The 72089-nt window shown below is 41.5% G+C and overlaps 1 protein-coding gene and 1 long non-coding RNA gene across 4 annotated transcripts; both read right to left on the bottom strand.

Moving 5' to 3' along the window:
• Positions 1–3761: 3761 nt before the first annotated feature.
• Positions 3762–60230, bottom strand: EMCN (endomucin). Of its 3 annotated transcripts, XM_030024486.2 has the most exons (12): positions 59953–60199; positions 42374–42433; positions 39625–39726; positions 39100–39213; positions 31973–32095; positions 25476–25508; positions 22391–22456; positions 20759–20854; positions 18992–19016; positions 17901–17962; positions 6732–6794; positions 3762–5488 (listed from the first exon to the last, which is right to left on the bottom strand). In XM_030024486.2, the coding sequence occupies exons 1-11, from the start codon at positions 60011–60013 to the stop codon at positions 6736–6738; spliced, it is 801 nt and encodes a 266-aa protein (XP_029880346.1). In that variant the 5' UTR covers positions 60014–60199; the 3' UTR covers positions 3762–5488; positions 6732–6735. The 3 variants fall into 3 exon arrangements, with proteins under 3 accessions (XP_029880346.1, XP_029880336.1, XP_029880327.1); XM_030024476.2 differs by lacking the exons at positions 3762–5488; positions 6732–6794 and adding an exon at positions 8125–10088 and having other exon boundaries at positions 42374–42430; positions 59953–60230; XM_030024467.2 differs by lacking the exons at positions 3762–5488; positions 6732–6794 and adding an exon at positions 9906–10088 and having other exon boundaries at positions 59953–60219.
• On the bottom strand, positions 12280–15275 carry LOC115345538. The gene is made up of 3 exons (XR_003924879.2): positions 12813–15275; positions 12520–12675; positions 12280–12419 (listed from the first exon to the last, which is right to left on the bottom strand). It is a non-coding gene; the product is annotated as an uncharacterized LOC115345538 (long non-coding RNA).
• Positions 60231–72089: the final 11859 nt, after the last annotated feature.

Here is a 72089-nt window from a genome sequence, read left to right on the forward strand (position 1 = left end):
GGAAAGCAGAGATGAAAATCAGCAAAATGCTCTTTGCCCGCATAGCTGTCTCTTCCCTCCCAGTTTTATTTAGTGGGTTTTTTTGTGGGGGTGAGTTCTGTAGTTGCACTGTTTAGTGCTGTTCCCTTGAGTGCTATGATGTGGCCCAAAAGCTGGCATCTCTGCTACAGAAACCCTGCCGTGCGAGGCAGTGAGGCACGCTTTCCCACAGGCAGGCTTGTGTTTCGCCCTTGGCCAGCCAGAGGTCCTGAGCACTGCTCCTCTCGCTACCCCAAAAGATGCTGCAGGTTCAAATCCCTAGGGCAGGTTTTGAAGGAAAGGGCCGTTTGCAGGCTGTCCCATGGCACACGGAGCAATGGCAGTGGCAGGGCAGAGGCAGAAAGCAAGGGAGTGGGACGGGTGCGACATGGTCCCCCACACTTGCACAGGTTGGGCAGAAAGTGTATCTTTTTTTCTCCTGTAGAAGGTCTGCCCGTGGGGACCAAAAGGGTGGATGAAAAGGCTGGATCATGTACTGTTGATGAAAAAATTGAATTTTGCCACCTGTGAGTGTCCTGAAGCACATCAGAGCCCATGCTGGGGCTGCCCTACTGAGGCACCGCAGTAGCTTTGACCTCAAATAATGGACTAAACTGTGCAATGCCTGGAGCTGCCTAATACAGGTGATCCTTCCAGGGCACAGGTACAGCACAATGTGGCAGCCACAATGTGACAGCAACAGGACAAAGGGTTACCTGTTGCTGCCTGAAAAATAGCCCCAGAGCTGCCCACCACAGCGTGGGGTCCCCACGTCCCAGCAGGACCTTCTTGGTGTCCCTTGCAGGCCACCAGCAGGCTGCTTGTGGGTCTTTCTCGTGGCTACCTGCAAAGCCATGGGCAGATAAGATCGTGGAATCATAGAATGGTTTGGGTTGGAAGGGACCTTTAAAGGTCATCTAGTCCAACCCTCAAGATGAAGGCAGACAGGCACGTCAACAGGCACAGTCGGCACTTCCAGCAAAGAAGATGGTGGTGGTAGCAGAGAGGTTTCTTGCCCTGGCCCCGGTGCAGCCCGGTGGGGAAGTGTCTCTGACGCAGCTCTTCACCCAGGGGAGCATGCAGGGTGGACACGAAGGAGCTGAGAAGATCCTTCAGCTGTCTGTGCTGAATATTTTGAGGGTATTGGCATTTCACATCAGCTGCATTCACCGGGGTTAATTAAAGCCTGTGTTTTATAGATTGCCCTCGGCCATAAACTGAAAAGCTGCCTCAATTGGGAATCAATAGAGTAATCTTTAAGCTCATTTATTTTATTAGATATAGAGTCCTAATTTGAAGAAATTGAGGAGCCATAATTAATGGTGCCAGAGAGGCCCTGAGATGTATATTTAAAGCTTCCCGAGGAGAGCACTTTGCTCGTAGGCACAATGTGCTGGAAGTGCCCGGCTCGCTGGAGCACTGCAGCGGGGCCAGGGGATGCTCCGGCAGGTGAGCCCCGGGGACCGCTCTGGCGCCGCAGAAATCCAAGAGCAATTCAATAGCCAGCGCGCTGCGCCGCTCTCTCGCCCCAAAATGGAAGGGCAGGCTGCAAACAGCAGCGTTGCAACTACGGGGCACAGCAGAAAAAACAGATCCTGGGGTCAGCAGAGGGCTGCTGGCAACCGAGGCATCCCAGCAATGCTGCAAACGCCCTCCCCATCCTAAGCCAGCGAGGCTTGTGTGCTTTATGCCCTTCTCCAAGTCTGCTGCACGCCAGTGTGCGGTTAAATGGTTCACCCCTCTTCAGTGGGGTGGAGTCGCTCTGAAACCACAAAAGCCTTTGGGGGTTTTGGAGGGTGAAGTATCCAGATGGTGCCACCGCTTCCCCTCGCAGGAGCCTCGCTGGCCGGCAGTACAGCTTTCCCACACTGAATAGAGGGTACCCGAGGAATATTTTTTATTTAGGCACCTTTCTGAGCAGCGCCATAAGCAGAATAACAAACAAAAGACCGACCCCTTCATGAGCAGCTCACGAGGCCCTCGGCCAAACATGCAAAACTAAATATTTAAAGTGCTAAGAAGACTAATAAGCTGCTCGTGGGATTTTTAAAAGCACCTAATGCCTACCTCTTCAGCCCCTACTTTTCAGAAATAATTATTTTCATTTTTCTATGCTGTTTTCTCATCTCCAGACCTTTTTCCTGTAAACAATGATCAAAATCTTTTTCTTTCTGGTATTTTTTCTCTTATATGAGTCAAATAAGTTGCTTCATACAGCATCTTAGAGTAGAAAGCCAACTCTCAATACACTGCACCACACCTTTTTTGTTGTTTGTTTGTTTTCTTTAGTGCTCACCTCTCTTGTTTGGGACTGGGTCCAAAATCCGAGTGTGCTGCAGTTGGTCACTCCCAAAATATTGCAAATCTTCTACCTGAACAGGCTTAGGACTCTGGGAAGAGCTCAGGGAAACTTTCCTATCCTTGAAGACAGTGACTGACTTTCCCAAGTTGAGCCTGAGATGAACAGTGCTGAAAACACCTTTCTCCTGGCAAACCTGAGCCCCACAGGCTTTACTAACAGTGACTAACAATACTCCAAAGTCTTTGCCAGCCAATTATGTTCTGTAGTCTTGGGTTGTAACATGTAGATCAGAATCATATGCTTGACCTAAAAACTTGTTTAACTAGTAACTCATGAGCCGAACTAATTTGAAAGCAGATCCAGTTCAAACACATTTGCATGGGCATGCTCCTTCCACACTGAAGTGGGTGTCATTCACTTCTGTAGCAAACTATGACACAGAAGCTGAAGACGACTCAATTTAGGTGGGACTGTCCACAGAAGATTTAGTCAAACTTTAGTGGAAAGTGTTTTACAAATGTAGATCCATTTTCCTAGGCATCCTCATATAGTCAAACCTCGCATGTAAAGGACCAACTTCTACTTTTGGGATTTTTTTTTGGCCATGCTAGTAACTAGAAAAACTCGAGTGGATCTTTTAGACATGTATTACACTAGAGCTGTTGAGCCAGACAATGGGAATTGATTTTTCATTTCTTTTTCATCTACCTGAGCCATTGCGTGTAAGTCTTCTTAAATAACTGAGTTCTCTCTGCAGTCAGTTCATCACCTCCCATTAAAGCCAATTCCAGCACCTCCAGCTTTGCAGAAGAGTGAGCCCTAAATATTCTTCTAAATCCTTTCCGTGCTTTACAGATATCCTTCAAGCAAATCTGTCTTCTCTCCTTCATATAAACATCAGTTCCCTCCTGATCCTTCACAAGGATGGAAGTTCATACATTTCCCTTTACCGCAAGCTCTGTCGCCTCAGGGGTTGAGAGGATCACAGGTTCTTCACTTCTGCTCTCCACTGAACCCATCTCTTTTGCTTCACACATACAGTCACACAAGCCAGTCACTTTGAGATACGTTTCCCAGCTTTCTGATGAGAGCTTGGTTGTCTGCCATGCCCCTTATCATGAAAAGCCCAAACATCTTCCCCCGTTTTGGTGTTTTTCACTTTTCTGGTACCAAGATTTGCAGTGAGCCCTGCTCTCTCACATCAACTCTTGTAATGAGGAGGAGTTTTCTGTACTCCACTTGCCACCACTAGCATGCCTTCTGCAAGGTCTCATGCTCCCTCTGCCACCACCATGCCCAGAATATCTAATGTCTGCCCTCTAGGCTCACCAAAGAGTTCAGGTCACTCTGTGCTATGGGAATGCAAAGTAATGAACAATAGTTGTACCAGGTATCAGTAATGAATTGCATTTCTGCAAAGAGAAAAAGAAGAGCCGCTTAATAAAGAGAATAACTTTTAATAGGCAGTTAATTTTTTTTTTCTTGACACACCATGGTAGTTTCTGAACAAATTTAGCAAACATATATATATATTTCACAATCTTTCTCTGCTTTTTTCTACTGTCCTTTCAACATGATGCAAAATGCTGCAAAATACTTTTTTTTTTTTTTTTAAATCAACATGAAAATCCACAATGATTGCTTTTTTCATAGGAAACTTCAGCAATCAGGAATTTGAATAGCTGCAGGTGCCAACTAGCATATTGTACATGGCCTGACCTTTCCAAAGGAGGCATCCAAGACTCCTCTGCTCCTGAGCAACCCAAGTAATCCAGGAATACCTGAATGAACCACATAAGTTCAGCTGCAGGATGGAAGACCTTGTTGGTTCCCCACCTTTTACAGAGCTTCATCAAAAGTTTCCCTTGGTGCCCCGAAGACAGAGGATTATTAGACCCATCAAAGTGGAAATAAGAGCAATGGTCAAGCACAGGGAAATGAACACCTTTCAGCTTTGTGTATAAACATGAACTAACAAATCTGTTCAACTTCTTACCATACTGCTAAGTAAGTTTTATTATTCCAGAGAGGGAAATTGGAGAGAGAAGTTCCTCAAAAGCATTGTATCAATAGGTATCAAAACTTAGATCACTGTCCTGGCTCTTGGTCCTGCACTTACACCAGCGGTTGTCTTTTTTCCATTTGCCAATAAAACAATGGAGGTTCTTGGCATGCTACCAGAGTCAGTGGATTGAGACTGAGCAGATGCTCAAAGTAATATAATTTTCAAACATTTATAGTTCTAGAAAAGCAGGATACATGCAGGTAGAAGCACTACTTGATATTTTTGAATTGCCAGCTCTGTACAAATTAAGAGAGTCTGTAATTACCACTTGAAACACTCTAAACTTCCAGAGTTATTCAATAACCCACAGGAATCCCATGCATTACTCGGAACAGAGGGAAGAAGGTTCATCTGTAAAATTGCTTATCTTGCTGATCCCCACTGTGCGCCCCAGGCTATGTAGGAGACGTATTTATAGCACACATAATGCAATTAGCCAAGGAATAGGTGAAAATAAACTATGTTGCCTGCTACATTACAAGAATCATATTCAGTAATTTACAGAAGTTCAAAGAACCTCAGTGCAAGGTATATTCCCCCCTTCACAGAAAAAGCACACACTTTAGCATTTCACCCAGGCATCCCATCCTGTAAACACTTATGACAAGCGAAGTGTGTGCTACAGTGAGGAGTCTCATGGAAATCACTGAATTAATTTTCATAGTGGCAATTTGTGCAGTACTGTTTCAAGGGTCAGGCCCTGTTTGTATTTTGCTACATACAATTAAAAGAACCCTACCTACCATAAGTTCAACAAAGTGTGCTAACATATTCCTCCCCGTGGAATGTGCAGAAAACATTTTTAGTAACTACTATGCAAACATCACCTGATTTTTACATTCTCTTCAACCTTCTTGAATGTTTTCCTGCTTTTACTGTATGTGAAAATAATAAATACATATGATATACCAGTTATTAAGCCATCAAAAAATTACGTGTCATTCCAGAAGGAACAGGGGACACTTGAGATTTAGAAGTCAAGAGCTGGTCATTAATGCAAGTGTCCTGCCTGGTAAAAAGCTTCAGCTGCTCCACATTTCCTGTAGAACTGCAACTGTGGTGGGATGTTCCTGCATATTGTGACAAAACAGGCTGCTTCACATCTGAAACGACAACAGTACCTCAAGACTGTTATTCCATGTAAGGTTGTTCAGGAGTGTAAGAGTAAGCTGAAATAGATGACATAAAGTAAATCCAACACAGGATACACAATAAGGAGTAAATCCATTGTCCAGGACACTGGCCTGCATCTGCACAAACAGAACCACCTCTGGGTTTTCAGTAATGTAGGTAAAATTGCATTCTGCTGCTCTAATTCAAGGGACAAAGAAGGTTATTTTGTCCTTAGTGTTGGCATCAGGAAAGCTCAGTTTGTACATCCTGGGGGAAATGAGAATAGGCCAAAAATATCAAAGATGTTTTGTAAAAGGGTCTCTCCACATTTCTGGTCAACCAGATCTCTCTCAGTGGAGGGCAATAGCACCTATTCTAGAGGGGCTTCATCCTACAATGATGGTGGAAGGCTGGGCTTCATCTTGGCCCAACATAGCTGCCTCTGTCCGGTTCATCCCACATATGCTGTGACACCTAGTTCCTCAGGCCATCCTTCTCTACCTCCCTGCACTACCCTGGTCACACAGGGCCCTTCCCACAGCCGACCCCTTTCCCGCAGCTGCTTCCTTCTCCCACCCTCAGCAAAGAACCCCATTTCCCCACAAATGAGAGAAGCAACGCCATGGGAATCGGAGATTGCGCTGCCTGAGCAAGCTTCGTACATGAAGGAAAATGCAGCACCCTCCTCACAAACAGTGGGTTTCAGGGGTGCTCTGATGGTCTCTGCCCTTGCACACATAAAAATACTGTCCAACACCCGCCAATTGTGCATGTTAGCCACCAAGGATTTCAAGCCATAATAAACCACCTCAATGAAAGTGCTTGCTTTTGCATGATGTGGAATGGACACAGATTTTTCATGAAACCAATGGAGCCGAACACTTCTGGGTACCAAGTTCCTTTTTATATAGGTAACTACCTTTAAAAATCTCTTATTACAACCAGGAAATGCTGAACAGTTAAAGCCAAATACTATGCCTATAAAGGTCTACCTCTGTGAGGTGACAGCTTCTTCAGTCCCTTGGTTTGCCTGGGACTCTGTTCACGATGGTGTCCTCAAGCTGAGCTTTGTTTAAGCCATTTCTCCTTGAGGCTGCTGCCAACTGAAGTCATTGCTCTTTCTGGTTTGCATTTTTAACCCTTTTGTTTAGGCACAATACTGAGACTAAAAAGTATTACCGAGACTAACAAACGCTAATGTTACAGGATACAAGATAAAAGCAATAAACTTACATATTTATTGCTGAGGTGTGAAGAGTTGCCGAGTTTTATTCTTCCCCTGAGATGAGTGCTCTCCTAAGAAACAGAAAATATATTTGCAACAGTTAAACATGCAAAGACAAAAGGACAAATGAGTCTAGCAGGAACACATCACCGACCACTGTACAAACGAGCCAGTCTCCTTGTCAGATTTACTTAACCAGCAAAAACTGTCCACACAACAGATTTTTACTACTTTCTCCATGTTTTATAGATTATTTCCCCTATGATTTGCTCTCAAATGGTGGGTTACTACCACAAAGTATTTCCAAGGCAATTCTCAAGGGGTTAGAAAAGGCGTAAGACTTTAATTAATTCGTAACTATGATTAGAACATGAAATTATAAAAAGAAAAAGATACAACTATAAAATTAATTTTTGCCGATATCACTGACAGCAGCTCAGTTCCTCCAAAGCAGGAAAATGAGCATATAATAACTTCAGTCAGGGATTACAGACAGTTTTCACTCCTCCTTCCCTGGAGAAGCGGAGCCGCTGCCAGCAGGTATAGGCAGACAAATAAGCCTCCAGATGAGGATGTGTTTATAGTTGTCCTATTTCCAAATGCCTGTCCCAGGAATGGCAGTGGGATTTCTTTGTGTCAGAGATTTGTACACGGAGGTGAAAAGGGATGGCATCCCCAGACTGGGCAGAGCCCCATGTGAACAGGCATGAAGGTGGGGAAACCCAAATGCATCCAGGAAACTGCCTCCTGCCTCTCTGCTCACCTGTGGGAGACAATTTAATGTCTGAACCATACACAAAAGGCACGAAAGGGAAGAGTTGTATTACATTCTAGTAAAAGTGAGTATGTATTAAAAAGCTTGCATATGATCTACAGCCTGGGGTTGAAAATTGTAATACAAATTAGGATTATAACAAATTAACTGGTTAGGCATTTAAATAATTAGAAGTTAAATTAAACAGTTGCACTCCTGAAGAAAACAGAAAAGACTCATCAATGGTTTTCAGATAGCTTTTCTTGGCAGCAAAAAGTGCTCTTTAATTTAGTGCAGCCTTTTGGAGATGAGTAGAAAGCTTGATATCTAATAGGGTTCAATGAGAAATCGTTCAACAATAATGTGCTGGAATGCTGTTCGCTTCCCAAGTGTTCAATTTTGGATAAAATTATTTCAAAACCATTATAAGTTGTTGCTAAGTTAGAGAACTTCAGAACTTCTGATGATGTTATATTTCATTTAAAAAGGCCTTCAGCAACTTCTTCAATAATTCATAATATAATTTTTTAAAGAAAAGGCAAGCACAAGTTTCTGGTAGAAAAAAATGAAACATTTCAACAAGATTTATACATTTTTGGTAGGTGAAAAGTTTTTGTGAGATAAAAATCTTGTTTTGAAAAGCCAAAATAAAGTGAACCAGTGCAAATATTGTATAGTTTTGTACTAACAAAGGAATGAGATTTTCAAGAACTCTCATTTCTTTTTAAATTTATTTTTATTTCTTTCTTCCTTTATTATTTCTTCCTTCTGCATGTCTTTACCTTCCTTGTTCAATATACAGAAATAGAAGATTTAATAAGGCACAAAAGGGAGAAATTGGCACGATTGTTTAAAAAAGGTGTAGGAGAAATTCATTGAGAAATATATTACCATGGAGAAGATAATATTCAATAGTTGTAATAAATATCAATACTTTGTTATCAGTTCCACTCTCAGCTGGTTGCTCTGCCTACGCTAGAAATTAGGCAGACCTACATGGAAGACTGATACTTTGCACCACAGGAAAATAACATGTCTAAGGAGAGGCTCCAGAGCCAGCATAGCTCCCTGGATAACTTCCCATTGATGTCAATCGGCTTTGGATCAGAGTATGAAATGGGTGAGGCAGTGCTGGCTGCAGGAGGCAGACTGGTTGAGTGGTACCTGTCGACAGCAGCAGTCGGGACAGGAGAGGTGAATTTGCCTTACTGCAGACCCTGACTCTGCAGCACTGACTGATAGACACTCACATGCCCTATCTAGATTTCCTGGTGCTATACGCATAATCCCTTGAAAGAGTGAACTGCCACAAACTATTGCTGGGGTCAACATCCCGCTCTAATATCAGCGATTGCCCGATGAGGCTCAACGCAGGCAGGGATGCTCTGCGTTGCTTTGCCACTGGGCTCCCGAGAAAGCAGGAGCCTGCAAGAATTCTGAAAGAAAACCAAGTTCTCTCTACTCCATGGTTGCATATATGTCTGAAGATATTTGCATTATAGGGTCTGCAATCGTTAGTGGCAACTAACAATTCAGTGATGAAGAGAGAATGATGATACAATGGAGAAGAAATGGTCACACAGATGCTCTCTGTTCAAGAGTAATAAGGGTAACACATGGGTTTAGATACAGGGCTACAGTGCGCCTTGAGACTGCACAGAGAGGTGTCTAGAACAATTTTGGAGTGTAATGGCTTAGCAGTTTGATGTTGTGCTAAATATCCAGCTGCAACACAAAGAGCAAATTAGGAAGAACATTCAGGTTAGTTGCAAGTGGGAAGACATTTTTATTGATCTCAAAATAGCCTTAACTGACAGAAACAAATTCCAAGACTGCAAAAAAAACAAACTTGCCCCCAAACCATCACCCACTAAAAACAATGGATTAGACCTTGCTTCCCATAAAGGAAATGAAAAACAAATACTTGTGTTTAGTATTTCATTAGAACAGATGACATTTTAATCTACTGAAGAAATTATTTCACACTGAACTGTGTTTGCAGATGGAAAAAATACGCAGAGCAGTGGCAGTGCTCAACCTGTCTAGATAGATTACCTGCATGCTTTGAAGGCTGTCCTCAAGAGAGAAAGGGTATAGTTATGCAAAATATACCAAAAAGAGCAAAACTGCTGGACAACATCATCAGAGAAAAATGGGCTTTTGTGGATTCTGGATTATGCATTTAGGGGAGGATGACACACAAACTCTAGTGTTGTACACTTGGAGTTGGAAAGTATCAGGAAAGACTTGAGCCATCAGCTTCTCACAATATAGTTATACAGCATCTTGCATAAAGGTATTGGTCGATCCAATCTGATAGGTACTATGGCAATAATTTTCTGATAACGGGTTGAAAATTCAGTGCACATTTGTCTACTTTGATAAGTAAATAAGTGAACTGCAGAAAGAGGGAGACGAAGGGAACTGGAAGAAAGTATTTGGTGCAGTTAAAGCGCTGTCAACTGCAGAGTTGCAAGTGCAACGTGACCCCCTTTACCTGTGGTCCTGCCTTGTGACACCTCTCCTGATGGAGGAGGAGTTGTGGGCTCAGATAGATTGGCAGAGGGCAGTGAGAAGCCAACCTCATATATATCACGCACTTCTACAAAAACTGAAAGAAATGATGCACAGTTTGAGAAAGAGGCCTTAGGCAGAATATTTGGAAAATGAAATCAGATTGATACTGACATGGAAGTTTTAGCTGACAAGCAAACCCTTCCATTAAACCCTTTTTTCTCCCTCTCATCCTCCAATGTTGCACCTGTTTGTTGACTTTTGTCTGAAATTAGATTGTAAACACAAAGACATAGGCACCATGAAGTCTCTAAACATTACTGTCATACAATACAGACAGATCTGTAGTTAAACTAACTTATTGCTGCAGGAGGCTGCGGATGCCACAGAGGATAAGACAAATTCATGGAAGTAAAAGCCACTGAGAATTATGAAGCACCAAAGATACAACCTCTGATTCAAGACGTCTCCAAGCCACAGACTGCTGGAAGGCTATGGTGGAGGACATATTACTGGACTCCTTCCCTGTTTGCTATCCTTCCCTTCACATCTCATCCTAGCCACCCTCAGTGACAGGATTTGGGGCTACATAGATCCAGGATCTGAGCAGGTACAGCTGGCTCAGATCATAGCTCCTTAGCTTCAACATTAAAAGAGAAGGTGCTCTAGCAACTACTGTAATACAGCACTGGTCTTTCATACGCACAGCCTCCCATGTGGCACCCCTGAAACACTTCTGCTGGAGCCCCGATTGCCAGTTCACCCAAGCAAATTAGCAGTCTAGGCACTGGGCCCAATCCAATACGCACTGCATACATCCTCCTCTAAAATGTGGTCATGCTTCAAACGGATGAGGATAAGAAAGATGTAATAGGAAAAATTTTGTATTCATAACTCTTGATCCTTCAACATATTTGTTTTAAGTACATGGGAAGTAGACTGAGTACACAGATACTGAGGGCTCTGCAAAGTTAAATGTTTAACCAGGAAAGTAATAGCACTTCAGTGAAAACGCAAGGTTTTCTTCCTAATTAAAATTTCACTTGTGCAGCATTTGATTTGATTTTTCACTGTCACAAGTATACTAATTTCTGACTATCTATGTTGCATCCTGAGCCAGTATATGAGCACATAATCAGCTGAAATTTCAGATTGTATAAAATCAATTTTGAAACACTGAAACAAACATTTCTTTGTCTCACCTCTATGAAAGGCTATTGTATTAATCTCACTGTAATTTCCTCCCCCCCTCCATTTGATTCAGAATCTGAATATATTATTCAGAATACACATACACTGCAGAACATGATATAAAAGAGAGTTAACAGGTTGTATCACTATGAATACAGAAAGTCTTTGACCTGGGCAAAGCCCTCTTCGACGTTATTGCAAAAGCTGGACAAAAAAGGATACAAAAAATAGTCTTTAACATAAAAAAAAGGTTGTACTGCATCTCAGATTACATTGTCTGTAAGAAAAAATGAGTTGCACTGTTATTTCACTGTAATATCTGCTGCTGAGAAATTGCTCGTAAGTGGCAATCTGGTTTGGAGCAAAGAATTAAAGCAAGTTTTTCATAAAATATGATTGCAGAAACCTATTTTTTATAAAAGTATAAAACTATCTCTGCAGACACAGAAATCTAAATGTCTATTTTTACCATGCTGAACTAAAAGAAAGAGGGGTGCATTACAGATGCTGGAGAACAGCATTGAGCAGGACCCAGCGCCTGGATGCACTGGCTGGGTTTGGTGTGGGCCAGTGGGTCCAGCACCTGCGACGTGCTGCAGGCGCTCCCCAGCCACGCACTTCACCCATGCCCCTGCAAACTGCTCCTCGCCACTGTCAGCAGGACAGAAGGATCTGTACAATACACCACAGCAGAGAGAGCGTGTATGGAAATATTCAGGTGAAGGATAGGAAGGCAACTGCTGCTGAATGGCCAGCAAAGGGTGGGAGGTGGCTCCCCCAACAGAGGAACATCTAAGAAAGCTGCAGCCTGCAGAGTTTGCAAATGCTCCACAGATGAAAACATCACCTGACCCTCAGTGGTCTCTGACTGTAAGAGACAGCTTTAAAAACCCTTGCAAATATGCACAGCTCACAGACTGAATTAGAAATATAGAAGGAAGCATACGCTATGTAATGTTTTGCCCAAAAGTCTCAGCTGGAAGAGTGTGCAGTCAGATCTTTGTGGTGTGAGTAAACACAAACAGAATCCAGCCTTGAGCTGCAAAAAGCTGAGAAAGTTTATTCTTCAGTTTCTGTGAAGAAAGAAAACACAACTTCAGGCCATTACACAATACAAAGTTAAAAAAAAAAAAGGGTATCAGAAAATGAGAAACAGAACGAGAGGGAAGCAGGTACTTGATCTATCTCTCTGTTGCGAGGGGACCCTTTTCTATGAAGCAGCTTCTAGGTTTTCTACCTGCAGGGAAAAAAAATAAGACACTGAAAGTACAGCTCATAATAGGAAAAAGAAATAATCAATATCATATCCTCACATTAGTAGGAACACCCACTCTTACCGCCTCAAGTGCACAGCATGCCAACAGACTGCTCTTCGCTGACCTGCATTGCTTATCTTGCAAGTGAGAGGAGGAGGGAAGGGAATTTTCAGTGACAGAGTGCCTAACCTAGAGACCCAGCCTCTTCACCTGCTCCTAGAGGCATCCACCTGGATCCTAGACAAAATGAGAGAGAGATGAAACTACCAACACATGTTGAGAAACCCCATGGCTCACTATGGAACCACACCCCCTGGCAGGGATTAATTCCCCTAGGTTGGGTGCTAATGAGGTAAACCTCAAATATTTCTTACCTCCTTAAATGCCATGGTCCATGCTCAGATGTGCTCAGCATAACAGAAACCAAAAGGGAATAATCCTCTGCCCCAGCTCCAGATTTGTCCCATTGTACCACAGCCACATCTATGGTTTGATGTGTGAGGCATAACAATTAAACAGTCCCAGCATTTGGAGATTCATGGAAAGCAGTGATGAAGATATTGTCATCCAACCACATCATTTCAGAAGACCACTGGATTTTCCAGGTCCATATCCTAGGACCACAGTGGGCTGTCTCATCAGGTGCTGAACTTCATGTGTATTCCAATGACTGAGGCAAATCTATTGGCTGAATGAGAACAAGGTTTTTTCCTTTGTTGTGGGATGATTTTAGTGCTCGGTCACTATGTATAGTATAGTCACCATCCTCTGATGTTGAAGGCTAGGAATCCTCAAAGCCTTTACAGAGAAGGCTTTGGAAATTCAGGAAGTCCAGAGGAATGCTGCAGGCACAAACCAGGGTCATCTCAAAAGTGGCTGAAGTTATGGAGTCCAATTAATCCATGCCATGAAATCCCACACATCTTCAAGGTAGGTAGCTCATCTTGTGCAAGAGACACACTCAAGTTATGTTATGAAAATCTACAGGCAGGACATACATCCAGTTGAAGCAGCAGATAACAGCTCTGTTAACCAACAGCAGCTTTTGGAAGAGATGTGGAGCATATGGGGAATGCTGGTTGTTCTATGTCCTTGGTTCATACTATTTTGTACTGCACTGCCATCTGAGAGTGCCTCTAGATATTGACTGATCCCTTTCTCCAATGTGATTACAATTAAGTTAAGGAGTTTCACATGTGACAGGTCAGGTCTCTCCCTGAATATCCATGTTTGCCTGGTACATTTTCCCAGCTTTATTTAGTAGCAATGCTTGAATTTACATTTGTGTCCACAGTGGGTGTCTTGGGAAGCCCTAATGCTGACATGTACCATGGACCCTTCTCCAGCCACCTTCCATTCCAGGTGCCTCACCAAAATCTGAGCCACATCAGCTTTGACACATTTAATATCCTTCCAGCAAATTCAAGGCAGAACAGACAATACCCCTACAAGCTGAGTAAGTCATATCCTACCTTATCATCTCAAAAGAGCACACATTGGTTAGAAGACATGCCCTAATGAATCAGCTTACTATTAGGTGTCAGGATTGTACCTAACAACTCTGAAATATTATGTCACCTGCCACATTCCTATGAGACTTTATATTGAATATTGAACTGGTGTACTGCTTCTGTAAAGGCCCTTCATACATTTTTACCTGCTCTAGAATGGGTACTCCAGGCAAGAGCCATAAAAGAAAATTGTCAAGTCATTACTCAGTTATCAATATTTCTATCACACATCATTCATCCGTATGGAATAGCCTTACCCCAATTTCTATTCCTCAACCTTTTTGTTACTGAGGTATTTCCATCCCTCAACATTTTTCATGAGTCCTAAAAGGTGATCAATACCTTTGCTGGTTTTCAGTGAAATAAGCAAGAACCCTTACAGCAAAAGTTAGGTATGTTTTCAAGATAGGCAATACTTTATCATTAACATCATGGATCATGGTATTGATCTCTTGGTCACTAACTAAAACCCTCCATCTTACATTCTCAGGAAACTTATTTACCACTGACAAGCCAAACATGCAGTTCTGTGGGCTATACTGAATCCCAAATAAATGTTTTTGCAGGTAGATCTTCTAGAGCTCTGTATTGTAGAAGACTATTTATTCTCCCTAGGAAGAGCCACCCTAAATTTGCCTGTATAGTCAACACAGAATGGCTGCAGTAAGTCCTGCATTTGCACACTAGTGTAAAACTTTCAAGATGATTCAGTATCCTGAGCATTTTTATCCAAGCTCAGTTTTCACATAAGATGCAAGTACAGACATTTATCTTGCATCAGGTGTTGCAGTTCACAAAAAAATGTGCATGAAAAATTCAAGGTGTTTAGTTTTGTCTGTCTGTTTTTTTACTTTACATCAATTCTCAGCCAGTTGTGCCTTAGGGCTCATAGCTGTCGGCAACTCCATCTTTCTCAGAAGAGTTTTTAAAAAATGAGAATAATAAAGCTCAGTTTTACCTAGTGTTCCTGATGATACTGCTCCATTAAAAATGATTACTTTAGTCCAGGCTTAATTGAACACTGTTCTTCTCCTGTATTCTTTCACATTAATTGCAGGTATTTGAAATAATATTCTTGATTAAATTGAATTCAGCTATGCTTCTGAAAAAGGACTCTTTCAATTTATAGTCAGGACCTAATTTTAGAAGTCCTAAAATAGGATCCTTCAGTAGTCAATGGACCTCCATAGGTCAGCTCATTCCAATTCAAGATACGTGTCCAAGGCAGATGGAATAAATAGCCCTCTGGACACATACATCTCTTTCAGCTGGCAATGTGCAGCTGGCTTAGTTTTTAGATAGATAAAATAAGGCAAGATTAAACTCACCATAACCTTTGATCAAGATACATCATGCACAACACTGACACAGGGTTTTTCTAGGTTGCCTACTTGAGCAGTTTGTAGGTCATATCCTTATTTGTTTTGCATATATGTTTTTTTTACATATTTTTAACACAATTATATAATCTCAAAATCTTCTGTTTGAAATAAAAAGTAAAAATTAAAAAAATATAATGTATACTTATAGTAAGCTTAATTTGAATACATGTCAAAGCAGAACTTTGTTGTATATATGTTTGACCTCAGGCAGCTGAGCAGCCTATCGATAGCGAGAGGATGATGTAGGTCTATCTGTAAAGTTAAGGCTGCTTTTAAGAACTTCCTAGTTTCAGTCAAAATCTTTTGTAGTTTTGTTGGTATGTACAATCAGAGGCGGCTACAACACAGACTTTCTAAATGGCCAGACAACGAATTCACCTTTTAATTGAGCTGGATTCTATGTGTCTAAAAAGGAAAAAGAAGAACACATGTCAAAAAGTTTCACACAGTACAATTTTTTTCAGTAGTTGTAAGAGGGACCACGAGTCGGACATTTCTCAAGTTCCTATCTGTACTGGAAGAAACACTTGCCTTTACACCTGAGCTTTTAATGAAGCAAGTAAATCTTAGTCAAATGGGCAGGCATCCTAACATATTTGAAAATACCTGAGTGACAAATATTTCTGTAAGAAAACAGGCCCTTCTTTCAGACTGCTTTTAAGAAGTAGAATGTCTCTGAAAACCTGGGGAAAAACAGGACTTCCATTTCTGTGAAAGCATGTTTAATTTTGAAACATATAAAGATGTAAGAATTCAAGAGAAACAGTAGCTAGTTTAAATATGAATTGTATTAATGAGAAGAGGGCAAGAATCTTGTCTTCTAAGTGGTTATGACTCATACCTTCCAATTATAGCATGCATACATCATACTTCAGTAAAAAAGAATATCAAGCATCCTCTGGATGAAAGATATTTAGATACTTGGTGAACCAGTAGCTGATTAACAGGCACCAGACCTCATCTTGTTAAAAAAAAAAAAAAAAAAACAACAAACCAAACAGTGAGCCGGGGTCTTTTCTCATTTACCCTGCTGTAAAACACAAATAATCTTGCTGCTGCCAGTGAAGTTACTTTATTGTTGAAACTGGTATGAGGGCAGGATCAATCAAAAATGTCTATGAATTTCAGTTTCTGACTTCATTCAGCTTTCAAAAAAAATACTCTGATTTTAAATGAAAACACACACATAACTCCATACCCCTTAAAATAAAGCTAAAAGTCCATTCCTAAAGACATATACTAAAATAAACAAATAAATGAAATTTTCCAAATCACAAAGCTCTGAAGTGCAGTCACTTAAGTGCCAGAGCACAGTTGCTTAGTTTGCATTTGCTCAGCAGCAGCGGAGCAGAATGATGCATCCTGCGATGGAGCAAGCCCTTCTCCTCCCCCTCTAGCCTCCTAGCATGCTGCTCTGTGTCGACAAGGCTGCAGGGACCTTGCACAGCTTGTTGCAAGGGCTGCCAGAACTGCCCTGTGGGTCTTTTGGATTGCACAAAAGCTTCTGGGAGCTGCAGAGAAGGCTGGAGAGTACAAACTGTGCCTCTCCAGCAAGTAGAGGATAGTTCAGATCAAGTGCTGTGTTTCAGAGGACTTCCCGCGAACTTAGAGGAAAGGGAAAAGCAGCTATCAGGCAACCTCTGAAATGTCAGTAGCGGAAACATATGGCCAAAAACTTTAAAAAGAAGGTTTTTATACCTAAAAAAGCATAAAGTAAGAGGCTGTTTTTCCTGGAGGACTTCTGCAGATGAGGTAAGAGCAAAGGTGGGAGCTACACGGCTGAGGAAGCGAACTGCAATGGGTGAAGGGAGGAGGTTTCACCGTGAGTAGCTCTACCATAGGAGGTTTCTTTTTTTTTTTTTTTTTTCCTGAATAGCTAGGAATCAGATTAGTCAGATTTTTTTTCTGCCTCAGTCTTATTTTGTGCTATTCTATTTCTTGCAGAACCTATAACTGCATCTATCTCTTTACTTATATTGATGAGATTTTGCTTTCTTTTGTGCATGTTACCTATAACCTCTGCTCCTTTAGGTTTTATTACCACATATTTTGTAAGAAACTGGATCAGTGAAGCACAGGACAGAGGAATTTGCAATGAGAGTAGGATTTTGAATGCAAAGGGTGACTGGGTACAGGGCTGACAGAACACTGCCAACACCAACTCCAGCAGAGCCCTGCTTACATATGGCACTGACTGCCAAACATTTTGGCCCCTGGGATATTACCAGTCTTCAAACTTCCTTGTATAGCCAGATCTAGCTGATAAATATCATGATTACTGTTACTCCTGAACATGCCTAACACTAGATCACTTGCCATCAATGATTTTAAAAAATTATTTTCTCTAAACCAGTCATACTTCTCCCAAATACTGATACCACACAGAGTGCAGCTGCAATGCAGCTCTACAGGCTCCCAATCTGGGGATTTCCACTGTAGAGGAATTTTTTGCAGTGACTCTGACCTGACAAGAACTGAAGATGGTTTTGCTATTGGAGATGACATCCCAAAACTACACTTCTCTGGGCTCAGAGAGGGAGACTGACATACACACAGAGGAAACACTCACCAGTCTCAGGAGAAGTTGTCTTCACAGAAAGAAGTTTGACTCCTTCTTTATCTGACTGGGCCCTGTTGAAGTCAGAAAACATTTAAGCAGACAGTCAGCATTCATGTTGGTCAGCCAAACAAACCTCTAAGATCAAGATCTGGAGGAGGCAGTGCCTATGCCAGTCTACACTGGCAGGCTTGAAATGGGCTTTGTATAGGATCATGTATAAGTCTTGGTGGTGGGAAAACACCATATACCAATGTCTCTGAAAACACCTTTCTCTTAAAATATGTAATAAATCAAGGTGCATGACTCCGGGTTCAATCTAGTGCTCCACAGAAAAAGTACATCTCAGGGAAAAGAGGGAATCATCTTTTTTCTCTGTCAATACAAGGCTTTTAGCCATGTTGAATTGCAAGAAGGACCACTTCAGATGTCCAGGGAGTCAGGGCTAGCAAGTAACTCAGCAGCACAGATGTTGCTTTTGGTCATACAAAACATAGAGGCCACAGCCAGACTCAGTGGCCTCTAGTATATAACTTCTAATGGATCTTTCTCAGTTTCACTCTCCTCAAACTCATTATACCAATACTGTTTTAACTGAGCCTCTGCAAATGGGCTAGTGGAGACAATACGGGACAGAGGAACATGAAATAATGGGAGACATGAGAAAAGGAAGGAGAAAAATAATCCAGAATAAAAAACATTAAAAAGAGAGAAAACGTGAACAAAAGAAGGGGGATGGGAAAGGATGGGGGGGGGGGGGGAAATATCAATGCGGCAAAAATTTAAAAAAAAAAAGAGAAGAAAGACTGGGCCAATGGGCCCTGTGGCACAGCATAAGCCACTTATCCATTTCAAAAGGATCCCTTGCAAAACAGTGGAGAGCCATCACATTTCTGTCCATGCTGGAACAGCTGCTTATCATGCATACAGGTGTACAATAACTGCAAGCGCATCACTTTCAACGGGATATTTCTCTTTGTGGAGGCAACTGCTTATTATGTTTAAATAGAGAAAGATCAAAGAAAATCTCATGCAGAATCTGCTGTGTTCACAAGTGCCCCATAATAGATCTCAAAGCAATGAAAAGACAGGATTCAACCTACTGTTCAGTGCCGTTCTCTTGTCTCTCTGGAAGAAGGAACAAAGTTAATACATTTTGACTGCTGGAACTCACTTAAGTAAACATTTAGACATAGCTATTGTAGTTGCTAGCAGAAGGCTTCGTTGTGATTTTGCAGTATTGCATTAACTACATTAACACAATCAACCAGTTTGAAGGGTAATTGTCACTTTTTCTAGTTTGTCTTCCAAAAAGATAACCATGTCATCCATGACAGTGAACTGATACTACTTGAATCGATACTTCTGGAAACTAGGGAGAATGATATGCAACTTGTGCAAGAGCACAACAGAAGCACGTTTTTCCCTGCAGCTCCCAAATCCCCCGGCAGCTGGCACAGAGGAGGCAAGCATGCTACGGTTCTCAAGTACATAACAACTGAGCTAAAAGACACAGGGTGAGTATCTTTTACTAGGGGAGTGACAGAACAAGCTGCCAGGCTGTACGCTTTGGGGGGTTTAACCTGGCACATCTGAGAACAGAGCCTGTCACATCCCTGTCGATGAGGAACAGGTTTCTCCTCAAAACAAATCATGTACTGAAAGTATTTTATGCTTATGTGCAACTGTGGGCAGATGGATGGGGCCAGGGGGTTACATCAGAGATACGGAGCCACTTCTAGCCCCATGGCACTGGGCTGTCTGTCCACAGGGGAAGCACACTGGATAGGCCTGGGCAAATATCTATCTACTCTAGCTTCCAAGATACCTACTCTAGCTTGCCTGTGAATTTGCTAGTACCATGCCTGCTGGCATTTGTGCATGGGGGAGGCTGGCGAGGAAATGTTCTTCACCTCATATCTTTATCTCTTGACTCTGAATATTCCGTAACTTCCTAAGCAAGGATCACACCTTCCTCTGTTTATCTGGGTCTGGTTTTCCATGTCATTGGCTAAATTGGTTGCGACACACTGTCTACAGCTTCAACACCCTATTTGGATTTTATATTTCCAAGGCCCAGTGATTTCACAGTTGAAGCTCTGCACAGGTCTCCTAACTCATGCCAGCTCACAGGGAGAGAAAAACCACAGTCTGGATTCAGATCTGGGTTTTCACTTAATGGGGAATTACACTTGTCTGTGGCCCAGTCGGGCAACTCTTTGAAACGTAAGGCAAATGGAATTTAATGGAATTATACCCCATTATCTTAAGTATTTCACGGACAGCAGTGAAACAGATACTGGCTTTAGCTGCTCTGTCAAAATGACTGTTTCTGAAAATACTGTTTGCTCAGGGATTTTGTTCCCATATATGTTATACTGTAACTGGAAAATTTTACTTTTATATAATGCATATGTGTGTATGTATGTATATATCAGGTATTTCCTAAAAGAAAGCATTGATATTTCTTTGTCCGTATCTAGAACAGAGATAAAATAAATATATTGATTTTGTTAAACAGTATCTCCAAACTTAGTTTTCACTGTCTTTTTCTATGTGATTGACTGATTGTGTGTTAGCACAGCTGTTTGTTAGCTCTTTGTAGCTGCAAAAGTGTGAACAAAAAGCTTTACGGCATTATATATTCTCCAAAAATCAGAGACATTTTTGCTCCCTCTGTTCTTCCTACTGATTCTGAAAATGAAGTGTAAGTTTCCTACTTTAGGCGAAATACTTTGAAATACAAGAAACTTTCCTATCAGACTACTGCAACATCTATGGTTAAGGTAATCTAAAAAGACCCCAGGGATCTTTAAATAATAAAAAGCACATTGATCTTCCCTCCCCCCCAGAGAAAGCAAACCAAATACCTGGAGTTTTCTTCTGGCACATTCTGTACAAAGCCACCAGCGAGAAGACAGAGAGGGTAATGACTATCAAGGTAATGACAATTGGCAAGATAACACCTGCAAAAGACGGAGAACATAATTTTGCCTGCTGCCCCTTGCTTGCATTGTACAGGCACTCGCATGCCCAAAGGCAAGAGGCACCTCCAGCTCCGCTTCACCAAACATCACCTGCTGCTCCTGTTATTCCTCCCGCACCCACTGAGCCTCAGGCTCGCAGCCTTTGTGGAGGGAAGATTTAGGCACTCTCCTTCCCCCACCCTTAGTCCTTCCCTGACACTCGTGCTGCACTGTGGAGCTGGTTTCACCCATTTTTCTGTAAGATAGTGAGGTTTTAGCACCTGCCCCATTGGGACCACCATAATCTTGATCAAGATATTCACCATTCATCCCCAGTGTTGACGGCCCCCAAAGGTTTTGTGAAACAGTCGTGTTTCAGGCATACATTTTTGATAGATGCAATTATTTTTTCCTCTTTTTTTGAAAACAAGACTCATCTGAAATTCAGCAACCGAAGAGATTATTTCTCTTTTAACGTTGTACACCCAGAAAGACACCAAGGAGTTACATAATTCAGTAACATTCCCCACAGCACTTACAACCAGGGATAGAAAACGCAAGATCTCCTTTTTAAATGAGGACATTTCTTTCCTTTTATTATTTGCCACCATCTGCCATTTCCTGACAGGTGTTTCCCAGCCAAGAAGCAAAAAGGAAAGAATTATGTAACGAAGAGAAGCTTTCCTGGGGAAATATATAAGCCCAGCTTCTCCCCATTTATCTTTTTTCTGGCAGCCATTGGCCACATTCAAATTTAGCAGGCACTCTCTCGCCTGCTGGCCTAAGCCCTGTGTCATGGAAGGCTGCGGCTCCATTCCCACAGCCTTCCAAGGCATCAGCTGTCATGCCCGCCCGATATTTAGAAATAGCATCTTTGATGGTTCTTGATGCAATTAGTATTTAGTATTCATATAGATGTGTGTATGCATCTATAGAACTAGAGGGCAAACCTGGAGACAAATTTACAGTGGAAAAACATCAAACATATTTTGCTAATCCAGTACTTTGGGTAGGAAATAGCAGATCTGCAGTAACACTCTTGCCCTAGAGATGCATATTAAAATAAAAGATTAAGTTACATGCATCATGCAAATATCAAGTGCTTGAAGAGTCTGCAGAAGACTCCCTCCTAGTCCTCCTCTCCCATGACAATATGAACAATATATTCATATAATAAATTCATAACAATATATTCATATTATATGTACTCATAACAGTATATGAGCAACATTTTCATGTCTTCTCTCACAGGGGATGACTCTTCAGGTTTTTTTTTTCAGTTTTATCATTTTGAATCAGTCCTTGGGAATAATTTTGCTGCTCTGCAGTGAGAGTGGTGTCAACTTGTTAAGCTTTGTTTCTCTTTGAGAGGAGTTTTATAACAGGCAGTTAAATTGGGTTTGTAATAGGGTCTACGTCTGGTAAGGCTAGAAATAAAACCACCAGTTTCATTCCTCTGCTACTCCAATCACTCATCAAAAGCCAAACTGATTGACTGAAAACTCAAAAGCTGGACAATAAAGTAGGAACACTCACTAGAATAGTGGATATCACTCCCTGCCGCATTCTTGTTTCCAGAACTGCTTCCAGTACTGCCAACAGCTAGATTTGCAAAAGAAATATTGCCTTTCAGGTTAACATGTAATTGCCGGAACTCCCCAAACAACTCCCTCCAAAAAATTACCCTTCCAAAACAACTTTTGTGTCCTCAGACCTGGAGCCGTTTGGTGCTCCACAGCTATAGTTCTTCTCAATAATACCTGGATAACTTGGCAAAAGGGGTGGAAAAGTTTATCTAGTGTGGCCTAGAAGGAACACACACTTTGCAAGGGTGCAGTCTTCCCTAGGATCATCTGCTTGTCCACTTACAGGTTATGAGCTACAAACTTTTTCACTTTTAGGAGGCTAAGGTACTGTTCAACATCAGAAAAGAACCCTTGACAAGCAAACAAAAAAGCAAGAGAGTGAAAATTAGACCTGCCTCGAAAAGAAGAAAGACCAAAATATTTTACTGCTAATTACAAAAAAGTGCTACTAGTAGATGAAGAATTCTGAAGACGTGCAATATTAGTAGCTAGCGATCTTATTGAGAGTTGAGTGTTATAAAGGGCTGTGCCACATTTTGGGACAGCAATGACTGTTGGGAGTGTTTTTTAGGGCAGGGTTTAAAGGAATGCATTTCTACCTTCAGGTGCTAACCTGAATTTGAGTCAGGTATCAACAACCCAAAATATTTATTACCTTGTTGCATACAGTCTGTGGAAAAACAACCACTGAACTTCCAGGGAGAAAAAAGAAAAAGCAAACCTCGGTGCTTCCCTAGTTCCATTATACAGCACACAGGATCGTATTCCGTATGGACAGAGGCTTGAGTAGACGTGTGCTTACTGCCACTGAAGAAGCTGACCAGCTGGACAAATGTAATGCAAGGCCGAGCATTTCCATTGCTCATTTAAATATCAGAAACGCCTCTCAAAGGCACCTGGGGAAGGTGGTCTCTTAAGCAGGGGTCCCAGTAGAGAGCATGGCTCCATATATAAGTTGTGAGAATATGGTAGCAGCCACTGAGATTTTGTTGCAGGCTCTGATCCATTGCTCAGGTACACCCTGCACCTGTAGGGATGCACGATTCCTCTTCGAAAGAACAGAAGAGGGCTCAAAATGATGGGTGGAAGCTATGAAATTAACTGAGTCATTAAAACCAATTTCCCAGGGCCATTTTGAGGGCTAGAATACAATTTTGTTCTGCTAAGTCTCTGAATGACATGTCCCTATTTTTACAGAAGCTTTTGTATAGGCAGGACTTGTAATTCTAGCCTGCTGAATTAGAGTAAAAAACAAGGTTTGTTTTTCCCAACCATGTAGGATTCCCTCTTCCTTGCTGCACTGATTTTAAACTCAGGCCCACTATTGAGAAATGTTTTGGTGATTGTTTTTTCTCCACTATTCTGCTTTTGCCCATATTCCCTTTCTCACAACATACCAGTCTGTTCAGATATGTAAGAGTATGTTATATCTTGATGCAAGAGGAGCCAAGCAGAGAACAGCCAGGGGCCAGTTTCTCTACAGGTTTGCTGGATATGCCAGTATACTGGATTTTCCAGGTAACTAGGAACTACATGGTCCTACTTCAAAATTTATGTGAATTGACTTGTAGTTCTGGGAAAGAGAGCGAGCTGTGTTTTCATTTTTGTTCTGCTGTTGTGTAGCTGTGTGAATTTGGGGCAGATTGTCAGCTTCTCTGTTTCCTTTCTCCGTGCCCCTCTCCTGCCCCGCCTCATTTGTCTGGCCAGAGACTGAAACCTCCTGGGGAAAAATGATCACTTACTATGTGCTTGTGTGGTGCCTGAACAATACAGCCACAGCAGAGACATTCTGATGCTATAGTGTAGAAAACAATCCTTGTCTGAGACCCTTATCTCTGAAAAATCACTATGTTTCTTTAAAGCAGAAGCTCTCTCTCCTGTGGTGCCAGTCTGCTGAGGGGTGATAATGTAAGGATGGAAACTGTGAGCCATCATCAAGTGACTGAAATAATTCTTATGAATTTGTAATTCCATGTGATTGCTTTAGATTTCCCAGGGAAATACTACTACCCTTTTTGCTACCTTACCCAATATACTACATGATATACAGGGCAAGCAGGCAATTATCACAGCAATGAGTTATCCTGGATACTGACTGAAAATGACAACAGAAACAAATTACACTGAAAAACATGAACGTGTATCCCTGCATTTGTGCAGCATCTCCTCAGGAGAAAAACTGAGGATTCAAATCCACTGGTTACTTTCCCAGTTCTTTCTTAAATGACCAGGATGTGTGTAATGCAGGAAAGAAAAATCCATAGGTTAGCATTTTAATTACTTGAGACTATCAATAAGAACTACAATAGCTAAAAAGAAGCACTACTGAATGAATAAAATGGATTAAGGAATTAAAACCTTTAACTCAGTTACCCACTTCATTCATTAAAGTTTCTCACAAGCCAGCCCATCCTGTCTACTTTCTCTGGATCTAGAAAGTAAATCTGGAAGACATTTTCCAGCTATGGAATGATCTGGGATCAGAATAACAATTAATTGGAGTAGTACATCCATCATGGTAACAGGAGGGACAAGCTTTTGCTGGCAGCAGCAGCAAGAACTGCAGGGACCAGTACAGAAGAGACTGTTTCCTGATAAGCCCAGAGAAAGGAAAATAGCACAATACAGGTTCACTAGCACAGGAAACTCTTGCCTTACTCTGGGACCTGCTGCTTCTAACCATGGGACGAGTAATGACAGCTACTGACAAGAACAAGCTCCTTGGTATAATACTCTATTTATATCAGTTTCCCATTGCTTCATGCAATACACCAGGCCTGATTTTTTTTTGCGCTCCCACCCTGTTTTCTTTTCAGTATCTGCTAGTCCAACATGGCATTCAGCTGAAATCACAGCAAAGTTACTGCTACAAGTTGAGCATCACTCCTCTGCTTCTCTGTACTACGCTTCAGGTTCATTCTTCCCCCAGAGCCTCCTTGTTCCCTGAACGTCTCCTTTCCTGAGGCTGCCCCCCTCCCACCCCACACCAACCCTTTTCATCAGCATGCACAGAGAAAACCCTCTATTGCTCTTACTTGTCGATTCTGTGGGGGAGCTCACATGAAGGCCTGCAATAAAACAGAAGGAACAGGTTTGTTAGTATCTGTTTTAGATGTCCAGAGTCTTCACATCATACAAACTGGCAGACTCTAGCAACGTGCTCAGTAACCCCACAGGAAATGCTGCCCCAGAACTGACACACTGACGCTGTTCCCAAGCCCAGAAAGTCTGAGCTGTGAAAGTCTGCAGACATCCCTTATAGATGTGAGCAGAATTCAAAGCTTAGCCTATGCTAGGTTATTATTCCACTCAAGAGAAGAAAATCCTGAATTAATTGATACATTCCTAAAAAATTCTTCCTGCCAAAACCAAGTAAGTGCCTGGGAGTGAATAGCTAGCATTTAACTGACAAATAAGTGTTTAATAAAAGAAACTCAAATGCCTAATTGAGACATGTCTTCAAGTGTCACAAAACCCTTTAAAAATGAATCTTCATTAATTATCTTGGTGCTTTTGGCTAGCAGACTGCCAAGCAGCAGGAGTAAGAGGCATTGGTAATGAGGAAGAAATGGACCTTGCAGAGCACTGTGCATGTTGCTTACTGGCCCACTGCTGTCAGCTTCCCCCAGCCACTTCACAAGTTTTTGGTGCAGAACACATTTTTTGTCAGCTTTTTGTTAGTATGCTGCTGCTTTTGTGCGTCTAGACTGTAGCAGGCTTGGAAATTAAGGCGGCTGTGAATACTTCACATTTGGACGCTAGCCACAGACAGCCATCGCTCCCACAGTGATTTTTATTATGTTGCATTAAATCTCTTCTGCGATCACTCTAAAGTCAAAGGGAGCTGGGCACCTAACTCATCCGTGTCTCTGAGAATACCCACCTGCGTGAACTGGCAGCAAAACATTTATCTGTTTGTACAAGACAGACTGTCTCTTGCCAGGGACGAGTGACTGGCACTCTGCCCACCTAGTGAGGCCTCTCACACTGGATTACTGGAGCTACCACGGAAAAAAATCCCTCAGTCACTCTATCCTCAGCAGCCACTCATTATTTTGAGGTATAAATCATAGCATTTGGTCACCTTCCTCCAGGCTAGAGGGCACTATAAAAGCCCCCTCATTGGGTCTTTTCAGGGTTCACTGTTGCCACAGCATCTGTGGGGAATGTAGTGCATCTGACCCTGTCCTGAGAACTCTCCGGGAGGATGTGACCCACCAGCACGTCCTCCGTGTCCCCGCTGTGCCAGACTGGGAGACCACAGAGGGAGCGGCGTGAAGGCAGCTGTAACTCCAGGTGGGCATTCAGCCTCTCCACTGAGTGCCCAGGGTTGCAGTGCTCCTCCTCCAACTGGGGTCCCCAGGGAGTACAAATCCACTCTTATGCCCTCGCTGCACTTTCTGTGCTGTGGACCGATGCTTTGCACAAAGACAGCCCCTACCACTGGAGCTCTAACACAAGTGAAGCACATTATTCTACTGCTGTGAATGTACTCTTTGAAAACCAGAATGGCTGCTCTTGTTTTTCCTCCTCTCTACACCCAATTAAAAACATGGATTACTTGAGCCACTGGGGTGCAAATCACCACTTTTGCTAATGATATATGTGACAGAGCTTTAACTGCATTTTAATCACAAACATGCACAAAAAGCACGTTCAGGTTGAAAAGCCAAGTACTTAAAAGTCAGCAGTAAGAGCTCTTCTTGAACATACTAAATATATCAGTAATGCTAAGTACTTTGAAGGTACACAGTTACCTCGCCCTGGCTTCCTAGGATCCAGAGGAGACGTTTTTCCTAAGCTTTTTATCATCTCATCAATCCATCTACAAAAAGCAATGTCACCTTGCTAAGAGGGGATCTCTGTGATGATTCATTAGGCAATGTTTATAGCATGTTTGGGCAACATTAACAAGAAGAGCCAAGGAAAAGCTTTGGGGAAATTAATAACTGGCCTGTCAAAGGAGGTTTGGAATGACACACAGTACAGAAAGCAGCAGGACGCATACCTGGCATTAAGGAAACATCCAAATATGATATGATTGCTTGTTACCCAAATATTGCCTTTCCTTCAACCTATAAGGAGTGGGATCCCATGATAAAAATACCATGCGATCACACACCAAGGGTTGTAAAGCCCTGTGTGTGCATATTCTTGGAGAAAGGCAGAAGACATTGTCAAGTCTTACAAATAGGTCACTTCTCCATGAAATTCAAACCTTGTCTCCCAAGCCTGAAGAGAGTTGAGCTTTCCTAAGAACCCCTGTCAAGGTTATAACATATTATACATTTTCCCTTAACTTCACTCTTCCAAACCAAGTGAACCATCTTGGCTCAAATTAGAGCGAACAAATAAATAGAAAAAGCATGTCAAGCCAGAGACTGATATCCCCAAAGACTTAAGGTTTGTGAAAGCTGTATGCAGGTGACAATAGGCTCTGTGAACAGGAAGGGTTGGGTGACCTGCGGTTCAGTACCCGCAGGCACAACCAAAACCCATGCTGCTGTACTGGCCAGACCTCGCCACATCAATAAACCCAGACAGCAGAAATCATCCCAGGTAGGAAACATGACAGCAGCCCTCCACCTTTCCTTCAAGGGCCATAGGAGCTTCCTGAGCCTCTGTTATTTTTTAAAAACTGCACACATGTACACACAATAAAACTACAAGCATCTTTCCCAAAGATAGCTCACCCAAATTGTGCTAGAGCATGAAAAATTAAATAGGAAAAATCTCATGCCCTTCTCTGTCTCCCCCTGTATCCAGTCTGCAAGCAAGGTGCCAGCTCACCCTCTGAGCAGAGATTGCTCAGCCCTGCCACGCAAACAAAGCTGTGCTTATCGGAGCGGTTCAGCAGGTGCTTTCAGTTTGCATTTTCTAAATAACCATCCAGAGCTCTTTTTGGTGGCAGGGTCTCAAGCTGCTGGTCTACAGAAAGAGAAGGACAGAAGGAAAGGCAGCGTTTCACTTGGTAACATAGTTGCCGTAGTTGTTCTGGCTGCCTGTTCAGAGCTTACCACATCCTTTGGGGCTGTGAGTTAGGGGGCAGATGCTCTGCATAAATAATCTGGGAAGGTTTCCAGATTCATCATGAAAAGTGAGGTGTGCAACACTGGCTGTGCTGAGTCCTTGTTGTGCAGTAAGGAGGACAAGGATAAAAAAATTTGGCACATGACGGTGGTTTGATTTGAAAATACCTGCCTGAGTCAGTTCAGCGCTGGTTGGAAGCTTGACAGATGGAGGAAGAGACCAGTAACTAACCTCTCCCCACTCTGTTCTCCGACAACCACTACCTAAACAGCCTGGATACCCTGCAGTTTGCTGCTTCTGTTTTTGGAGGGCAGCCACACGAAACTGTGTTCACTGGCAAAACAAACGAATAAATTTGGCTGATTACTCAGAGGGATACCACAATATAAATCAAAGCAAAATTAAGAACTTTAAAAAACCCTCCTTGCCCTGACCATGCTATAGATCTGTAACTGTTAACTGAGGCTTTGCTATATTTTCCATCTGCCAGGCACTTCGAATTTTGTGTCTCTCTTTGTGAAGAAGCTGAAGATACAGTGGGTAATTTTTGCCTAATATCACTATCCAGAGTTCCTACACAGTTTGCGTACAGAAAAAGTCAAACCCTCCTTGTCTTACTCATAAGAATTTTTCTTAGGGAGATGCCTCCTGTGAATCAAGTGAGTAGGATTTATAATTGGAGGAGTGCAATAAAGATATCAATAGATGCAGCAGGTTGATTCATCTGACAGTTTATTATAATAGATCATTTGATCTTACCACCCTGCTGGGTGAACTTAAGCTCATACTGTTTTACAGATTTTTTGTTGTTTAGGTCACAGAATAAAAAGCTACAATACTTAAAGTTTCTCAGATGTATTTAGACTCTGACTGGTCCACTAAATCTCCAATTTTTCATTAATTAAACAAAAGGACAAAATTAAATATTAGCAAGCAATCCTCTGTGGAGGTGGAGAATGAGTAGGAGGTATATTATACATGACTGCCAAAGTTAAAGAAGTGTATGTGTCAACGGCACGCATGCAGGTTGCTCTTTTTGCTAAAAACAGTCCCTATTGCCTTCTCTAGCCTGGGTGAGCACTACACAGCCCCTCCTCCATGGCTAGTGGTTTCAATCTTCTTTAATACAGCAATACTGTTCTCTGATGTTTCTCCAAGTTCTTTCCTAGGCTCCCCCACTCATTTCAGTCGCTCTCCAGCTCTCTGTGGCACTCCTCCCACACCCTGATCTTTTGATATGGCTGATGGGAAATTTCTCTTCAAAACATGCTTTTTTCTTTTTCTGCAGCAAGAAAGGAAATTTTCACCAAAATGGCATTTTTTTTTAAATGGAAAATGGTCTCAAAACTAAATATATTCTTTTGCACTGAGGTTAGCCAGCTGAATTATTTTGGCTGAGCATACCAAACAGAAATGTTCTGTTTTGGATCAATTTCACATTAATTTGTCTTCCCCTGAGCTCCCATGCAGAAGCTGTGGCTTGGGTGCTTTCAGCTTGCAAGCTCTGCTATCCCTATGGGCTGCAGCGCCAGCCCCATTGCACATACCAGCCTCTGCTCTGGTGAACAAAAGGTATCCAGCCCCTATATAAGCCCCTGAATGTGAAATTTCAAAGAGCTGAGAAGAAATAATCTAATGGCAGTGAGAAAGTCAGCATTTCTTCTAGTCTCAGCACAGAATTAAATGACTGGCTTCACACACTTGCATTGCTTTAAAAGTTATTAGGGTGCAGCATATGGCTTCCCTTGGCCCTGGGCGATTGCACATAGAAGAAGAAATCTGTTTAGAGGGAACCAAAACATTTTTTCTTAAAGTCTTTAACATATACAGAGAATAAGGGAGCAAGGGTGGCCTAAAGGTGCACCCATTTGGGATAAGCTACCTCACTCATCAGGGTGAGTAATGGGATTTCTTGCATATTTAAGCTGCAAGAAATAAGCGAGGAGCTGGTGCCGTGAGCAGACAGGAAAGGTGTAAGCATGGAAATCCTGTGCGGGAGAAAGTGATTTTGAAGAGGCAGTTTTATGGGAACTCAGAGTACTGGCTATGCCAAGCACCTAGACTGACTCCCCCTGGATAGATGGGCCCTTTCTTTCACAGCCAGGCAATTATAGTCCTGGCATCTTGGGTAGTCCCCAAGCTTAAGATGATTTATTGGTTTTACAGCATAGTGAGCTCAGTAAGATTATGACTTTCGCAAACAGACCCAAGGAAGGTTGTAAAACTTTCTGGGCAAATTTTAAATGTAAAATGTAATTGTACAAACAATGTTACAGGTAATTCAATACATGTGATCCATAGCCAGATATGTATTACAATTTCATTTTAACCTGGAGAATTTACCTGTGCAAGAGAACTGCTAATTAAAAACATTGTAATTTACTGCTTTGTTGCAGTGTACCAATGGTAAGGTTTGCATACCATACACGTGTCTGCCAAAAGACACAAAACCTAACAGGGTAATCAAGTAACTACAGCTCACAATATATGCCTTATTGAAATAATTGCAAAGATCCTCTCCAAATCAGTGGCCTGGGATTAAAAATTAAAAAATCCCAACTTCCTTAAAATGCTTATTATTATAATATCTGTTTGCATGTTTCTAAGCATTTCAGTGTGTACTGAGCATATGATATTACTCCACTTTTAGATCCGATCCTATCCTCTATGAGGAAAAATCACAGTACACGTGCATGCTTATTTCCCACAAACACAATTCAGAGGTTCTAAAAAGAGTCTTGCACCCCTTGGGGGATGTTAAACATTAATAATAATTGGGATATGCAAACAAAGTCAGTGTCCTTATTGGATTTACACACATTTAGCTGAAAGTAAGTACTGAGTGAAGTGAAGGCTCAAGAGACCTTAAGAAAACCTGAATAAATGGTTCTTCAAAATCTAGGAAAGTTAAGCCAGCTAGAAGCATAAGTGATTGCTCATGTGACCTGGCATCTATATTCACCACAGTGTGGCTTAGTGGATAAATACAACAAAACACACCCAGAAAAACAATAAAACTGGACTGGAGTTGGGAAGCATTAATATCTTTTTGACCTTGCATGTGACCATGTTGTACTTTGAACAATGTAATTTAATTGGTAATATGCATTAACTTGCCCTCCATACTTATTAACAATTGTAAAAAATATAGCTGTTTTCTCCTTTGTCTCCTTTGCTTTGCAGCCAGAGAATTTATCTTGATGACCTCCTCTGGCAGTCAATGCTACACAATGACCACATACAGCATATATAAAGATTGCTATTATCTTTTGTAATTTATATCCTCCTGTAATGACATTGAGTATCTCAACTGAATGTTTTGAAGTTCACCCATCACTCATCATAACTTCATAGCTAGATGACATGGGCACAGCGTACCCTGCATGAATAAGGAGGTGGCTCTCATTCCAGGACAATGCACAACGAACGAAGAGATTCGAAGTTATTTGCATCTTTTTAACTGTTTGTATAGGAAAACAAAGTGTATGTTTTCAAGACTTACCTGAGGTTCCAGGAGCAGAAGTGGTTTTTTGTAGAGAGATTGTAGATGAAAAAGACTGTCTCTTAGTAGATGAAGCATCCAAACTCTCGTTGTGTGTCAATTGTGTTACACTTGCTTGTGTAGCTGGAAATGAGACAAATGTTCAGGTAAGATACACCTGTATAAGCACTGAGATCCTGGATCATCCCTCAGACAAATGCTCCCACCATATAGAAGAGACTTAAGGTCAGAAAGCACTACAGCTTCTCGTAACTTCTTGTCAAGCGATGAACTGTCCCTATGGAGTTGTTACTACTGGCAAAGTTGAGGCATCTTTAAAGCACATCCTAGCACCAGAAACAGTCTCACATCTGTGCCAGAAGACAGCCTAGAGCTCTGACTTGGGAGCCCAGAATAACTAGACAGTCTTGTACCAAGAGCAACATGAGCAGAAGAGAGAGGCCCACTTACTGCCCTCTATCTTTAACCTTCATTTTTAAAAAAATTTAAAAAACAAACAAAAAAAGCAAGCTTCAGCTACAACTGTCACATAATTACTATCCCTAAAACTTTTAAAAATATCACATTAAGCGCAGAGTTAATTATTTCATTCTGTGCTCTTAAGGCCTAGGAAATAATATATCCCTTAAAACTAACGTATGAAAAATTAAAGCATCTTATTTCTGCTCTCACACAGTCAATAGAGGATCAAGGCCATCTGTGTCACAAGATTTGCAGCCTAAGGTGAGTCCAAGACAATGCTGCAGGGCACCGCCTGAGCCCGTAGAACTGAAGGTCACCAAGTGACAGCAAGAAAGAATTTAAGCTGTTCCAGCACAGCTGATAATTCCTACGTCTATGCTCGAACCTCAGCATTAACAACAGACAAGACAGTGCCTACTGAATAAAACATAGGGGTGCCCAAGAGTAACCTTATACTTCCTCTCTGATATAAATCAGAGATGCGACTGAGCTATAAACTGTTTTCAGTGCCTCTTCATATGAATTTCAAACACTAGAACTAAAACAACTTTAAGACATGTTTTAGTCAAATGAGTGCATCATCATGCACACGTAACGTGAATCTTGAGGAATGCTTCATCGCACACTTTATTCAGAAACTCTGATTACCAGTTTGGTCCCTCAAAGACCCCTTTTCTCAGGGAAAAAACCCCAACACCCAAAGCTCCCTATTCTACCACCACACACGTTTAACTCAGCCCTTCCCTCTTGTTCATTAAGTGCAATACCTTGGAGAGGCAAGCTTCAAAAATCAATGAGCTAAGAATGAGTGAGCTGAAGCCACTGGGGTCAGGGGATTCATACAACTTTGAGAACTGTGAGGAGCTGGACAGCCAGGGATAGTATCGTTGCAGGTTGAGGCATGGAAGGAAACTGTACTGAAAATTATGCAAAACAAGCTTAAATGCCTAAAACTTTCACTGGGATTCTAGTGATGAGAACTGTAATTTCACTGTCAGCTCCTTCCAGAAACCTCAGCATTGTACCCCTTCAATATGCAAGCCTAATCTGCAGTAGAGATGAGTGTAAAAAGGCCCTCTACCTCATTTTTTACTATGGTATAATGCAAGTATCTGAGAACTTTAACAATTCCTGCATTCTCATCATAGAAGCCTTGAACGAATCTTTAAAAGCAACCTTTTTCCACTTTTGGTTCTTACTGTGGTTGCTTCAGACTCGAATTTTAAATGTTGAATTTTAATCTGAGATCAATTAAAAAAAAAAAAAAAAAGGCAAAAACCCCAAAGAACCTCCCTCTCCCTTTAAGATGCATGGGCTTGTAACAGTAACAGCAACCATCTTGTGGCTGCCTTATTGTAAGTTACTAAAAGCTTTCGTGGGATAATGAAAAGTAAGGCAGAATAAGAGTAAGCCTTCATGTGCTGAGATAATCGAACACAAATATGCTTTGTGAACACTGCAAAACAATCAGGTGTGTGGGAGAGATGAGGAGGGAGGCAGCCAGTTGCCTTGTAACTCCATGGAGAGCCGCTTTCCCATGGGTATCACACATTCCAGGCGTCCTATCAGTCCTGGCAGCAGCCCAGCCCCGGGCGCTCCTCTTGTGTTTGGGAGCTGGGAGAACAGATTGTTCTCGGGAACATGGGCTGTGCGCTGGATATGCCTCGGCGGGGGATTGGGAGGGGAGGGATGATAGTGTTTCAATTTCATTTTTTTTTTAATTTAGCCTGGGTGAGATTCTTCCTGTGACTTGAGTAGTACCAGGTATGACTCACACCTTTACCGAGGGCTTGGCGTGAAGCTTGTTGCATTTATTTTGGCAGACTGCAGAACAGGCTCCCCACTCCCAGTGTCAAGGGGTGAAGTAGATGTGCTATGGTGCAAAAGTCTGTGTGCCGGTTTTCACCACTCCCAAGACAAAAAACGCAGCCTCGCAGGGCAGCTTCCCTTAATTCCACTGTACGACTGTAAGATTAAATCCTAGCAACCCAATTCTCTGCTGACTTGTGGCTTTGAAGCAGCTTTTAAGCAGCATCCAAGCCTTACACCTAATACACAGCATTGGCTCTACCATCAACACATTTAGCAGATCGAATAGCTTCTGTGCCAAAAGCCTGTGGGAACAGAAGCATCCATATCCAGCCACTGCTCACCTATGCAACAGCAGCACTGACAGCACAGTGTGCCTGCTAGAAATCTGCCTTTTTGGTAAATCCCATAACTCATATCTATGCAAGTTTTAATTTGATCTCAACAGGAGGAGACATCACAAGTCCTTACTGCGGTGCCCGTGCTCTGCCTGAGAACAGGCGGGGGACTCTGCGCAGGCACACGGTGACTCAGTTCTGCCATCCCCACTGACACATCGCTGCAGTAATTCATCACGCTTTGGCTCAGCCAGCTGCAGCAAAGATTTCTGCCTGCCTGGCAGGGGGAAGCCTGGGCTCGCAGAAAAGCAGCACAGCAGAGAAGGGCGGCTGCTGCTGCTGCAAAAGCACTCACATCATCAGTTAATGGGTTTGTTGTCAACAGCTGATTATGAATAAAAATGGTAAAGCAGTAAAGATTGTAAAATAGCTGTCCGAATGGGCGTGATTGCTGCAGTGGCAGAACTCCCTGGTGGTGATGCAGCTCTCCCTGCTGATATTTTGATAAGATAAATGACAGTGTGTTAACATATATTTGTCAAAGTGATAATCAACAACAGGGAACCTGAAGCTGCTCTACAAAGCTGCTGTCTGAGCCTCAGGTATTTCCTTACTCTTTGTGCTCTCAAACCCCTTCATTTTCTTTAACAAGCTGAAATTCGACAGATATCCTCACTTGATCTTAGCATGATTTTCTACTTAACCTATGTATAATCCACATATATTTTGGCATTTCCCAACAGCACTTTAGATTTCTTTACAGCAGGCTGTTACCTAACTAGCTTTGACATCATAAGATGCTTAAAGTAAGCAGCAAATACTCTGTATATACTCTATGCACTGCAAAGAATATAGACATCTGTACATGTGTTCAAACCTTACTTGGACAATGAATGAATCAAGGAAACACCTTTACAGGGCAGAGGGAACTGCACCCAAACTGCATTAAAATGCCAGCATGAGGGCTTTGTTAGATGGAAGACTAAGCCTTCTCCCTTGAGCTTGTATCTTTAGCATAAACACACATATAGGCCTCACACCTGCAATCAATAACCTGAGAAACCATTTGCATTAACAAGTGCATTCATGAAAGCTTTGAAAAATCCCAGTGTAGCAAAACCAATGCAACTTCACGCTTGTTCAGAGGAATGGAAATTGGCTAGGGAGGTAACCAAGCAGATCTCAGCTTTAATGTTTACACCCGTAGCTGACTGCATCTGCTGTCTGCCAGCTTTACATTTTCTGGTAAGCAGAAAACCCCAAGTATTTAAAAATGTATGTTTTAAAACATCTCTCTGCCTAACATGTCTCTGCAGCCAACTATACTTGGTGTTTACCTATAGCATGCGGTAACGACCTGAGGACAATTGAGTGATACATATTACCGTAGCCCTCTTCTGGTAGTTTTACTGAAGTAAAGCTTCCTTCTTAATTACCGGTAGTTTGACAAAAAGAGAAAAAGTATCTCCTGCATTCTTTCCTTTTCTTACTTTTTAATATTGAATATTTCATTGCACCATGGTGTATCATCGTTCAGGAGAGTGGCATGAGATAAATCAGAAACATAACAGCCAAAAATCCACTCTTACTTGTAATTTAATACCTTGAGCACTGACCTTGCATAAGATGCTTGCTCCATATCCAAGGGAGAAAGAACATAATATTTTGTTGCATTTAATTTCATATTCTCTTTGATAACTCCAAGTGTCCCAGGATATGAAATCCCAACTGCAGATGCAACTTTCTGTAGTGTGGCACCATATAAATTCTTGGTTTGGGGTCTGGACTGCACAAGCGAGGTCACACTGACTAAATGTGAACTATGGGATTTGGCCCCTGATATTAATAAATAAGAAGATTAAGGAGACAAGTCTAATTGCTGGCTTCCAATATAATAAACAGGGCAGGAGGGCAAAGAGGGAGAGATTGTACTTATGGCCTGCAGAGGAAGAAAATACTGAAGACTTAAAAAAAAAGACAAAGTCGTTTGCATGATTTCACAGTGTATGGAGCACTGGGGGCATTTCCTGAATCTATAATAAAAGGTGACAGCAGCCACAGAAATTGCAGCGGAGACAGGAAGCCCTGTCAAATCTCTGCTGTGTGAGTGTGATCATTTGCTGAAGCTTTTAGCAGGGATTGAACCAGAGAGTGCAATGGTCTCCATTACGAAACAACAGAGGTGCCTCCTTTTTATTAAAAGTCACGTGTAGTAAAGGTATATTTTGAAGTGTCATAAAGGCATTGCCAATTTCTGCCTCAGTCCCATACAGCCAGCCCAAAAAGGGGGAGAAGTGAGTGCTAGTGAAAAAGAAAAAGAGAGAGTAGAAAACTTTCATCTCCTGTCCATTTTGAGAGCAGAATTCTTGCTATGCCTGTGCTCACTTCAGGGAACGCGACTCCCCCAGCCCTGTGCTGCTGCTGGGCATATCAGCAGGGTCTGGGAGGATGTGGTGAAGCCAACAGCACCTCACCATGCCAACACGTGGGATGGACACAGAGAGATGGCTGTAGCCAGCAGCCAGACAGTGGTCGAGGGGTCTGTGGGTTTTCTGCAAGGGCTGGACACACATCTGCACAGCCCCTGTGCAGTGCCCTGTCCCAAAGCCCTACCTTGTGTACCGTCCCACTCATTTGTGCTGAAGCCAAGGATATGACTTTCTTGAAAGGTAGACCAGAATTCTGTCTTAAAAAACACTAAAATTGGTTTTCACATACACAGTTTTTCCAAATACTACTTAGCGTTGAAAGAAAATACAAAGTCTTTTAATACAGGGCAGTTCCCAATATCTTCTTTAATTTTCCATCTTACAAAAGGGAGTGAGAGGCAGGTAAGCCCTGTTTTTAGTTTCATTTATCAACCATTTTTATCACAAGTTATGGGGGTTTTTTAGCTTAAATGAGGAGTTCTAAAAACAAATCACAACCCAAGCAACTAGGCACTGAACTCTAGCTGGTGGGAAGAGAACACAAGAGGAATAGAAAGGAAGCGTGTTGGTGAAAACTTCACACCCAGGCCCATCATACCTCCAGCACCATTGTACCCCCAGCACCACTTTTTCAGGTCATCAGTGCAGAGCAGTGGCCGGAGCTAAGCTGTACTGGCAGGCATGCCTTTCCTCGTTAGCTTTCTTTCCCCTGCCGGGAGCTCTACCTGTCACCAAGGTTTAGTTCCAGGTGGCTGTGCCGTTCCGGTACCCACAAGCCAGGAACCTCCACCAAACTGAAAGGACTAGGAATCGCATCCGTAGTGCGATGCGCCATGCCACAGGCTTTTGACAGGCGCACGGGGTCATAAATGCAAGCTTAAAAAGATTCTTTGTGGCCTTCGGTATCACTTCAGCAGCTTGTGCATTGGCCAGACTGTATTCTGTGACTCATGCATACTGGCATTTAAAAGCCAAGCCAAAAAACCAAAAGACTTTGGGCTGAGAATCAGACTACTCCCTACACCAAGCATAGCAGGAAAGCTACATCAGTAGAAGATGTAACTGCTAAGTGAAAGGGTGATGGCTCTCCAGGCAGCCTAGCAGGCTCCGGTCCGTGAGGGGTGGCTTTAAAGGAGAATTTGCATAAAGAAAACATGCAGGCCATTTCATAGGAAACCCTTTTTAGACAAGGAAACCAAGGAAAGAGAAGTCAAGTTCTAATTATTTGTCACAGTTCAGTATGCTCTAAATATAAATTCTGAGAACAGTGGTGTACCACTGACTGCTGAGTTAAATATCTGGAGTATTTATTTTTAATTTTTTGAGTCAATTAAATATAAAAAAACCTCTGGTTCAGCAAAAGACTTGAGCAAACATTTACAGAGTAGTTCATAGACAAAAAAGGGGGACTGAATTTCATCGCAAGTGTACTGAGCCCCTTTTGGATGTTATTATACTTGTTTAAATTAATCCAACTACTTGCTGGATATGTGAGATTTTTTTTAAATTTTATTTTTCTAGACTCTTAATCTGATGTGCTGGGCCAAAACACACATTATTCTGAAGATTTATGGAGAACAAAAGTATTTCTTAGCATTGATGTAGGGTAATTAGTACCACCTCTCTGCTTGCAGTACTGTGACTCATAATAACATAGAACATAATTAACCGTAGCATTGTGACATATACAAAAATAAAAAACAAAGAGGGCTGTTCTGACACTACTCTGATCACATAGAATCATTTATTTTTGAAGAAATACTTATTTAAAAAAAAAAAACACAACCAAAACACAGAAGAAAATTAAACTGTTCCAAATACATCTCTCCCAATTACAGGGAGATTTAAATCCTGTGTCATGGCTTCAGATCACCTCCACTACAAATTAAAGGTATAATATTCTTTGTGTAGGATTCTAGGGCAAGATTCATTAAAGATATGTAATATCATAGGATGAACAGCTCTGCTTCCCCAAGCCTCCAAATCCATAACCCAAACTACTTTTTGATCTCCTTTTATTGCTCCACACTGTTTTACAGAAATGCAGCATACAACGAATCAGAAATGGCTCAATGAAATTATCACTTACTGTTTGTTGTGCTGTCACTTTTTTCTGCTGTTGTAGTCGTCGCTTTTACTGGTAGTTGTGTTGTTGTATCTTGTGTTATTTGTTGTGTAGCATTAGGTGAAGAAGATATGGAGTCTAATAGAGGAATGACATTCAAATAATTTTCTCAATTTTGTATACATACATATCCACACACAAAAACCACACCTATTGCCCTGCTTGCAGCCTAGTTTTAAATTATCAAAAGAATATTTCATTTAAATTGAAAAACAACAGGGACAGGGCTCCCTTCACTGCAGAGAAAGCCATTTCTGTCCCATAGGTGGGTCATCCCACTGAAGACAAGCCTGTGATAGCACAGTTATGAGGCCTGGCTTGGAGCTGCCTTGAGCCTGACCAAGAGGAAGCTCCTGTGCACACCTGCAAGGTTTCACCAGAGTTCACTACCTGTAAAACAAATTCCCAAGGCAAGAGGCACGGCTGCTTAATTTCCTGAACGACCACTGGAACAGCATCAACAATTAGCTCAAAGAAATTTTCACTTACCACTTGTGATGGATTCATTTGTAGTTCTGTTTTCAGTTGTTGTCAGCACTGACATTTGCAATGATGTTGATTGTAAAGCTGATGTGCTCACAGCTTCCATTACTGCAAGAAAGGCATTCACATCTTTATTGATTTATTTTATCATGCATAAATAAACATCACACACCTCTAGCTGCCTTCTCTCAGAAAGGCAGTGAATTTCTGTTTAAAGTCTGGCCTTTACAGTCCTTTCTTACCCATGCATTTTTTAAGAGGATTCAAAGTGCATGTGGTTGGTATCAGAGGGAAAGTTTGGCCTGTGGACGATCCGCAAATTGCCCACTGAAAGTTAGCAGCTGTACCTTCCAGCCATCCCCTAAGGAAGAGGTGTATGCTCTTTGGGAGTTATACAGAGGTGCCTGACATGACTTCCAAGGGAGGAGGTGAGGGGAAAGGCGCCTGGCATGGATGGATGGGTTCACTGTGCTGCTGGACTAGACTGCTGACCAGCACTTTGCTGCATGCCTGTTTAATAGGTGGAGGGATGTAAACTCACTAGAAAGACGTGTGAGTGACACACAGGAACACAGCTTATATATTACAGGTAAAGAACCAAAAGGGAAGAGACTCTACTAGTCTTTGTGCAATTTTTTCCTCTTCTCTCTGCTGTCCACCTCAAGCCCAGGTTGAGCCTTCTCGCCACACCCTCTTCCTCTGCACCCAGATTTCTGGGGATAAAAGAACACCTGGCAGCCCTTCTTCTGAGGTGTGCAGCAAAGCTTAGGACATAGTCGATGAGATGAATAATATTCTCTAGTAAGTGATAGTTCTCCGGGTGAACTTGGTGCCCTTTGTAAGGTCACTCCTTGTAGTTCTTTCCTCCAGAGGGGTGAGATTTGGAGGCTGAAGGGAAGGGAAACGGCTCCCTCAGGCAGCAGGGATCACTTCCAGCTGCTGCTGGTATGGAAAGAGGGGAGCAGAGTTGCCCAAACATCACTAAGGCAATAGCAAGGTTTAAATCAGTGTGTCTTGCTGCGCATGGATGGCATACTGCAGGTCCTATGTGAGCCTGACACATGCTCAAGCGAACGGACTGGCCAAATTGCTGTCGAGGAATCTGGGCTGAAAAAGCCATAACGAATCATTTTAAGAGCCCAGCTTTCAAGTCTGTAATCTAATACAAACAGAAAGTGCTACTGTCAGCTACAGAGGCTTATTTAAATCCCTGACAACAACCCAACATGTGTCCTACTACCTCTTCTAGCACTTTTCACGGATGGGATACATGAAAGAATAGGAACAAATCATGACATGACATGTCATTTTCTCTCATATGACTTGAGTACTTCTAAATGCAATGTTCATACCAGAACTTTTAGAATATAACTTATACTTTCTTCCTCCACTCTCAGTCTGCTGGCTGTTCACCTAGAATAGCAGTGCCTCAAAGGATGGACCTCCTTGGGAGCTTGCTCCACACCCACAAAGTGCTTTAATCTCATAGTGGGCTTCTGATGCTTTTCTCATAGGCATAAATAACAATACTGCTTTCCCTTCTGTGACAAAAAGCTGCAAGAGAAATTTCAGTGAAACATTTGAAGGGCTCATTCACTGTGAGGTGGTGGGCCTTTATGAAATAGCTTTGAAACAGACATGAACATCAGGGTTTCTGAAACATAAAAGAACTGCAACAGAATTTGAAAAGGACTAATTCTTCTGTTGTAATAAACATAATATATGCATACTTCACCTGGCTGCATCTTATTCACATCCATTACTAGCACTTCAAGTGTATACATCATAATCACCTCAGTGCTTTCAGCTCCAAACCAGACTCATTAGTATCTCTAGTTATCAAAAAATAGAATCCTGTGTCCAAGTCTTCTTCTCTCACATGCATCACTTATTAAATGCAGCAGTCTTCAATATTCAAACTAATAAAGGAGTTGATATTTAGCTCACATGAATGAAATACGGTCAATATTGATTTTTCATAAGTACAAAGCTACACAATAAAGAGAACTGAATGTGTCAGTTGAAGATGTAAGCCCGAATCACAGACTTTTACCATCTGAAGCAGGTATTTTCTCTGTTAAGTCTTCATAGTTTTAGGACTTTAAGTTTGATCTAGTTAAAACAATCACAAACAAAAGAGACAGACAATGCAGCTTTTGAAACTGAGGGCACTGGTGCCATCCCCTTGCCCCCAAAAGTGAATCTCGACATCAATAATTTCAAGAAGTTATCAGTAGCATTTTTGCAAATGACAGCTTTATGCACATGTATTCTCTCCTACTAACTGAGGCCCAACATTGGCATATATTGTGTAATTCTTTACTATCAAAGTCCATGCCACCTTCTGTCACTCTACACCCATCAAATCAGCTACCCCCTGCTGCCATATCCCTTAACTGAGGCTGTTTCCCAAATTATTCTCAATCTGACAACCTCTTGAACTATGAGTCTTAGCTAATTTATTAATATCTGATCACACTTGAAGCACTCCTTGAGAGCACAGGAACACACAGAATTGCAGCCTTTTTCACCTGAAACAAAAAATGCATCCTGCTCAAATTAACCCTCCCTTACTAAGATCCCTCAATCCTTTCTTCTCAACAGAGTTTTATAAGAGGCCCAGATAAATACATTGCTCTACAATCACCTTACATGAAATAATTCACCTAATTTCTCCCAGAAGTTGGAAAAGCTGAACGCTAAAAAGGCAATGGGAGTTTCTGAATACCAGATAACAATGAATTTGAACTCTTACCAGGTTTTGTTGTTGGTGTAGATGTGGTTGCATTGATGTGACTGATTAGAGCACCATCTTCTGAAATAAACACAGAATCATATTACTTCAGCCACCTTCCAGATCTATTTAGCACTACATAGGCATATAAGGCAGAGAGTAGGAAAGACCCTCCTGGAAAATCAAGTTCAGAAGCCTATTAGCAGAAGCAACCAAATCATGTAACTGCTAGCAATCTTTTCAAGCTGTATCCTAAATCTCTTAGCTTTGCCCTCACTGCTGTAATGGGGACCATCTGCTACAGCCTCCCCCCTTGGACTGTGGGTTGTTTTCCAACAGCTATTAGTGACTCTAAGACTAGTTTGGAAAAAAAACTGGAGCAATTAAAGGTTTTTTTGCTACATCCTCCTCTCCTTGAGTACAACTGCAGCTGCTCTGGGTCTTCAGGGTGGAGGATTACCTAAAATAACTGGCTGCAGGAGTAAGCACCCATTCTCCTGCCTTGGAGGAACAAAATTGTACTAGCTCCCTGGCTAGAACAAGCACTTCAGGAGGGCTTTTCAGCACCACCCTGATCACTATATGTGAGGGAAAGGGGGGAAGAGGAGAATTCACAGAGCACTGCTCGGGAAGCACCAGGTCGAGTAATGACTGACTTTCCCCATTGCCCTTAAGGCAGTGCTCTGGCTGTTGGGAGTTTATTGCAGTAAATGATGCCAGTCTTAAAAATCCTATGTCAAGTTAGTAGGTGAAAGTGTCCAATATTACAAAACAAACAAGCTGTCCAAAAAAACCCCCACGAAACCAAAAGCAAAATAATATCTATATCTTCTGGCTGTGCTGAAAAGTTGTAACAGCGTAACTCAACTAGAGTTTTGGCCTCAAATAAGATTTTCAGTCTCATTGCTGGGGTTTTTGTATTTTTCTACTAATAGGAGTTAGGGGGGTGATAAAGGGGGTGAAAAAACTACACTGAGTCAGAAACAGTAGCATTTCTCAACGATTTTAAACTGCTGTGAGACAAGGATGGGTACATTTGGGGAGGAAAAGATCAGCTCTATGACGGAATGGGGGAGCAAAATGGCACAGACTAATCCCCCAGTGCTTTCAGGTTTGGAGCGTGACATCCTGTCATGCTGCATTAGCATGCTGTAATACAGACATCGCAAAACTGAGTAAGGACAGCATGTCACTATTCTTGTGCGACTCTATTCATGGTAATATCTGCTGGCATTCTCTCTTTTTTTGGCTACAGGGCAGAACAGCCAGCTTTGTTCCCTTTGCTCAGCATGCTGCGCTCCGATTAACATTTCACGAGCACCACCCGAGGCCTGCCAGAGTCACAGATCTAACCTGGAAAAAAATAAATACATAATACAATTGCAGGAGCTCTGCGAGCACATATTAAGGTCTAGTCAGATGAGCCCTTACAACTCCTCTTCAAGCAGTGTAAGGCGTTATCAGCCCTCTTGGCACCTGCACATTTCTAATGGGTCTCAGCTGGGATGTTGCCCCTTCCCAGTGAGCCCCACTTTCTTGGGTATCTTTTCTACGTATGCTGCTGCCTTCGTAATGCCTCGTCACAGCACGTGCTGGCCCAGTTTGATGTGGGCATACCCCATATCAAATTAAATCAGTTTCCTATGGGCCTGCTGCTGCCTCAGCCCCACTCCCCAGGACACATGAATACAGTCAGGCTATGCACAGCCCCTTGCACACTGCGTTTAAAAATACTGTTTTGTCTGCCATTTAGTTACCCAGTCAGAATAATGCTTCATAACCCACACTTGAAATACTTGAAAACAAATTTTATCCAAATAGACCAAAAAGCAATCTTGTTTCCAAAAACAACGAGCATTTTTCCGTCTCTTCATTCTCATTATGAGCTGCTGACAAATCTCCTGTAATTCCCCATGCCACAAGGCCACAGCACTAAAACAGAATGTTTTTTCAACAGTGCCTACATTTCATACGGTTTATTATAACATCTCTCAGTAACTACCACGTCTGTAACACCAGCTAAACGTGCTAGCTGGCCAATTAGCTCATTCCCTAACTTATTCTTCCCCTAACTCAGCATGACTTTGTGGAAAGCCCATTGCAATACTTAGATTATTCATCCTTTAAAGATGTTCCATTTAATAACCATGTTGATAGGCCGAGATTTCCTCAAAACTAAAAAAAATTGAGAATTTAAGTCACAGTTTTGTTATGATTCACAATTTGCTGATTTTATCACAGGCTAGAGATAAACTAAGGTAAATTTGATTAGCAGAGTAGAATAAAGTAGGGTCTTATGAATTAATTATTTTCTTAAAATGGTGGATAATTAAGTATACTTTAAAAACAAGTTGAAAGCAACATGCAAAAATACTTAAAACTCACCAGGATTTGGGGGGAACTGGTTGATTAAAAGAAGTGATAGAACTAGTGGCTTATTATGCTCTTATTTGCAATGTTAAGTTGTGACTAAGGAGAATCCTAGGGGGGGATAAAAGCAAGAGATCGAAAATGATTGATAAAAGAACTTTGGCCCATTAAAGACTGTTGCTAAACAAAAAGAGAGACAGAAAGATTAATTTTTCTGCTCGTGTCAGGTTGGCTGCAGCCTCGGATGAGGGACAACCACGTAAAGTTAAAATTGCATGGTTTTCAACAAATTTAGATGTAGTGATCCCTTTCATATGAGAGCACCTCAATGTACTCTGATGTGGGAGTAGCCAAAATCTACTCAGCAAGTGCTCCCACACACAACCCCCTCCCATTTGCCATGCTTGCTGGCAATAAACTCAGTCAAAAGAGTGTAGGTGACCTGTCATGTAGCACTCATGTCTGGAGAACACACATGGAGCTAAAAGATGCTCAGAGCTGACACTGGGCTGATAAAGCAATGACGGTGGTGGTGGGAAGACCCAAAAAGAAAAAAAATGTGTGTAGAAGTAGATAACAAGGTGAGAAGAAATCAGAACTGGGAGAAAGATAACAGGACAGGAAGAAGATGAGAGGGGAAGGGCAGGAAGGCCCAGAGACAGTAAGACAATAAGGGTGGCAGGGCAAAATAAGAAGGAATTAAGAAGGGCTTGAAAAACATTTGACCCATGGCCACAAGGCCAAAATGAAAAAAAAAAGTAACTGTTGGGGTTTTTTTTTTCTTCATGTTCACAGAATTTCCCTATATTGTCTTTTCTGGCTTGGATTTAAATGGTACATTTGTTCTAAAATTAAAGCAACAGTACAATAATTTGTATCTGGTTTTCAGGCATGGTTTCAAAATGAACAAACTGAAACACTAAACTTACTTTCTTTTTTAAAATTCAGGAGGAGTCCCTGAGTTCAGCCAGGGCTGACCAACAGCCACAGTTGTCCTCAAACTGCAGCTTTTGATGTAGGTAGGCTTCAGTCTCCAAGGTCTGAACTTAGAGCACTTATCATTTCTTCCCACCCCCTGGCTATATTATTTTTACCTTTACACTGGGAAGACTAAGATAAGCAGGTTTTGACCCTGCCTTAATTAGGTGCCTGTTATTGCTATAACCAACACAGAAAAAAAGCAGAAATGACTGCATGATATTACATCAGTAGTTCTGTTTATACACTATAGGATACTACAGGGCACAAACCACTAAGTTTAAAATGCCACACGAAACAGCTAATACAAAAGTGAATGCCAAAAAGTCAAAACAAAAACATTTTTAAAGATTAATAGATTGTTCAAAATATATATTGATTGCATTCATTACATGAATTACTAAATTTAAATGCTGTTTGGTTTGGCATCAATATCTGATTTTCAAAAGAAATTACGTTTATGGAAAAGTTGCTATCATTACAGAAATAGTGAGTGAAATGGCCTGTTTGACATTTTTTTCACTTGACCTTCCACTAGGTAGACAGGAGCATATGTTCATATTAAAATCCCTCCATTCAGATGAGCACTGGTTAGGCCACAGCTGAAATACTTCGTCCAGCTTCGGAAGGGTGTTGACAAAGGTGTGGATGCCTGGAGCAGGGGCAGGGGAGTTAATGGAGAACCATAAAACTCATCAGGAATCTAGAAAAAAAAATGATCTCTCAGGAAGGATTGCAAAAATTGCATTTGTTTAGCCCAGAGATGGAAAGATTAATGGAAGGCATGATAACAGCACTCAAGTAGGTGAGGGGCTGCAACAAAGACAAAGGAATAAACTTCTCATTACATCCACTGAGGATGAAACTAGAGGTAATGGACGAGGGAAATTTGGACTAGAAACGTTGCAGGTTTTTTGGTGCCTGTGTCAAGCTGACGGCGTAACAGCCAGAAGCTAGTGTTTTAACCATTTTCCTTATGAGGATGCAGGATATTCCCACTCAAAACCAGACCAATATTCAAAAGGCTGTAGCTGGGAGCAATTAACAAAGAGGTGTCCTGAGGAAACCTGTACGTGTTAATTCCCTGCTTCAAGGCTATAAAGCAGAATCTACAGGTGGTGTTGTCATATTATGTTTGTTTATTGTATATTATGTTATATTATGGTTGTTTGTGTGACCCTGGGCCTTTGCAATTATACACAAGTCATGCAGAAGTCAAAGTTGCTTTCTTGCTTTGTCTTTCCACACCATCAGAAATAATTGCTTCCTGGAAAAAGATACTATTTCATAATTCTGCCAGCCCCCACAATGACGATAGAGCCTCCTGTAACAGCTGCTCCAGCAGTATCCATGGGAAGCCTGTACACTTCATCTGATGTTTTGTCCTTTCTGGAGAAAGTTACAGCTGTCCTTGTGACAAAAGCTGGTACTGATATTCTCAGAGTTCCCAATAAATAGCTGCTGCCTGGCAATGTACACAACTTGTTTACTCTTACCTTGGAGGTCTGTTGTCTATTATGTTTTCTCTTTCATTTTCATTTATTGCTGCTTCACCTCTTCATTCTCTTAAATGATCCTTCCCTAGACCCAGTGTAGTTCTTACACTTCTCTTATTTCTGTTTTCACCCCTCACCCATCTTTCTTTCCCAGTTCATGACCTTCTATCCTAAACCTGGAGGTAAATTTCTTATTTCTTTTGTAATGCATTTTTGTGCAAAGGTTCACACATCCTCCAAAGAAAAAAATATGGTTTGCCTAGATGAGAAGTTCATCTCCCATCAACCAGTCATCGCACAAACACCACCCCTATGTGTGGAGAGCAAAAACAAGTCTTAGGCACTCCCTGAACCCTACTCAAGCCCTCCAAACAGAACTCAAGTGCACCTGAATACATTAATTTAGGGATCAAACTTAAGGTTTAATTCCTGATGTAGAAATGGGCCTTCTACACGGGCCTTCTACCTGGTGAAGTTTAGCATTTAGGTGCTCTTGGCCTTTCCTCCTCAGTAATGTTTTGCGGAGGCCCAGGTTGCACTTCCAGCTGAGGATGAGAAGGTAGAAGCAGTGTTCAGGAAACGCAGGCTCAGTTTCCTGCACAGCTTCAAGGTAATACTCGCCAAAATACATATAAAGATGCTTTAAAGTAGCTGCCACTGATGGTTATGGCTGGTTTGTAATGATACGGTGCTGGCCAGTTCTCCAAGGATCTACCCGACTTCTTGCATGTCTGTGGCATCCACGCTGCAGTATTGTGCTACCATAAATAGTATGTGAGCTTGCTGGTTTACAGCTCTCCTGGATATATCATCACAAATAAGATAAATAGCTACAACTGCAGAGTAGAGATTACTCTATCCTCCCTGGAATGTCTATGTAGAACAATACAGTTTAATTAGTTTAGGCGGAGCTTCTGGAACTTAATCTGCCTCATTCAGGTCAGCTTGGGTATTTCTATGCATTTTGCCATGTAGACACTCCCTGTGTCCCATTTTCCAATCGCTAAAAGAGTAGTAATAGTATGTTCTTATTTTCTAGAGGACTACAAACTGCAACACACAATGGCACCACATGCTGGCATTAATGAAATTATGCAAGAAACAGAAATATTTGCAGGTCAAGATCTCAACTGCATCTGCAGTTTTTATCATTTGGATCTTCCATAATAATAATATGGATACAAGCTGCAACATTGGCATTTGCAACCAATCTCAGCTTTCTCAATATTTTGCTTTGTCTGAAGCATGTGTTCAGTGCAGAATCAACCCTCTGAAAATACTAGAGATCTGTAATGTAGGACAGAGCAAGGAATGGGATTAATTTTAGATAACTTGTTATTTCAGTCCTCCCTTTGCATTTCTGCAGTTTATTTTATTTCCACTACGTACAGCTTTTTTTCCCCACATTCTAATTGCACAAATAAGAGCTACCTAATACCAAGAGAAATGCATTGCCATGAAATCTGCAGGTTCAAGACAGGCATGTTTCTAAGAGCAGAGGGGTTTATCTACAGTGTTTCAATAAATCTTAAGAACAGTCATCCCTGTAGTACTTTCAATTTAATCTGGAGTATTTTGTTAAGACTGAAATCGTGATATGAAACTTCCCCAAAATCAAAAAACAGTGTTGAATTGTGGTCATAGGTTAGTCACTGGTTGGCTAAAAATGACTAACCCATACTATGCAAATTATTTAGAAAACCAGCAAGCACTGCAAAAAATCTTAGAGGAAGCATAGATGCTTCCAGATCACAAAAACTTCCATTTGGGATGTACTGTTAGAAGAGGCTTATGTGCAATTTTAACAGTATTGTTGGAAACCAGCAATTCCTTTCCTCCTATTCAAAACCTGTAAGATCACAAATACAAAATCTATAAATTAAACATTCCAGAATTTTAAAAAAACATAATAAAATATTAAAAGCCTGCAGATATTTTGTTCTAAAAGAATTAATTTGATAAAAGTAATAGTCTTTCTAGTACATTTAATTCTTAAGGACTCATACTTTAAATCTTTCCTCTATTGTCATATCAGCTAGATTTTAAGTGGGAATCAAGGTTCTGATGGAATCCAGTGAATGCCTGGAGCTGATAACAGTGCGTAGTAAAGGATGTTAAATTAAATAAAGCCATTTGCAAACTTCATGAATTTGAAGGAAACAAAGAAAAATACACAACCTTCATGTCTTCGTATTTCTTCAGTATGCTAAAGCAATACACAAGGCATGGCATGCCTCACATACATTCAGATGTGTTTGTAACAGTATCTGCACACAGCTATTCACGCTGTGACAGCACTTGGTGAAAGGAAAGCTGTGTCCCTAATAACAGTCCCATGCTGGATCGCCGCCACTGCAATATCATCACAAGTCAGAATTGCAAAGTGTTTTTCCAGCCTGGTCTCACAATGTTTTTGCACTTCCGCAAACGCTCTTAACGCAGCCTTCTGCAACATAAGCCATTTTCCTTCTCAGGATTTTCTCCATTGTGAGTATCTTACAACAGCAACTGTTCTGGGTCCGCATAGTCCTTCCAAAGTTACACTGGTCATGTTTAAGGTGAACCCCTGTGAGATGTGGTCAGATATTACAGGCAATGCTAGAAACCATAAGGCAGGGAGAGAGGCCATGTTCTTTGCTGCCTGATGCCAACCAGCTGGAAGCCTGTGACTCCCACTGCCTAGGGAGGTGGGAAACCACCTCCCGTTTGCCAAGCTGTTACCTTCCTTTCAGTCACGCCTGTCTTCAGCGGCAAACTGAAAACATGCTATTCAAATCCTACACGTTGAGATCTTACATTTAAATTCAATTTTCTACTTTCCCACTGTAGTTTCTGGTCCTGGTTTGCAGGCTGGTGTCACAGGACAGAGATGACCTGCTATAAAAGAGTTGGAAGAAACATCGGCAGGAGCATCAGGGAAGACACCAAGGCATGAAGCAGAAGCTACTGGGCTGGAAGGGCATAGCACCCTCCCTGCAGAAAGCAAAAGCACCTGAAAACAGGAGACAGAGGAAGACATTAGGGAAGGGAGAGCATAAATGCAAAGCCCTGTGGCTGCAAAGGGAGACAGGGACAGGCTGCTCTTGCAAGGCCTGGGAATGGACAGCAGCAACTGGGGCAATGCGGGACTTTGGCTCTGCAGAGGAAACGCAAACCGGGCGGGCTGGAGGCACCCACAGCAAGAGCTGAGGAGAGGAAGGAAAGGGAGGGAACTGCCACAGTTTCTCCAGCAGGGAATTGGGAGAGGGCAGGAAACGCAGCTTTGGTGCCGGCAGCGCCCCAGTGCTCCTCCTGCTCACTCAGGCGTGTGGCTAGCATGACCCAACACCAAGCACTAGCAGAGAGCTGCTGGGAATTACCAATTCCCCAGGCAAACGGTGCTGTTTCCACAAACCCTGCTCAAAGCACCCAGCAAACAGCTCCTGCGTTGGTAGCCACCACACAGAGAAATACTGAAAGAGAGCTGCCAAGGACCAGCCTCAGCTAACATGGCTGTAGGTTGTTGAGGGCTCCCCCTCAACAAAAATAGTAATGAGAAGAGTTGGATGAGTGACCCTGTGTTTTATCAAGTATCTGAAACAACCCAAGCACAGCATGCTTTGCCTCTCTGTGTGTGTGGACATAGAAATCTGGGCACTTACCAGCCAGTTTCATGGTTTCTTTTATTGACTCAGAAGAAACGCAAACTCCCTATCAAAAGCTTTTAATCACAAGCTTTCTCAATGCATTTTCTGCTCCTACATAAAGCATGGTGGATATCTTTATTACTGTGTACTACAGAGGGATGAGCACATTGTTTGCACTCCATAAAATAATAAATGTGCTCAGCATGCTCATCAGCACTCCAGCCTGCCTTGGATAAAGGCTCCAAGCTCTGCACTTCTCTTTATTTAAACCTGTTAAACCTATTTAATAGGTTTTAATTAAACCCTTTAAAGCTATTTAAACCACCAGATTGTCACCCTTCGATGGTGATATATTTGTCTGTCCATGTGTAAGATAAAAGGTAGGAGTAACTAAGGGTTATTTTATGGTATGAAAAACAAACTGCCACCCCCCTTGTGTTAGTCATGCTAAATCAATTTGAAAATGTCTTTAATGGGTGCAGTTTTATATAGAAAGAGCTTTTTACATATTGTGCATTGCTGAGCAGAACAAGAAAAAGAGAGGAGAGCCCCCTCCCCTGCAACAGGAAAGAACAGGAGTGTTGGTGTAAGTCACCCCCACCCAGAAGGTGGAGAGAAAACTACGTCCTTCTCCGGGTAATGCTTACAATGCTTCTTCCTTACCATGCTATTTGCAAGCCTATTTTTGTTTCCCAGGAAAGAGTGTGTTTGGATAGGGCAAGCATAAAACAGCCAGAGGGGAAGCTGAGCCCAGGTCAATCGGTAGCTCTCCTTTGCAATGTGCTGCAGCAGTTACTAAAATCATAGTTCTTCTACTCTATGTTTGTGATCCAAATGTATCTCCAGCAACATGACTAATTGTATAATTCAGGAAAGGGTCACTGCAGTGTCTGCTGTGATGTATTTATTTCTAGCATATCCGGGATCAGCCTAGACACCCATTTCAGCCACACCCGCCCATGCCACACTGTTCCTGACAAAGCTCTGAAAGCCTCTGGAGCATCAAAAAACCTGTTCCCATCAGAAAACTTCTGTGGAAACACTGTAAATTGCTTCTATAATTAATGTAATTCCATGCTCAATGAGTCTCTCTTCATCTTTTCCACATTGCCTAGAACAAAGGTTAAATGGTACAGAATATCCCAAAGGGAAAGCCCAAAATGGGCTTTGCAAGCCCAAAGTAGAGTACAGTCTCACTGGAGTTACGTTATATGCAAGGATGAAGGATATACTTTGAAAATATCTGGTTGATGCAGCTGGCACATATAGCTGATGAAGACCTCCTTGTCTGCAAATATCCTGCCAAGCTGATTGAATACTCATGTTATTCTGAATTTCTACCAATGTGATACAACGGATAACAACTGCTAAGCTCAGATATGAAACTGAAATGCTCTTCTCACATGCTTTATGTTCCAAAGTATTCATATTAAAAACCCAAAGTTGTTACTAGGAGAACACTTGAAGCAGAGGGTCAGCACTGAGGACCTACACTGTCAAAGAGTGGTGGGAACTGCTGCAATAGCCACACCAGCACGCACACTGATAACCAGCTTCCTAGTGGAGCAGAAAGCAGACCATATTCGGGATGCTCAGGCTTGTCAAAACCCAGGGTCCCAGTCAGTGTGCTGGGAAGTCATGGTGAGCTGGGAGCTGATCATCTCATGTTGGTGAACAGCTACAGACATCACTTGTACTTTTATTGGCAATTAGTGTAATTTTATTCCCCATAACAATTACAACTATTGTGAATGAGTTGTTCCATTCCTACCCAAACCCCTCTGCTTTTCTTCTCCCTTGGCCATTTTTTCCATAAATGACCAATCCCCATTTTCCATTTTGCCCCTGAAAACAGTATTTCCTGCCAGTTCTTGGAAATGCAAGGTGAAAGCAATTAGGGAGGAAGCAGACAGTGCGCTACAAGAAAGTGTCACTAAGTCAGTAAGATAAATTGTGCACTAGTTCACCTAAATTCAACAGCTTTAAGATGCACTAGCCACATGACTCCATTGGCACAGGGAATGGCATGTAAAGGGAAATAATGGCTTCCTCTGAAGCAATTTGAACTAGACAGGATAAAATGAGCAGAGAACCAAAAAACAGTCCTGCAGTGGGAGGTTCTTCCTCTAATACCTTTGCTGTGTCCTCCCCTTCCTGTCATTAGCACATCTCGGGGATTGGGTTATTTGGCATTGATCTCCAAGTTCTTCCAGTTGTTACATGTTGGAAACTACTCTAGCGAGTTGTTGCAAGTGAAGCCCAACAGTTTGGTAAGTACATTTGCTGCCTTCTGAACCACAGCAAATATATTAATACTCTTACAAGAAAAAAACACCCTAAAGGGAAACTAAAGCTGCTCTACTGTAATAGCCTTTCTGGACAGCCAGCTTTTGGGGTTGGCTACAATTTCCAAGACCTATGTGTTTTGTGGCAAAGCGAAGTTAAATTCCACAGGATGTCCAGAAAGCTCCATAATTCAAAGAATTCAGTAGTTTGCAAAAAGAGATTTTAACAGTCCTGTGCAGAAATTAATTAAGTACAATAGAATTGCACGCTGGCTCCAAACGTTTCTTTCAACGTGCCACAGACTTCTGCCTTTATGACCATATGTAGCAGTCAAGAGGAAATGAGGTTTGGACAACTTGGTAGGAGTTTCAGAGAGTCTGTAATTCCTGGGCAAAAAAAAAGCCCAAATTTTAGCTTTTGAGGACTTTGCATAGCAGTGGAAGCATTAGCCATGTATCATGTTCAAAGTCGCCCCTCTCTACCGGACATGACACGGGGCATTTGGCGGTGAAAACATTTGAATTTCTCATTTCTTGCCAGAGCAATCCTTAATTTTTTGCCATTTCACCTAGCAATGTTTGGTGATACTTTTGCTTCCACAGCCTTTGAATGAGTTCGCAAACACTGATATTTACATCATCTATATTACTGTGATATATGACCCATGCTGACATGAGGAGGGGTAATTCATCTGTCAAAGAAAGATGATTCCAGACTGTCCTCATACTGGGATAGATAGCACCACATGCATTAACATTTAGAAGGTTATCAACACTATGTTTCAAATAAAAGCCTAGACTCAATGTTGAGCATGTGAAGAAGTAGGAAAACTAGTAAAACATGAAGGAATATATGGGGCTCTGATCACTTAAAATAATTATCATGCAATGAAAACATGCCTCAACAAATAACTAAGGTATTTTACAGAGGAAAATAATGTGAATCCTTGGCCAGGAATGTTAGTAAATCTCCTGGCACCGTTTTCCTCAGACTAACTAAAATCCAAAGCTTTTGCCATTCTGATGAGTTGTTGCCTCAATAGCCAAACCTGTCAAGCCCAAATACAATATTAATCTCCTGCTAAAGATTATGAAAGGAGAAATCTGCAGGAAGCACAAGCATCTCATTAATATAATCAGGGATTTAATTGATTTAACCCTAAAGTTTTGATTACACTGACACTCCTCAAACCAAGTACCAGACTGAGAAATCATGGCGTTAAGACAAACTGAATGTGCTTTTTAGAATGATTACATATCGTAGAAATCTTCAGGCAGCAAGGCTGGTGTAGTGCTCCCATCCTGGCAAAACACGTAATTTCATTCTAGTGATAAGACAAGGCAGAAAGGTTGCAGTGGATAAATATGATGCAAAACTATGTGTCACTTGCTCTGTGGTTTCAGCAACCTGAGATGCGTTGCTATCTACAACATGCAGCTAACACCCAGGAGCATGTTAGTGCCATTGGAAAAGAGAGATTAAAAATTGTTGTAAAAACACTCTATTGATAAATAGGCTGGGATTTTCACCTGTACCCAAGTCAGGCAAGCATCCACTTCCCACATAAAAGCAGTCAGAATATCCTTGCCCTGTTACTAGCTTGAAACATAACCTTTGGAGCACTAGCTAGTTAATCTGGCCTGAAAGGGGCCGTTGTCTAGCCTGGCAGCCAAGAAAAAAATTATTTGGAATTAATTTGACCCTGCCAGACCAGGCTCCAGTACATGTGCGGGTGGCATCAGAGGGCCACTTAACCCCTTTCTACCTCTCCTGCAAGGGGAGAACACCCCAGCAGATCACACCTGCTGAATTTTGTTCCCTTAGAGCCATTATATCATCAAGTGATCGTCAGAGCACAGCTTTCTCACATAGGGAGGTAGGTTCAGAAGGCACAGCGTAGAGATAGCGTCATATTAAATTGTGTCAAACCACTTTTTCTATTGCAGCTAGGTCTGGCTGATACAGTGTGCTGCTGTTAGGGCATCCAAGGACCCACTTTCACAAGATGAATGCCAAGGTATCACTACCTGATAGCTCAGGTGCTGGGACAATGATGGTGGCTTGCATGGCAGGACATGGTGCGACTAAGGGTTTTGACTCTTCTGTTTAAATCTAGGACACCTATTTTTAGAGTGCTTAGCTGAAACCAAAAGTAAATGTTTGTCTTCTAGGGGAGCCAGGTCTTTAATTCTTGACTTGTATTTGGAAGTAACAGCTGCTACACACACAAATCCAACATTGTCTCTCTGTTTACAGAATTGCAAAATAAAACCATTAAAGGGTCTTCTTTGAGTTGTCTCAGCAAAAAATACAAACAAACACCCCCCCCCCCCCCGAAGAACACAAGTAATAAGGATGTCTTTCCGATATGATTTTACTGTGGGGCCTTACTCATCTTCAGACTGTGAAGTTAGCCTGGCTACCAAATGGTACCAGTTAAAAAAACTCCCTTCCCTAGGTTAAGAGTTTCTTAAAGATTATTTTTAATTTGTATTTTTGCAGGTTTTTCACACAGGACTCAGATGTATAAACAATTGGAGACCAAATTCAAGGTCCTTTCCTATTTAGAAAAAAACGACAAAACCAAACCAAAACATAAGCCTCAGCAGATCTTTCTTCCTAATTTATAAAGGAGTAAAGATAATAAGAAATCTAGGTTTTAATCCAGATAAAAGAGAAAGCTAAATAAAAGAGAAAACATTGAGGTAAATTTTCAGAAGAGACAACCATTTGTTGGGCATGTTATATGGCATTATGTATTCTCAGGTTTGGAGCCGAATGCTGCAGGCAACTTGCCCTTCAAATTCAGTTTCCATTTATTTTGGCTGCAAATCATAATCTCCTTATCAAGCAGGTATCAAGCCATCTGCTTCTATCCTCAGTAAATGCAATAAACCTGCATTTGGGTTTGGGGCTAGAGCAAGCAGTTTTCTTCTGTCCAGTAATAAATACACCTCGAAAATCCATTAGGCAAAACTGACCCAATATAAGAAAGCTCCAATAAATGAAAGGAATGTGGCAGCGGGGGGGTGGGGAGTGGGAAGAACAAACGAACGAAAAAAATCTGTACAGGAACAAAAAACTCAAAGGCTACGGTAAGCTCCAGCACTACAATTTGATTTTTGAGAAAACTAGTCTTGCAAACTGCTAGGAATGGCAGAAACACACAAAACGCTTTTTTTTTTCTTTTTTTTTTTTTTTTTCTTCACAACAGGCAAACTCTCAAGACATTTAAAGTTTGGGTTCCAGCAAGCTAAAGGTGTGAAAAAGCAGCTGGTTATCTAAAGCCTATTCACATTTCTCAAATTTTCAGAGATGAGACAACAATTTGACTGTGACAGCCTGTGCCTTACTGGTCTCTCCCAGAGCACAGCCATGAATAAATAACCCAGAATAAGGGGAGACCATGCTCAAAAGCTTTAACGGCTAAAAAAAAGTTTCGTTAGTATTTAATTCTAAAAATTAATTTTTTAAAAGACTTGAAGGCTTGTGAGCTGAGAGCACAGAAGATGAAAAGGAAAAGGCTATCCATCTCCTCTAGTTAACATTGATAAGAGCAGAGTTCAGGCAGCTGCAAATGTACATAATCACTACAGGAGCCCTGGTTGAGTGGAACTTTTCTCAAGCTATCAGCCTGGGAGCCAGGATTAATCTGCTCTGTCGTAGGGTTGGGATGATGTCCCTGGCTCCACAGCATCCCCTTAATGGGGAAGAGGATTGGGAAGCACATAAATTAGGGTTGATCCACCGTGTAACGGAACAGCTCCAAATGGCTTCAGTGGCCTTTGGAGCAGGCTCTCAATGCCAAGATTTGCTCCTACCCTTCCAAAATGAAAAGTACCCTTGTTTTTTTGTAGTGCCATCAATTTTGATGAGAGCACTCTTGGAGAAAGGTATTGCTCGCTGTCAACAGGGGTCACTAATCAGATGTTAATAAACCCACCCACTGTACGTCTACAACACGAGACAGTACATTCCAGCTCCTACATTTGACTGCATAACCTGAACACATCCAGACTGATGCTAAGAGGAGCACAACCTCACTCTTTTCTGCTATACTTTCTGCAAGAAAGAGACCTGAGCACCTGAGTGAGAAGGAAGCTGTGGTGTGCTACAAGCACTTTGCGGAGGACATCTGCTATGCCATGTAGCAATAGCCATGCTGTTATTACAAGGCCAGGGCACAGGAAGATGTAACCTCTAAGCACTTGCATTATAAGCACATGCCAATTCCTCTCCCCTCATGTTTTAGAAGAATAAACTTCACCTTTACACATTTTAAAAGTAATTACACCTTAATGCAGACTCAAGAGCATTTATATTTGATTACTATTGTTTGGCAATATATTCTTTGATCCATTCCAGTGCTGTCTGTTGTTTAAAGCTGGAAATGCTATGAACCAACCCAGGAGGCATTTCTATTTGAGATACATTTTGGAGCAGGTAAGAATGAAGGGCAATATGCCAGGAGGACTGAACACCTTGAGATGAGCATGAAGGAACCCCTGCTTTAAGCATGTCCTTTAGCTCTCAAAGGGTTGAGAAAAGCCTCAAGAGGAAGGACAAATCTTCAGGAGGCTATTGGCCACCACATCTGTACATAACTGAGCCTCTAGTAATTTGCTGACAGAGGGTAGACCCCACCAAAACATGAGGGACTTCTGAGGATGCAAGATCCCAGGATGAATTAGAAAATTACCAAGAAAGCACCACCAGCATACAGGCTGAAGACAAGGCATGAAATTTGGAAGCCCCGCAGGCGACTTGGTACGTTCTTTACTAAGCACAATGGAAATATCCTTGTCCACTTCTGCATGATTTACAAAAGATACAAAGACAAGCAGCTTGTGTGTATTATGTGAAGAGGCTGCAAGCCCACATGTTACTTGTTTTGATAAGCTTTGAAGACAAACTACCCCAAAACCTGGGGGAGGAAGTATTAAAACACCAGGGTGTGATTTGACCTTCTTTAAATTTTACTGAGCATAATTTAAAAATACTAAAAGTGTTTCTAAGCAACTGGAGAAACGTCTTGCTTCTGGCTCCAATGCTCAGAAAAGGGAGACTTGAGCATGAGGGAGATTGGTGTCAGCCTCCTTACCATCCGTTCCTCTCTTCAGATTACAAAATCCTGCTGTCACCACCCAGATGTCCAGAACACTTTAGAGACCACAAACAGTGGAAATCCAAAGACTTTGGTCCAGCCTCATATAACAGACAATAAAACTGTTTCTGTCTTAACGTGTCAATGCACGGGATAGCCTGAAGGAAGCTTGCCCAGATTATGTACTTTTACTTTCACAAGGTAGAGGCATACTCCAAATTTCCCCCCCCACATTCTTCATCTTCTACTGTGAATTTACCAACAGAACTTCACTACTGTGTCTACCTTGCAATAAAGCATTTAAAAAAAAAAAATACTTTTACAGAACCAAAATTGTTCAGAGCAAACGTATCCTATATAAAATTTGCTTATTCACTGTCATCAGTTCTGTCCTGCTCATATCACGCAGAGGAGGGAAAATCCTTTTTAAAGAAAGGATTGTATAAAATTGACAGAATTCCTCCCACCTTTGCATGTTGCCTTCTGATAAGCTTTATGGACTGTTGTGTTAAATATGCTTCTTTTGATCCAACTCCACTTTGCTTTTCAGAAGTTGTGAAATTAAAGGTTTAACAATGACAGGAAGGCTATTTTTACTAGAAGTAGCAGACAGAGAATAAATAGTACCTCAACACAGACTTTCAGGGCTTGTACTTACTTAACATAGTTTTAAAAGCAGTTCTTTCTGTGGCACAATCTTATTTTTAATCTTCTTTATTGATTTTTTTTCCCTAACAGCAGGGAGCCCAAGCAATAGCATAAGCTACACCACACAAGACGTTTCTAGATTTTAAAACGTAATCTGAGCAAGAGTTGATTACCTTTTTTTAGATCATTTAATCTAGCATTATCAATTTTTTCACTTCTGATTCATAAAATCCCTTACAGACAATCTATAGGCATTTGTGGAAGCTTTAGTTATAAGTATTCACTCCAGAGAGCCAGCAAATGAAAGTACAGATAAAAAGCAGATTTGACTTCAAATGTATCTTTTGACAAAGATGATGATATACTCTAGCCCTTGTTACAGTTTCTTTCACCCTTTCAGGTTTTACTAGTTAATTCCACTTTAAAAGCATGATTTTTCAAGCTGAAGAATAATGAAAACAGCAGTTCAGTGACTATGTGAACACCACAAAGTTTGATTAAATCTGTGCATTTGAGAATAATTTTTAAAAGACATTGCACTCAGGAACTAATATCACCCCTAGGCTTGTATCCCTCATTATTTGACACTCAATAAATCCCGTAAGCCCCTGTATCTTTGGGGGCAAAACTAAGATAATTTCTGAGATATACCCTTGGCTAAACACATTGCTGGCATGGTGCCAGGGAAATGCATCAGGATAGATTTGATTTGCAAGAGCAGTATTTACAAAATCTGACAGACATTTCAATTCCCCCCTTAAAGACATCTCTACAAAAGATGCTTTATTTCAATGAAAAAAAATAGAACAGAAGACCTTTGTAAATATACCGCTGCTTTTAACTCCTCTCAGACTGAGGAGCTTCATGACACCTAGAAAGAGAGCTGTCACAAAAACACAATGCAGGAAAGTTTTTCACAGAACACATATAACTCAACTACCAGTTAGTACCTTCTTCTCCTCCAACACGCAGTCTTTCAATCACTGAACTAAAAAGACAAAAAAAAGGCATCCAGCTACTGACAGCTAAGCTTTTGCTCACAAAACACCCCACAGATGTTACAAGTCTATCCAAAAAAGCCAAAGAACTTACCTCCTACAGTGCAAACACAGAGTACAGCTAGGAAAAAGGCAGCAATCCCCAGGAGCTTCATGCTTGGTGGTGGTGGTGGTGGTGGTGGTGGTGTTGTCAGCTCTCCCCTACACAGCTGGGCAGGGAGTGCTCTCTCACTCTGAGGCAGGCCTTAATTACTCCATGGAAAAAGGTGTGTAGAGACTGTGCCTAGTCACTGCCCATTCCTGCTTATTTTGGGGACTTTGATAAAGAACAGGAGGAAACACAACATACTCCCTCTGGGAGTTCAGTACGGAGGAGATTTATTGTTTCAGTCCTTACAGGAACTCCTTTTCTTTGGCAGTGAACTGTGTTTTTGTTAATACATTATTTTGTTCTTCTTCGGCCACGAGGTCAGGAAGGTTTTTGAACAGAGGCAAATCTTTCTTTAGAATATGCTATACATCACCAACTTTCATACTGTAACTGGAGAAACTTTTAAAGGGGACATTTATGAGCAGTGAGGGAGCCCAGATAGTGGGGAATAATGCAGCCAGGAACAGAGAAGCAAAACAAGGAACAGGAGCCCCCACCTGACTCTTCTTTGTGTTGTGTAAAGTGGCCTTGGTGAAAATCACAGCTGCTTCATGTTAAAGGCAGAGAGAGTGCCTCCTGAGAGACCTGCCATCCTGCAACCCAGAGGATGAAAGGGGCCACTAGCACAGGGCAAGGAAGTGACTGCAGCAAGGTGCCCCAGCAGGGAGAGGCTCTGGGGTCCGCAGAGTTAGGGCTGGGGTGTGTGTGTTTTTTTCCTTTAAATGAAAACTGGGCCTCTTTTTTTTTTTTTTTTTTTAATTTGAAAAGTTGCAACTAGCCTTGACTGTGTCTGCTCCATTAGTAATGGAAAGAGTTGTTTATTCTTCTATATAGATACTTGCTGTGCTATGAGATGGGAATACAGTCCCCAGAGTGAGCCTCTTACCTGGGCTGTCTAATAAGCCAGGGCAGAATTGCTCTCTTCTCCTCAGGACCTGCTGATCTGGGAAATTTTCATATCCCTCCTTCTCACAGCCATTTCTCTGACTTCTGTGGAAGAAACCCGAGCAGAGGTCTAGAGTTAAAGGCTATCAAAACACGATCTCCTAATACTCTTGTGCTCTGTGCCTTAACGATTCAAGGCAGCTGATGGCAATTAATCACAAAACTTCAACCACAAGGAGAATGCGGTGCAGTACGTTTGCTCATCTCCCTCTGTCAACTCTCAGGAAAATTTGGCAGAAAAATTGACCTCACAAACAGCCTGACTCATTAGATAGTCAACCCTACTTATTGCAGTAATTAAGAATTTTTTTCTTTCCTCATGACTGTTTCTCGCTATAAGGGGAAGTTTTGAAACGGCTTTGCATGCAGGAACTCCCAGGAGCTAAGCCACAGTGCTTCCAACAACAGTACTGTTTTATGCATGGGATGAGGATAAACGGCAGCAGCTCAGCATCATGTGTGGAATAACTTTTATTTAGTTAAAGAAATTACATTTTTACATCTTAAGGTTATGATGCATCCTCTGCCTACTGCAGGTGACAGAAGCTGGTGCTCAATAGAAATCAGATGGTAGACAATGAATTTCTGGCATATCATTTGGACAAACTTAGGTATTTGCATCCACGAGAGATGCAAAAACATGCGTACTCCTTAGCGAGACTGTGTTTTCACCATCATTAGAAAGGATCACACAGTAATACAAACTTGGCTCAGAGTAGAGGTGGGCCACACAATGACACTTTTGTCAAGTTGATTGGAGCATATGGCAGGGAGTTAACACCAGTGCTCTGTTTTTATGCTATTTTTGTGCCGACATAGGACCTAAAGTTAGAATGGGCTAGAAAAGCAGTAAGTACTGCAGCTGAAAGCCTTCAAGCAAAAAGATAAATCTGAACATGGAGAGTGAATTCATCCCAGGTTAGGGCTGTTTCTGATGTGATAAGAGGGACTTTAACTTTTCATTTACTGCATTGCCAAACTATCACCTGAAATGTTAATTCTGAAGAAGGATACAGAAAGGAATATTATTTTATTGACTGAAATGAAACCTCTGCAAAATCTAAGAGCCCCAAGGACAGGATCCCTTCCTTGGGTTTTGAGACCCACAGAAACTATCTGAATGCCTAAGAGAGTATTGATTCAGTTCAGTGCTGTTCATCTGAGTAGCAGCATCCCAAGGAGTCCTCAGTGCACTGTTGCTGCTGCTGAAGATGATGACTGCGGTGATTACCTGCAACTCACTGAAGGCAGAAAGGGCATAAAGTGTTGCAGCCCTGCAGTAGCTACTCATATCACAGGTGCAAGTATGGAAAAGGCTCCCCAACCTCATGCGAGGGGTTGGGGGGGAAAGAAAGAGAAAGGGCCAAGTGTCTTTGCCTTACACCATGTCATGCAACTCAAGTTGTACCTCAGAGAGTCCTAAGGCAGCTTACTGCCTCCCGGAACATCAAGAGAACTGTGCCCCTCTGAGATACTCACTAACGTCAACATCAAAGGCAGCTAACTTTTGCTAGATCAAACTTGGTGTGGATAGCAGTAGCACACACAGTAAGGAATAGAAGGGGAGCAGCTCAAATAACTCACTGAAAGAAAAACTCTGGCCAAAGCTGAGTTGTGGCTTCTGGCTTGGAGTATCTGAGCTGCAGAAGAGAGATTCTCACAACTCTTGTCAATGGAAACATTTTTTTCCTTTAAAAAGAAATCATTTAAGGTTTTAAAAACTTCCAGCGATCTTTGTAGCAAAAGATTATTCCTCTATGTGTTCACTGAACAGAGATCTCTTTTCCTCCTTACCAGCAAATAAGTTTTCCTTTATTGAATAAATGTTTTTCTTTCTTTCCTCAAACCAAGAAATTTAGCTTCAGTGCCAACGTGTGCTTTGTTTTATGAAAAGAAATTTGGTCATTGGTACTGCTGCCAACTGTGGTATTACTGCCAATACTGGAATATCTGGAGTTTCACTTTGAGTCCCAGAACAAGTGACTGTGTGACAGTCTCAGTTTCCACATTTTTTCAAGAAAGATTTTAGCCCTCCTAGTTGCAGAAGAAAACTTGAAACATGACCAAAGAGCACTCTAGAGAATGAAAGGACTCTCTGTTTTAAAATACCGTTATTTTGTAGTCCAATAATGGTTGGGGTAGCCTGAGTTATATATTTATTTTTGCCAGTGTGGTATTTCATTATTAAAGGGAAATCATTTACTGCCACAGTGGATTTGCAGTTACAGATTTATTGGTCTCAGGCTGTATTTATATATTCTTTCTTAGTTCACATTGCTTGGAGCAAAACATTGCCTTTTTATGCACAGTTCTCCTATGAGGTTCAAATAATCCCCTTCAGATTTAGAGAATGTAAAAATTTTACATATCATTCAATATTCTTGAAGCACCACTGCATAAAACAGGAAATAATATGGACAGCCATGCTGCCTTGCTGTGGGCTACTGGCAATTCCAACATAGGTGCAAAGAGTAAATTTGTCAAAGTCTTTACAAAAGCAAAACCAAAAAGATAAAAAAGATGCACAGTCTTTGATGATTTACTAAAGTGAAGAAACAAACACACTGACTAAATTTGCTGGCCTTTCCCATTGATGCTTGCTATCCCTTCCACTGATGGTTATTTTAACTCTTAACAGCAGAATGATAGAAAAAGAGCAAGCTAATCTCAATTTCCTATTCTTTTGCTATGTCTGTATTTCAGCAAATATATCTAAAGTGATATTTTATCAGAAATTACCTAAGACTTACCTGTACATTTGGTTATACTCCCAGAAGCAGGGTAAATTTACATTGAAAAATGCAGTTGTGACAGTGTAGAAATACATTGTTTAGTTACGCTTTCTGTCCTTTTTAAAATTGTTTTTAAAAGTGCTTGGTTTAGTCTATTACATATATTAAAATTTTAATATAAAGTAGAATTCTAAAAAACTTGAATATAGCAGCATGAAACCAAGATATTTTGATGGTTATGTATAGAAGTTACTCTGAAAATTCATTCTGAGGGACATTTTAAAATGTAGATATTTTGTTCTGAATTTCTTATGGAAGCACTGGAACATCTCAGGGAACAGAAATGTCAGTACCCAAATTCCTCTGCACACAATAATATTAAAAACGTGAAAGATCAGGCTCACAAATGTATTTAAGTGCTTAAAAAACCAAGATAGCCACCTTTTCTTTGTAGCACGGAAATGCTTAAATCTCACTGATTTTATTCAGAGCCAGCCGCTAATGTGAAAAATTCCACTAAATCTCTAAGTGCCTAGATGCCTTTATGTAGGCACTAAAGACCAAAATGCATTTAGGCTGTATTCAGTACTCTTTTTACAAAAGATATTTTCAAGGCCAGGTCTAATAGAATTACTGCAACTCTAGCTGTCAGGCTTGAGTATTGTTTATTTGCAATACCAACAGATTCTGTAAGGATATCTGTTACTGCAGAACATGTTTTTCCTACTCCTTCATACCTGGAGCTCTATGGATGGACTACAGGGAGTGAAAATATGTTTGAATATCCTCAGTTTATTCACTTACAATTGATACAAGTCAGGACCATATTTGTAGAAATGTAGTTGCCACTCTGCTAGAGTGCCAGATTTCAAAGGATGTTGTATGTTTGAGGTATTCAGTAGATACATGTCACTGACAAAAGGGTGCAGCAAATTTACACTCCCGAGCTACCTCTGTCCATCTCTCCCTTACTGTACACTCCCATTGCTGCTGCTAGCAAAACACAAGATAGAAAGAGGGCTCTGCACTTACGTGTTTTGTGTTCCTGTTCCCAAAACTCTATTTCCATTCTGAGCCACAGTTTATTTCACCGTCTCATGGGCCTTGTGTATCAACAAAGACAGTCTCATTTTTGTGCTCAGTCCTTACTTCCTAATCCAGTAGACAATATATTTTAATGGAAGGACACCAATTTACCCTATACCTGATGACCTGGTTCATTGGCTTCAGGAGTTACTCAGATCTGTATTATGTACTTGAAAAGCTGTATTTGGCTGTTTTTTGTTGACTAGTCTCCCTGTGGATATCCCTTGACTTTGTAAGCTCCTTGCTTGGAGTTGCAATGTGCTACTTAACAGCCAAGGTCTTTCTAAGGGCACCATTCTAGGTCCATTCTTTCTCTACTGGTGAGTTACTGATGTATAGATATTTCGACCTTGCTTGTCAGAGAGAAGCTTGAGCATAACTACAGTGGCAGAGAGAAGAAAGCTATGGAGGGAAATGTACCATTGCCCCAAGTCATATGTCATGCTTAGGTATGGGGAGTCAGGAGAGCTGGGAGAGAGAGACCATAAACAATCAGTCTAGGGATATAAAAAACTTGGGCTTGCAAACTTAGAGCAAGGAACTTCATGTCATGTAAAAACTCACACAGAATGTGTTTATAGGCTTTGCATCCTGTCGTGAGCTAATGAAATGGGAAACAGTGAGTCAATCTCAGTTTCTCATGTTATTTGAAACGCATGGAATGATTATACGGTTGGCTGTCTCAGAGGAAACAAAACAGAAGTATGTGTTTGAACCATGCCTTAATTTTCCAAAAGGCTGAATAAATCCAGCCACTATCTATCCAGACATATATCTCGTCTTTGTTGTGGTAAACTGCAATGAGCTCATTCTTCTTGGGCCTGGTTAAAAAATAAGCAGCAGTATGAGACTGCAGCGGACCTCAGTACTGAAAATTAAGATGTACTTTATGTTCCAAGCATACTTGTCAGTTTTCCTGGGCAAGATGTTGTTGGACATTAAGCTTCTGCCGAGTTGAGTTTCTGTGGCTTCTCTTTTCCATTTGGTTTCCTCTGCACAAGCAGTGGAAAAATGTATCAGGTTTCTTGTCAGTCCCACGAGGGGATACTCTGTGTGTTGGTCTGTCTAAGGTATAGTTTTTAACAGTGTCAGCTTTGTTTTCAGACTACTAGTGCCAGAAAAGAACATCTTAGAACATTATAAAGTATCTGATTATAAAGAGGTTATTGTACTTAAATACAAGTATTATAGCTTTCTCAACAGCTAACACTATGGCTCTGCTAGTATCCCAGCATCTATTATAAACCTATGTTTTCATCCACTCATACATAAAACGAGTCACTGAAAAAAATGCGTCCAGATTCCTCATTGCCCAGTTTTGTTTCTGTTTGTCAACATTGTGAGATTTGGGGGGCTTGGGCTACTTCTTAGAGGACCATGGGAGCTTCTGAGCTGCAGGACGTGGGGCTGGAAAAAGGGAGAGTTACAGGAGATTTGGCAGCTGCACAGAATTTAACATTGGGCAGATAGAGAGTATGCAGGAACTGCCAGGCCAGCACACTCATTTCCTGCATCTCTTACTCCGTCAAGAAAGTGAGGTAAAGAGACGATTCATAATGAACAGCTTTTTCTGGAACTCATAACAAGAAGCCAGAATTCACATATTATGAATTCGAGACTAAGTTATGCTCCAAGACAATGTCTAGGAGACATTTTGTTGCACAGAGCCGCTCTAACTTAAGACAGCTTCTCTCTGCTTGGCATTTTTCCTCATGCCTTTTTTTTTTTTTTTTTTTTTCCCCCAGCTATCTACCATCTCCTCCAATCCAACTTCCAGCATTGATAGGCTTGAACTCTTTGTGGCTTAACCTCCTTATCCAGAATAGCTATTCCTGCTGCTCCTCAGTGTCTGCCTTCCCAAGCCTCCGTTCCTTTGGTATATTTCAGACTTCCTGTTGTCGCTATCAGAATGAGTCCTGCTGGCAAGCACTTTTTGACACATGCAAAATACAATGCATGTCCAGTCTGATAAGGAAACAACGTCGCCAAGAAAAGTGGGTAAAATCCCTGTGCCAAAATATACCCCTAGCATTTCAGCTTCCTAGCAGACTGCGTATCTGCCCCTTCACAGATATCATAAACATTTTCCTGTTCTCTGCATTTTTACTTCCCAATTTATTCAGCAATACAGAAGGGACTAAATGCTTTCCACAGCATGTAATAGGCAGTAAGTAGCCAACTGAAAATAAAAGCATCTTGGGCACCTGCTAAAAGCAGGTACTTCAGGTCATCCACAGATAGCTGGAAAATGTACAAAAATTTTCACACATACATGCTTTTGGTAATTTTTAATATTGCTGGACAGTTTGTCATCAGGAATGCACCAATTCACATTTATCTCCGCTTACACTCATCTAAATTTTTGTTCCAGACAGCTGGGATAAGACTAAAACTTTTTTAAGGGAAAAAAAACCAACCAAGCAACAGACAAAAATGGACTACCAGAATTCTGTGCTGCCATGTACTGTTTTTAGACCTGTTCAGCAGCAATGGAAAATGCTTGTAGTAACAAAAGCTGTTAATAAACTACTACATATTATACCAATCACCTTTTTAAATTAACTTCATGGTATACACTGTCATATATTTGGAGTTATAAAACTATGCTCAGGGACATTAGCACCATGGGTGTTTGCAGCAACAACACTGTATCTCAATTTAAAATTAAAAAATACTGATTTGGAGTCAAGACCTATGCAAATAAGTTTGGGGTACCATGAGAAGATGGCTAGGCAAAGAATAGTTTTAAAAAACTGCTTCTCTCCTACATCTCTCTATGAAGAACAGGACCACATACAACCTACATATTATGCTTCAACAAGTTGAGACAACATATTTTCCTTTACAGATGGATCAGGTTAGGAGACTGTTAATCCCCATGGCTCAGCTGAAAAGCAAAACCCCAGTGAGCTCCAGTAAATCAACTGGAGTTACACTCTGAAGTTCAGCACTTCAGACACTGGAGTTAATACTTTGCTTTCATTTTTGTTCAGTGCTGGGCATAGCAGGTGGACATCAATTGCTTCTACAATTATTTTTGTTTCTTGAGGAATGGGAAAAGAAGAGAGGAACAATGGCAAGGCTGGGACAATACAGTCCACACAACCATAGTTTCAGGCTGAATACCCTAATCACATTCATGAAGGACGTAAGCACTCATTAAAACTTCGGCATATTGTTTTCATCTGACTTTCTACTGTTTGAATAGTTTGGCTGAAGACAGGGAGTATTGCCATCACCGGGAGCATGTAAAGACAGATTAAATATCTGTCAGAGATAATACACCATGGTTTGTGGCAGAGATCTGACTCCCATTTCTTTAGGGCCCTTGCTATACTGAGAGTCTATGAGGTAGAATTTCAGTCTGGAAAATGTATCATTTATCAATTCATTAATCCACTGGTTATCTAACTTCTGTCATCACCCACAGATATGGAGGCCCATTTTCAGCCTGTGTGTGCAGACCACAGCTGGGGAGCCTGGAGGTTAGTCCATTAGAGTAACAACATGAAATTCAAAGTCTATCAAGGGCTAGCTGGGGTGGCAATTCCCCATACAAGGACTATCAAATCCATGTGTTAACAAAAGATGGGTAGAAATAGCCAAAACCTGTGAAGTTACATGTATGTATGATGAGTATATCATGACATTTACTGAAGTAGATGGAATGATAGCACACAACTCCTTTGCAGGAGTGTTACTGTACTGACAGAAAGTTCAGTTTTGCAGAATAGCTTCATCCACATTAGAAGAAATGTAAAGTGCTGGCAATTGTTCAAGTACTGATTGAGGAAACCTAAGATTTTTATATAACTTAATTGGCATAACCCTCTTCTGTCATCTTCATTGCACAACAGAGCTTTACAAGAAGAGACTGTTTCAACATAGCTTATAGCTGCTGGAAATCACTATATAACCTGATGCTTGGATATGCTGTACAACTAAGACTAGATCAGCTCAGTACTTGAAAGAAAAAAGCATTGGAAAGTACACATGTGTTTCAGGAAGTAATATCTAGATATTAGTACTGCTCCAGCAGAAGACCAATGGACAAGGGGCAAGAGGAGCGATACCTCACTGACGACCCACAGCCAGCCCCTCCTCTGTGGTCTCCTCACTTTGATCAAGTAGTTTATAGCAATCACTCTTTGCTTTTGGGGATAGGAGTGCTGCTGCACTTCAATCCCTCCGTAGCTATTGGTGTTAGAAAGACTTTCATTTCCCTGGGATCCTGTTGTTTGGCTGGGAGGCCCGGGGGTGAGTCACTGAGCCACCCACCGCAAAACAACAGGAAGAGTCACAAAATCCTTCAAGAATAACAATGACTGGGAGGTGTCTTCATCCAGGCTAGATTGCTGGTTACTGACAACGTTTGCAATTGCATTGGAAATATGCTTCTTTCGGGCCATGTTTTTATTTTATTCCCCCTTCTAAAACAGATTTTTTTCACAAAATCTTTCAAACGGTAGAGCTGATGTAATACTATTTATCAAGCTGACTATCTAGTAAGTTTTTCTACTTTTTGTTGAAAGATCTATTTGATAAATAATTTTTTTAACATTTGATCATCTTCAGAGCTGGCGATATATGTCCTTTCAGTACGTTTTGGAGAGTAAATAGCAATATTTGCAGAGGAATTTAACTGAAAATAATGTTTTCTGCTGTTTAGCCAGACCAGATCTGCACTGAACCAGGCCAGATCTGCTCTCTAGCCAAAGTCACAGGGCAGATCCTTCAAACCCTTCCAGACCAGCCTAACTGTGCTCCCAGTGAAGTCAATTAAAAAACCTAACCCAACCTTTCACCAATGTCAGTGAGCAGCGTTAGGGCTTATCACTTTGGAAAATTCTGCTCACACCTATTGTACACTTATTTTAGTGACAGGTTAACAAATCTGTACTTTGAGTGCATAATGATTATTCCTATTAAATTCAGCTGGCCATCTTAACATACAAAGTTATACATGCAAGCATTCATAGAATCAGGCCCTGGAGAAGGGACTGTGGCATGGGAATAGAAGTCCTCCATTTCTATTTTCTGCAAATCTCCTGCATCCTACTCCAGCCTCATATTGCATTCCCATACATATTAGTATGTTGGCCTCACTCAGAGTGGGAACTACATGGAATTGGGATTATCTTTATTTCCATTGGGCATTAGCCCAATTTATGGGACAGAATGGAACCCGCAAGTTAGAAACAATACCACCACCAACAGGAATTTTCCGTCACATCAGATCTAGGACTGAGTTGGTTGTGAACTTGCTGAACCAGTGCCCTGTGACATTCACTGTGCATGCAAACAAGTGACTATAGGCAATACTAAGTAGCAGGGCATGGAACAAGAAGCACACATCACCTTTAAGACAGATGTGATCTACATGTCAACCAAAGCACCTGATATTGCCCTTCTGCAACCCAGCTGCTCCTTATACAGGAATCAGCTGTCACTTAAAACCACACATGATGTTGCTAATGTGACCTGCAGATACCTGAGTGCCCAATGGTTAGAGTAGCAAAAGAGTACCCCATTGCATATAGACTTGTCCTGGTAATTAACAGAGAAGGCACTTACACTAACGTGGCTAGTTCTACCTGGTTTGTGCACCTCCCATAAGACCATGGAGCTAAAGACTCGGCTGAACACTTCATCTTATTTTCAGTATTGTGAGACTTTCAACATTTTGTTTCCCAGTTCTCAATAGTTTTGACGTGCCTTCCATTTCCCTGCAACGAGCATCGCTTCTGTTTGTTTTTTCCCCGCTCTGTTGCATCTTCATACACTCAAATTTCACTTCTCCCCTTTGTACCTGCACTGATAACAAGTAACATTTTTCCTCATTTATATAACCAGCAATGCAGTATATACTCGGCTGGAGTGGGTTCTGACTGTATGGCTACCCAGCAAACCTACACAACTAAGGTCTCACTAGCCAAATTATTCTCTTGGAGGTCATAAAAACAAGAGAAATAATTGGCCAGGAGAGAAAAATTAAGATAATGCTCACACTTCTGTAGCTGGCTGATATTCCTTCTCAAGTTACTATGGAAAATTACTTGAGATGTGGAAAAGCTGGGGCTATTTTACTGCTAAGGTCCTCCTTCAGTTTAATGCAGTTACCACCTTTTGCCAAATGCATTTCCTTGGTCAGTAAAAGCAAGGAGAACTGCTGGCAGACTTCAGCCGATATGTCTGAACGACTCTGATGTTCAACAATGGGCTATGGGATGGGTGAGGGCAAATGTTTTGCAAACGCTACCTATTAACACAAGACATCAAGAGGAGTGTCAGGCTTGCATTTGGAAAAAACTTCACAAAAATAAAAATACATAAATCAGAAATGGGCTAAAACTCAACGTCAGCATGCTTCAAAAGTGGGTGTCTAATGTTAGGCTCCTAAATCCTTTTTAGCCACCAAGATTAGTAGCTTGATCTTTGCTACTGGTAATCGCCCAGCAGGTTCTGGGAAAGTAGCTTATTTAGGCACCTAAATGTGGGGTTTAGGAGCCTAATTTAGTCTCTCAAGTCTGAAATCTTGGCCGTGCATTCTCAATCAAGGACAAATAAGAGCACCAGGATTTTCAGGTACTACTAGAGTTTTCCTTCCAGGTCAAACACAAAATCAGAACAGCTCTAATTTTCTAGTTCCATTTTAGATGCAACCCCATATTTCACCATTGCTGTAGGTGGAAGAGAGGAAGGATGGCAGGGCCAGTGGCAGAGCCCCAAGCACCAGAACAACTCCGGGGCCGCAGCCTTGCTTCCTTTCCTCCTTCCAGCTTCTCGTGAAGTTGTCTCAGGTCCTGCTGCATCTCCCCCAGTTGCTTCCTTCCTTCCCTCTTGTTATCTATGCAAAAACCACTCGCAGCCTATCTGTCTGCCTAGCCTCCAGTAGGGCTCCAAGGGCTCTCACGTAGCTTTCAGCCCATGGAGTGGCACCTCCTGCAAGACAAGGGATCCCTGAGGCCCCAGGTATCTCACACACTCCAGCAGCTGAAACTACCTGCCTTTTTCTGCTGAAGAGGTGGATTTGTCTCTGCTATGTAACTGGTAACAGGATGCCCTACAGGGAATTGGAAGATAAAAATAAAAATAAGCTATTTTAATTGGCTACTTCTAAAGAGGTTCTGTTTTCCTTGTCAAGACCCTCCGGAACACCGAAAACACCACTCCAGGGTACAGCTATGCTTGAAACCAAAACCTAGGCTAAATCTTAAGCAGAAGCCAAAGCCAAACCAGAAGCACAAATCAAAACCAAATGTGTAACTCTATTCCTAGAAAGTCCTCTTTTCAAATAAAAATGTAATTACGCTCATA

Source organism: Aquila chrysaetos, chromosome 1 (genome assembly GCF_900496995.4).
Source record: "Aquila chrysaetos chrysaetos chromosome 1, bAquChr1.4, whole genome shotgun sequence".
In the NCBI taxonomy this organism is placed as follows: domain Eukaryota; kingdom Metazoa; phylum Chordata; class Aves; order Accipitriformes; family Accipitridae; genus Aquila; species Aquila chrysaetos.

Coding starts and splice junctions, on each gene's coding strand:
- EMCN (XM_030024467.2), bottom strand. CDS start 60,013: ATGAAGCTCCTGGGGATTGCTGCCTTTTTCCTAGCTGTACTCTGTGTT. Junction 22,457..25,475: donor CTCCCCCACAGAATCGACAA/GTAAGAGCAATA, acceptor TTGCAAATCTAG/CTGTTGGCAGTACTGGAAGC. Junction 20,855..22,390: donor GAGTGATATCCACTATTCTA/GTGAGTGTTCCT, acceptor CGTCTTTTGCAG/GTGTTATCTTGCCAATTGTC.